This window comes from Rosa chinensis, chromosome 7, assembly GCF_002994745.2.
Source record: "Rosa chinensis cultivar Old Blush chromosome 7, RchiOBHm-V2, whole genome shotgun sequence".
Lineage (NCBI taxonomy): Eukaryota > Viridiplantae > Streptophyta > Magnoliopsida > Rosales > Rosaceae > Rosa > Rosa chinensis.
The window spans coordinates 61,119,087-61,182,527 of NC_037094.1; the positions used below are offsets into that span (position 1 = coordinate 61,119,087).

General features: G+C 38.4%; 6 protein-coding genes across 10 annotated transcripts in view; 3 read left to right on the plus strand and 3 right to left on the minus strand.

Annotated features, from left to right (window-relative positions):
* Positions 1–3,806: 3,806 nt before the first annotated feature.
* LOC112178342 lies at positions 3,807–4,307 on the minus strand. Its single transcript, XM_024316498.1, has one exon. The coding sequence runs from the start codon at positions 4,305–4,307 to the stop codon at positions 3,807–3,809; it is 501 nt and encodes a 166-aa protein (XP_024172266.1).
* A 33-nt stretch (positions 4,308–4,340) lies between these two features.
* On the minus strand, positions 4,341–4,760 carry LOC112178343. The gene has a single exon (XM_024316499.1). It carries the CDS (start codon positions 4,758–4,760, stop codon positions 4,341–4,343), a length of 420 nt encoding a protein of 139 aa, XP_024172267.1.
* A 27,855-nt stretch (positions 4,761–32,615) lies between these two features.
* Positions 32,616–37,048, plus strand: LOC112176525 (putative GPI-anchored protein pfl2). Of its 4 annotated transcripts, none has more exons than XM_024314493.2 (4): positions 32,616–32,636; positions 33,263–33,340; positions 33,969–34,231; positions 35,283–37,048. In XM_024314493.2, exons 2-4 carry the CDS (start codon positions 33,316–33,318, stop codon positions 36,777–36,779), a joined length of 1,785 nt encoding a protein of 594 aa, XP_024170261.1. In that variant the 5' UTR covers positions 32,616–32,636; positions 33,263–33,315; the 3' UTR covers positions 36,780–37,048. The 4 variants fall into 4 exon arrangements, with proteins under 4 accessions (XP_024170261.1, XP_024170262.1, XP_040366422.1 ...); XM_024314494.2 differs by lacking the exon at positions 32,616–32,636 and adding an exon at positions 32,793–33,175; XM_040510488.1 differs by lacking the exon at positions 32,616–32,636 and adding an exon at positions 32,793–33,089.
* Positions 37,049–37,681: 633 nt separating this feature from the next.
* LOC112179205 (geranylgeranyl transferase type-2 subunit alpha 1) lies at positions 37,682–41,979 on the plus strand. The gene is made up of 7 exons (XM_024317542.2): positions 37,682–38,097; positions 38,196–38,356; positions 38,452–38,556; positions 39,002–39,802; positions 39,900–40,080; positions 40,671–40,857; positions 41,412–41,979. Exons 1-7 carry the CDS (start codon positions 37,807–37,809, stop codon positions 41,798–41,800), a joined length of 2,115 nt encoding a protein of 704 aa, XP_024173310.1. The 5' UTR covers positions 37,682–37,806; the 3' UTR covers positions 41,801–41,979.
* An 11,579-nt stretch (positions 41,980–53,558) lies between these two features.
* LOC112175366 (gibberellin 3-beta-dioxygenase 1) lies at positions 53,559–55,093 on the plus strand. Its single transcript, XM_024313037.2, has 2 exons — positions 53,559–54,037; positions 54,505–55,093. The coding sequence occupies exons 1-2, from the start codon at positions 53,559–53,561 to the stop codon at positions 55,091–55,093; spliced, it is 1,068 nt and encodes a 355-aa protein (XP_024168805.1).
* Positions 55,094–62,983: 7,890 nt separating this feature from the next.
* The window catches only part of LOC112178344 (pentatricopeptide repeat-containing protein At1g06710, mitochondrial), a 2,115-nt gene continuing 1,657 nt past the window's right edge, over positions 62,984–63,441 (minus strand). For both annotated transcript variants that reach the window (XM_024316500.2, XM_040512015.1), the window contains exon 2: positions 62,984–63,441. This exon is cut by the window's right edge. In XM_024316500.2, coding sequence (XP_024172268.1) covers positions 63,238–63,441 — 204 coding nt within the window. In that variant the 3' untranslated portion in view covers positions 62,984–63,237.

The window sequence follows — 63,441 nt, forward strand, 5'->3', positions numbered from 1 at the left end:
AGTACAGAAAGATGTGAAAAGAAATGGTATTAAAAAAATGAAAGGGTGTGCCATTTGCAAATATGGGTGTGTAAATTTCACCCCCCCTAAAAAAAACTTAGTCATTTCAATGATTTAATTACTCTATAAATCTTAATTACATCTCCATTCCTTAATCAGATAACATAAATCTCTTATCCAATAAAAAAAAAATCAAACACAACGTATTGAGTTTTAAAAATTAATAAAAATAAAATAACATGAACTATTATGTGATTTTTTTTATTTACCTTTTTCTTTTTTAGCTGTTCAAAAAAAAAAGATTAATCATTTTTTCTCAATGTTTCTCTATTTTATGTACCTCATGATTAATTATTTAAATATTTTTATTTATTTTTATTTGCTAGCTTTTTTTTTCTTCTTCTTTTTACAAATATAATAGATAGATTTAGATTTAGGGCATAATACAATTTATTTTGTTCTCCCTGACTAATATGCGTTCAATATGCATATCATACATTTTTATCTAATCATAGTTTTATTTCTTAATATATATATATATATATATATATATACACATATATATATATATATATGAATGCTTTAATGAGTACGTAGTGAAATTGGAAAATGAAAATAGATAGGGAAAATAATAAAGAATGCAATCTAATATTATTGAATTGGAAAGTCTAGAGAAAATAAATATAACCATTTTTTGGGTATAATTATTGTCCCTAATAGTCATTTTATAGTAGGTTATATATGTCATTTAATAATTCATAACAGAGTGAGGTCAAGTGAGCAGATTTGGAGGTCCTAATAGAAACTCTCTTTCTTCATCCTTTCTTCTGTTCTCTTTTTGTCTTTTATTCTTATATTAAATTTAGTATTTGATCGCTATCAATTGAAGTTTTACCGTACATACATGTATTTGCTTAATCACATATATCGAACACGAAAATCCCAAAATAAACGAGTTCATCCGCTACCTCAAAAGCCCAATTCCATCGGTAGTTTCCGCCACCAACCTCTTGCTTCAGACCAACCCACCCATACTAGCACCCTCCAATCCCACCAAAGTCTCATGTGCAGAAGTGCTATTGAGTTGTCACGCACCTTGCCATAGCCCCTCTAACATGCCAACGCTTGAAAGACCCTGCCCAAAAGAACAAAACATAACCCCCAACGCCACCACTCACCACCTGACCCAAAAGCCGTGACAAACCCGAAAAAATTAACACCTCCTCCAACAACCCCAACGGAGAGCAAGCATCACCCCCACGCAATAAAACTAGATCCACGGGAACCCCTTCCGATCTAAAGCAACCCGTCCCTAGAACTCACCTTGAAAACAACCCATGCCAATTGGAGGCATATAGTTTCCTTGAAAGAGTACAAATAAAATGCTCAAATTGGATACGAATTTTGTGAGCCTTTTACAGTACATGTGAGCTGCGTAAGGTTGCACCATGCATAACACAGTGAATATTGTGTTGCATACTGGATTTGCAGAGACAAAATTGGGTACATGTGGATTGTTAAAGATTATATGACCCAATTAACTTCAGTGCTAGTGAAGAAGCTAATATAAGGACCAACCTACCCTAGCTGTAGGAATTAATTAGGATGACCACAGCTACATATGTAAGTACAGTACTGGACTACTAGTTAGGCCAAAAAAAAAAAAGTGCAAGCATTTAGCTTCTTGTCTTCCTTTTTTTTATCAGAGAAATATTCATTTAACTTTTGGCAATAACTTTTTTTTTTCTTTTTTTTTTTTTTTAAAAAAAAAAAACCCCACCCCACTCCCACCCTTGATGGGGCTCGAACTCCTGACCTCTTATATATGAGACCAAAGCCTTACCACCCCACCAAACACACACACCCAAGGAATTTCTAGTGGCCTCATTAAACCCAAGCTAAACAAATTCCTGGGAAGAGTACCACAAGGAGTTTTCTTGTCTTCCTTAAAAATAAAAAAATAAAAACTATATATAACAAAAGGACCTCCATTTTATAAAGTCAGACAATCCATAAGTTTTAACAAAAGAGAATTTATGCTACTAAAGTAAATAATTGTGGGCCGAAATATAATAAGAAAAAAATTACAACATGTCAATTAGAGTAGTACTGATATTGAGTGAGAAAATAAATTGACTTATTTAATTAGATCATTAATAAGTTTGCAAAAATTGTCAACTCTACAGATAAGGCCATCTCCAACCGAAAGAGCTAAAAATAACCCTGGAGCTAAATTTTAACCCTGAATTCTGTACTATTTATTGATCTGACATCAACCGTCTCCAGCCCGTCAAGGCTAGATTATAGCCCTAAAATATATTTTAACGTTTTGGTCGAGTATGTTGGATGGCCGGTTAGGCAGCAGTGCTTGGCAAGGGATGGATGGGGACAGGCGGTCTAGAGGGATGAGATGGAGGTTTAGCGTGGTTGCTGCTACGGCGTCGATTTGCGGTTCTGGGGTTCCGTCCTCTTCATGGTGTAGCGTCGGCCCGGTGGTAGTCGCTCGAAACCTGTTGGGTCGGGGTTGGGGTTTGGGGATCAGGTTGTCTTGGATTGGGGTTGTGGGTATTGCCCCCGGATCTAGTTGGGATAGGGTGGCCAGAATAGCTAGGCTTTGGGACAATCGGGTTGGCGGGGCACTGACAGAGGTGATCGTCGGCAGGTAGGAGATCGATGCAAGCGAGGGCGATCTGATGCAGGTTGGGGAGTTCAGATGTTGGCGGCGGTCTATTGCATTCGGTGGTCTGCGACAGACGGCGGCCTGATGTAGGCTAGGCTCCGATGTAGGCGGTGGTGTTTGTAGGTGGTGGTGGGTGTGGCGGCCTGCTGAGAGTTTTTGGTGTTTGGTTTCTTTATTTGGTTTTCATCAATAAGTCTTTTGTAGGTTTTTTTAGTTTTAGCTGTTGGGTCGCACTGTAATTTTTGATATAGACAATCTTCTCCTCGCCAGTAGAGAGGTCGTTCCTGTTCTGGAGTTGGGTCAGCAGCGGTGGCGAAAATGTCTGGCTATAGAAAATCATCCTTGGCCTTCTAGTGGGTCCTTCCTGTTTGAGATCGGGTCGAAGGCGATGGCAATTTGGAGCAGTGGTGGATGGATGGTGTTGACAAGAGGGTGGTGATGGTGTTGAGTTTTTTAGTCCCAGGTCTGATTGTCTAGCAACCTTTTTGGTCGGGTTTAGGTCACAATGAGTGTTGGCTTAGTCGATCAAACGCTGGTCAGGAGGACTCTGGTGGGTGAGTTTAGTGTTGACACAAGTAGGTTGTTTAGTTTAGAGTTCTTACTGGTTGGACGAGAGGTGAGATGTCAAGGACTCACTGCTCCTGCGCTTTTGTCTGCCATACAGTTGTAGGGCAAGTTTAGAGTCGGTCATAATAGATTTCCAGTGTGAAGTCTAGAGGCCATTTCTGAGTAAGAGGTGTCGCCGATAACTCGTTGTAAGTTGTTTCATTATTAATTTGAAGTTCTTATTTGATAAAAAAAAAACATTTTGGATATTATATATATATATATGTTCTTATTTTTTAAAGTCAATTGACTTACAGTAATTGAAATAATTTTTTTGATAAAAAATATTTTTTCGGTTGTATTTTTTTTTTTTAAAGATAATTAAAAATATCTTTAGCTAATTTTGAAATGGAATAAAACTGTAATCATATTTTTAATATTTATTTTATTCATGATAAAGCATTTAAAAGGGAACACAACAAAGTAAGAAAATGCAAACACTTGTTAGTGACAACCCTGACAATTATTAAAATCACAAATTGAAAGCTTTGAAAACTCAATCACATAGCAAAGATCAAATTCATGGTGCTTGACCTTGCAGACTCCAGAGGTGTTGGACAAGATCATCTTGTAAATGTCGGTTGCCAACAGGAGAACGTATCATTCTGTATCGAGACATATTTTCCGACATTGTAATTCTTCCGGATCTTGGTTCCCTTTCCAAATTTTCTCTCGCTTCGTCTAAGATGCGAGCTCGAGCCCTTCTGGACCTATTTTGATCCGGTTTATCATCATCAGACTCGCCATTGTAGTAATCGGCACGTTTATCCTCAACAATCATATTATGAAGGATAATGCATGCCAGCATGATATTGGACAAATTTTCCAAACTCCACCCTCTTGCAGGTTGTCTAATGATTGCCCATCTTGCCTGGAGAACACCAAATGCCCTTTCAACGTCTTTGCGGAAGGCCTCTTGTTTGGTGGTGAAATATGCTTCAGCTTCATTTTGAGGGCGTTTGATTGATTGGACAAGCGTTGCCCACTTAGGGTAGATGCCATCAGTGAGATAGTAACTCATGTTATAACGATGATTATTGATGTGGTAGTCTAATTATGGTGACTGACCTTTAGTGAGCACATCAAACAGTAGTGAACCCCCAACAATTGTAATGTCATTTTGGGTACCAGGAATTCCAAAAAAGGCATGCCATATCCATTTATCAAAATCAGCCACGGCTTCGAGAACGATGGTTGGCTTTCTTGATTTTCCACTAAAGCTTCCTTGCCATCTAGTTGGACAGTTCTTCCATTGCCAACTCATGCAGTCAAGCGAACCTATCATTCCAGGAAAGCCTCGTCGTTTGGCTCGTTGTAAGAACCGTTCCAGATCCTCTCTGTTTGGTGCTCGAAGATATCGTTGCTGGTAGATGGTGACGATCGTGCGACAAAATTCACCGAAGTTTTCTATAGTAGTAGATTCAGCCATCATGAAGTTTTCATCAAGAGAGTCTGCCACTTGTCCATAAGCCATCATTCGGAGTGCGCAAGTCAATTTCACATGAGGCAAAAAGCCGAGTTGCCCTTTATTGCCACGTTTTTGCCTGAAGTAGGGGTTAGCTGACTAGACATCGTCTAGTAAGCGAAGGAAAACCTCACGCCTCATTCGGTAACGGCGTCTGAATATTTCTAGTGGTCGGGTACACCAGATTTTCGACAAAGTACTTTTGCAGTAGATCATTGTTCGCACGCGAATGAAATCGAGGGATGTATTTGCGCCCGGGAACTGACCCACCCCATTGCGGTTGTGGACGGAGTTGGTAATTTGCCAACCAAGTAGCTGCCATCGTCATAACTTGTGTTGCATGCATTTCCATCTCTTCATCTTCTTCATCGTCTTCTTCATCCTCTTCCTCTTCTGCGCGTAACCTTTCTTGCCACTTATTGAGCCAATTAGAATTCATTTCGAAAGTGTTTAAACAAAAAAGAAAAATGTATGAATCTGATGAAGGTGAGTAGAGACACGTATATGATTGTGTGAGTTATGTTGAAGATGAAGCACTCAATTTATAGGAAAATTTGGCTGAAGATCAGCTTTACCTTCATGTACAAAACAACTTTATTCCATTACAAAATCAGCTTTATTCCAAGAATCATATTCAGCTTTATTTCATTTCAATATCAGCTTTATTTCATTTTGAGTTCAGCTTTATTTCATTTCGAAATCAGCTTTATTCCATTTCGAAATCAGCTTTATTTCATTTCGACATCAGCTTTATTCCATTTGGAAGGTTAATGCTTTTATCAAACATTTTATTCATAATAACTTAAAGTTACAAGGACAATTTATTCATAAAAAATAAAAGTTACAAGGGAAATTTATTCATAAAAAATAAAAGTTTCAAGGAAATTTTAATAGATTATAACAATTTATTTGGGCAACATTAATTACTCATCCGAGTCATTGAATGGCATTTTCGTGCGGTACTCATTCGACGTCGAACCAGATGACGGAAACAACTGATCACGGCGCCGAATTTTCTCCATTATCTCCCATTTCTTTCAGTCATAATACTCTTTACTCAAAGGAGTAAAATTGATGGTTTGCATTGCTAAAATAGTTTCTTCTCTATCACGTTCTCTTCTCTCTTCCTTGAGTTGATCTCTTCTTGCCTTTTCCTCATTTGATTTCTTGAGATCTTCTCTTAGTTGATTTAGGTGTGCCACCATTTCTTCTCCAACGTTACTTTCGGCTTCTTTTCTCTTGGCAAGTCTTCTTCTTGCTACATTTCGCCCAATTGGCCTAGGATTTTCGATTGGAGAAGTTGTTGGTGGAGAATGAGTGGAACTTGTAATGATAGTTTCAACATCATCATCTAATGAGAATGAAGAATTTTGTTGTGATGTTGGTGTGTTGTAAATAACTTGGGGTGTATCTTCAAAAGTCGCCCAATTATATTCTTTGGCCAATTTGTAACAATTGAGAAAATTAAATTTTTTTCCTCGATCTATTGTCGTCCCGAAAATAATCTTCGACTTGGCGTTGCTATAAAATGTATGTTGTAAATTATGAGCACACTTAAATATAATCTACATAACAATATGATACAAAATTTAAAAAATCACATTGTATTTTAAAATAAATTTTTCTTTGAAAAAATACTCACTTGATCTTGAAGATTGCCTCCACTTTGGTTCCTCCTCTCGGCACGTTTGATGCAAGAGTGCCATTTGTTCATTTGAGGAAAAATGTGTCTTTGCCACCGAGATTTGCAACTCTCCCACGTCCTTTGTACCAAAATAGTATCTTCGATCTCCATGAATTTTTGTTGGACTTGGACCCAAAGACCATCTTCCAATTGACTTGTACCTTTGACGGAATTTTGAGATACTTTCACAAAAGCAACGGTTAGTGCTTCATCTTCCAACGATGACCAATTCACACTTCTTTTCGACGAACTAGCTATTTTCGATAAAAGTAAAATAAATGAGAGATTAAGAATAGGAAGAAAATGAAAGATTTAGAATAGAGAGATATATATATGAGGAAGTAGAAGGAATATGTGAAAAAGAAGGTTGAAGTCATATGTATTTATAGTGTAAAAGTTTTTTTTTTAAAACAAAAAAAAAAAAAAAACAAAACCAACCCAACCCAACGGCTAGCTGACGTCAGCAGCGGACATCAGCAACTAGCCGCTGCTGACGTCATGCTTTTGTCAGATTCCACTCCCAGACGTGGGCCACAGCAGTCTGATCCAATTTTTTTAAACGTGCAAAAGGGCATCCTTGGGGCTAAAAAAAGTCCTTTAAACTCACCTATAGCCTTAATATTTAGCACTTTAGCCCTTAACTTGTTGGGTTGGAGTTGAATTGGGCTAAAAATTACCCATTTAGCACTTTGTCCAAGTGGGTTGGAGGTGGCCTAACATCTTAAAGTAAAGCTCTATTTGGGACTGTTTATGGAAAATCTAAAAGTGAAAAATGCTTTTAAAAAAAGAAGCACTTGACATTAATTTATATATATATATATATATATATATATATTTGCCCATTTACCCCATTTCTATGAGTTTTTTTTTCCATTTATCTCATTAAGTTTTTTTAATTCCTCTACCCAAAACACTCTAAGGAAGTCATCCCTAATACCCCATTAAGTTTTTGTTTTTATTTTTTTTTACTATTTTACCCTCACTCATTTGTTACTTAGAGAGAGAGAGAACATGGAGACTTCGCCGGAGATTCAAAACTTTTTTTTTCCCTTTCCAATTGATTCAAAACTCTTTTTTTTCCCCTTTCTTTCTGCCCCATTACTTTAAAAAAAAAAAACTGACTTGGGCACCCAGAAAATGCTCTGGGCACCCCGTCTTCTTCTTCTCTCTTCTTTCTCAGTCGCAGACCTGTACCGGAACCCTTACTTCTTCGTTGTCTTCCCCGGTTTCAGATTTTTCCATCATAATGTCTCTTGATCGATCTGTACCCACATGATGATGATGATGGAACCCTTACCGGTTGCTGACTCGTACCAGAACCCTTACGCAGAACATGATGCCGGCGATTCCCAAGATGACGACGACGACATTAGTGCTGGAAAACGACCGGGAAGAACGCCGACGGAGGGATGAGTGCGGGAAGAAGGCTGGATCTTCCTTCTTTGATTCGTTGCAGTGTCTCCGTTCCGTCGGCGTTTAAATCGACCGGCTCTGCTACCGGAATCGAAGAAGGCTGCAAAAGCTTAGCTGCCAAGTTCTTCAATGGCTCTGCCTTCCCTGAAATGTTGTACTAGAAACGTTGCCGCCATGGGAATCCACCGGAGTTGTGCTGGAGAGAGAGAGAGAGAGAGAGAGAGAGAGAGAGAGAGAGAGAGAGAGAGAGAGAGAGAGAGAGAGAGAGAGAGAGAGAGAGAGAGAGAGAGAGAGGGGGGGGGGAGGTGTCGGTGACGGGTCGTGCTGGAGTGAGAGAGATGAGAGAGTGGCAGTGCTGTAGTTTATTAATTAGGGTGAGGGTAAAATTGTCATTTAAACATTAAATTGGGTAGCTGGGAATGAAAATCTGTTGCTGGGGTAAGTGGGATAATTTTTGCTCATTTTGGTGCTTTGGGTCAAGGACCAAAAAAAAAAAAACACTTGACAGGTATTTTTCAAAACCATTTTTTGATTTTTAATTATATTTAAGATTTATCATGTTCAAGTTTAGAATGTCAGAAGTGGCTAGAAGACATACACTAAGAACATTTTTAACAAACTCTCGATCTATTCTACTTTTTTAGGTATTTTAGAGAGTATGTTTAGCTTTTTAGCAACTCTACCAGCCTCCAAGTAAACCGAGAGAACACTCTCTATTATTTTGTTAATTTAAAACAATCCCTAAATTTTAATTATTTTGTGTAATTTATAAATAGGAAAAAATTCTGCTTATTACCCTGTACTTTCAAGGGTTCATCAGTTCAGTCCCTGCATTTGTAATTTAATCAGAAAAGTCCTTGCACTCTCCAATTTCATCAAATCAATCCAATTTGTCACCACTCCATCAATTTTTGCTGAAAATTCCCAAACTACCCATCTGCATTCACAACATTAACGCGTCGGCGGGCTGCCTAGCGATGAGTAGTTTGGGAATTTTCCCTATGAAAAGTCCCACGTCAGCATTTTAATAGCAAAAATTGACGGAGTGGTGACAGGTTGGATCAATTTGATGAAATTGGAGAGTGCAAGGACTTTTTTGATTAAATTAGAAGTGTAGGGACTGAACTGACGAACCCATGAAAGTACAGGGTAGTAAGCAGAATTTAATCCTTATAAATACACTTCAGCTATTTTCTTCCTCATTCAAAAAATGATAACCGAGATAGGGCTTACCAGGGACAACAAATTGGTCTTCCAATTCAATACTGTTGCATGGGAAATGCATTGCTTCAATTACTAGACACATCTATCATGGAAATTTAGCTTTACATATGGAGCTGAAATTTGCTGAGCACAGTTACTTTAGCTATTCATCAAGGGTGGTATGAGGTTAACATCGAGAGCGATTGTGCATCTCTCATAAAGCTTTTGTCAGTTCTAGAAAGGCTTGATCTAAGATTATGCGTATTGTTGATGACTATAGGGATTATATGACTACTATCAATTATTTCGCCTTGATCATATATATTTCTTGTGAAGAAAAATGGCATAGCAAATAGTGTAGCTTACCGTTCCAGCTGCTCTTCTTTTGATGAATTTTGGTTAGATGAGAAGCCTGCTATTATTCAAGATGTTCTCTTTAGGAGTTTATGTAATAATACTAGAGGTAAAATTATTATGACTATACTGCAATCTTATCATCAATAAATAAGTAGAATTGCCAATTAGGTCATATTTTATGAAAATTTGCTCAGTTAACACAAATTTCTTATTTTCCATTAAGGTTTTTTATTGTCAGACAATAATTTTTTTTTCTAGATCGACTTGTTTATAGCATTAGGGTGGTTCTATTCAAACCTTCATATTTGCTTTGTGGACCTCTTTTGATATTTTTGCACATAAAATTTCCAATCTTTCCCATATTAATTTTTATTCTGCAACTCATCTTCCTCACTTCACACCACCAACCTCCGATGGCATCTCTTTATATTTTCACGTCATTATAATGATGAAAAATCTGTAATGATATAAATAGGATGATCTAAAACTGCTACAAAGCTATTTTTTCGAGGTTTTGTGGACATTTATCGTCCCTCTCTAACTGCTACAGATGGGTTAATATCACATAATCTCTGTTACTGTCTAAAAAACAAAATAGTAGTATGCATGACAGTGTATTTCTTCTATATTAAGAATAAAAGTGGGAAAGTTGTCACATGATTAATGACAATATTTGCTTTCAGAATGCTCTCTAGGTTTTCTCTCTAGAGGCACAGCCGTCACCTTTATCTCATGTTTCGTCCGGCGGCGCGTCACCACGACATCATCACCGACTAAGTCTTCTTGTCCTCTACGTTGCTCTTCCATTCCTATCAGGGTGGGAGGGGGTGTTGGGGTTCTCGGCCTCTTGGCATGATATGATTCAGGAGATGATGGAGTAGGCCCGAGGGGATTGCGTGCTGTAGGAGGGAGATCTGCTAGTTGATGCTACGGTCATCCATAGTTGTGTGAGCACATGGTTGCTCTGGTTGTTTGGTTTCTGTTTGCTGCGCAACATGGGTTTGGTCAAGATCGAGTGCGGGACGGGTTAGCGGCGAAGGTAGGCGACTGGGTGTGTCCGACTGGTGCAGGCGATGGCGGTGTTCTTGCAACTCTTGGTTCGAGTTGTGGTCGAGGGTGGAGTGTAGGGCTACTTGGGCTTTCTTCCTGTTGGGCCAGTTAGGGCTAGTCATGTGTTTTGGGCCAGTCTGTTTTAGGGTTTTTAAATCTAGCTTTATTTAAATTTGTTAGCATTGTTCTCTAGGGATGCCCCCTTTTGTAGGGTGCTTCTCAGGTTCAGTGAATAATATTAGGGTTAGTCATTGATATCGTTCTAGTCCTTTCCCTAATAGTACGTGTTAGGTTGCTGCTTATTTTGGTATTAATCTTAGGATAATGTTGCATGTTAGGTTGCGCTAGTTATCTTGTTTCATTTGATTTTAGCCATGGGGCTCCCTAAGGATGGCTCAATCTTGTCATAGCCCTACTACCTTTGATATTAATGGATAGACACCCAATTCTTTCAAAAAAAAGAAGAGGAGTAAAAGTGGGAGATCGATAGACACAAAAGTGAGAGATAGACATAAAAGAGAGACGTGATTTAGGGTAGGGACAGCCTTGAGGAGGTTCAGGTCGTGCAGTTGTACAACGCCTCTGAGTTTTGAACACTTTTATATTTATGTATTAGTATATATTATAACAAATTACCCATAAGTGTCGTTTTAAGACTTATATTATCAATTAAGTTACCATATATTTTTATCCCTCATAAAACCACACACAAAAAATATGAATATTTACAAAATTACCACCACATTCTTTTTTTTTTGTAAATTATGAAAGTAACACTTCTTCCGAAGAACTATTGTTATTAATTGAAAAGTTGCAACCAATAAACGAAAAAAGTTCATTGTTAATGAACCAAAAATGTAGTGTCAATGAACCAAAAATCTACTGTTATTCTTCAGAAAAAAATTGCTGTCAGTAGTTAGAAATTACTTTTTGAAAGATAGGTAGTGATTTTTCCAACGAATGACAATAACTTTTTTTTTTATCAGATAAACAACTCAAATGCTACAACTAGTCTTTCGTGAGTCGAACTCATGACCTCCCACTTATGAAGGGGAGATTATGTCACTAAACCAAATGGTACTAGGCAATGACAATAACTTTTCTAAAAATTAACAATAGCTTTTCGGTTTGTCGATAGTAGCTTTTTGGTTATTCGATAATATTTTTTTATTCATCGAAAGTTGATTATTTGTTTGTTAGAAGTAGCTTTATTATTCGTTGGCAGTAGTTTTTCAATAAATAACAATAGCTGTTTTGACGCAGTGTCATTTTCATAAATAATGAAAATTAAAAATGTGGTGACAATAGTGACATATTTGTAAATATTGATATTTCTTATATTTTGGTGGCTTTATGAGGGAAAAAAAATTAGATGGCTTAGAGAAGAATAAAGTTACTTAAAAAGGCCTCATATGTTTTTATTGAATTATATGTAGATGTGCTTAAATAGTCTATTTGGTAAAGGTGTTAAGGCTTTTTAGAGTCTTCCTAGCTTTTTTTATTTTTTATTTTTTTTAGAGTAGGGAAAAAAAAAAGAGTACAAATAGGAGGGAGGACTAGGCCAATGCCACTCCTGAAAGCACCCAAAAAAAACAAAGGTAAAACAGAAGCAACAATACATCCAAAGAAAAGAACATAATACAAAGGTACAAACACAACTAGGAAACACGATAGTAAACCGAAGAAATGAGATCACGACCATAGTTGTCAAGAATGAAGTCAGGGGAGTCTCCCACCAGATCTGACCAATATGACTAGCTCCATAGGCTGCCAATCTATCTGCGACCCGGTTTCCTTCTCTGTAAACATGTGAGACCCTAAAGTTGAATTGCTTAGCAATGTGCAAGCAATTTAACCAGGGCACCCGTAAAATCCAAGGGATCAAATGAGGAGAATTGAAATAATGAACTACCAAAACAGAGTCTGTCTCAAGCCTGATATGGGTCCATTGGCGAGCTTTTACAAAATTAATAGCTGTAATTACGGCTAATAACTCCACCTCAAGAGCACTCTTGGCTAGCACATTGGAGGAGAAAGCATCCTGAAAAGAACCGTTGCTATCTCTAAAAATACCACCAAAGCTTGCATGATTTTGATCTAGAAAAGACCCTTTAGCCATGGATCTGGGGGACGCTTCCAATAAACTGGAATGAAAATGGGAGCCCTAGCATTTAAAGGAGATAGCCCAAGCACCTTAAAGATGGGGAGAGCAGAGTGGGGAGCAATCCCGAGCTTAAAACAAAGAGCCCCAGAGTCTCTTGAGGCCATGATGAAAACCTGCTGTAGCCGTATGAAATTGAAACGTGTCCCATCAAATCTCAGCTTATTCCTTTCTACCCACAAGCACCATAAAAGATTACAAAACACTAACTTCCAAAGTAACTTGCCAGAGCTTGTAAGGCCACTAGTATTGGCTAAATTAAGCAAGGCATGCAACGTTAACTGTGGGGGAACTTGAAGCATAAACAAATGCATGCACCAGGTCCATAAATTCATGGTAATAGGACAATGAAGAAAAAGATGCTCCACCGTCTCCACACTAAAGCCACATAATGAGCATCTAGAACATAGATAAGTACCCGTGCGTTGTCGCTGCGCATCCACCAACACACAACTATGTAGAACTTTCCAAGTGATAAGACTCTTTCGCGGCTGAATGGCCTTGTCCCAAATATGCTTACCCCATTCCAAGGGGGGATAATGTAGCCTAATAGCCTCATACGCATCTCTTGCTGTCCATATATATATATTTTTTTTTAAGCTTGCATGTCTTCTACAAACAAACGTAAAAACTAAAACCTAGCTAGTCTCATAATTTTTACATTGTTGAATAATCTTATTATAACATTTGCTTTAATATCGATTCAATTTTTGAAGTCATTATACAAGGTTATGAACATAAGGGTCGGTTAAGTTTTTCGTACTGGGCATCGGAGTTCTTAGAATCGGCCCTGATTTATGAGCAATGTTGGCAAGAGCCTTCTCCATTTTTTTCATTTTAGTATTCCATGTTCTCAAAAACACCAAAAGGTCCTTGGATCGTTTCCTAAACTTAGGAATATCATAAATCGTTTCCATTAAATAATGAATGTTGTTTTATGATTTAAGCAATTGAATGCATCTTTTATACGTTTCTGAATTTGCAAAAGACACTATTGATGAAAAACAATAACATATATGCCCAAAGCTCCAAAAAACTCGGCATACCCTAGGTTGTAGTTTTCAGAATTTCGCTCGTCCGGCGGCGCTCTGGATCGGTGAGGTTTGCCTCACCGTTAATGGGTCGCTACCAGATGGGAGTTGCTATTCCCTAGGGGAGATCTGGAGAGGAGCTTTGAAACTCAGGGCTTTGGATGGGTGGTGGTGGTGCTGTTCCAGACGACATTGCTGGGTGTAGTTTTTGCATTGTGCAAGGATAGCATACTTCGGCGGGGCTCTGCAGATCAGGGTGGCGGCGGGGTTTCTGATGGAGAGCGACGGCGTGACTCTGAGGAGCTTGCGGCGGCGCCTATCTAGAGGATCCGGGCGGTCGCTTTCGAGTCCGGAGATGTGTGGCGAGGTAGGCTATGTGCGGTGGACGGTAGTGCGTTGTAGTCGGGCTGGTGCGTCATAGTCTGGCTGGCGCGGCTTGGTTGGAGAGTGCGTCATCGCAGCACGAATAGGGCGGACTGGTGGGGCGGGCGGTGGTGCACGGGTAGATTCACCTTGATGATGATGTTTTGGGCCTTGCCCTAAATCCTGATGGGCCTTGGTTTTTTGGGGCTTTCTCCTTTGATACCTCTTTGGGCCTTCAATTCGGATTAGGGTTTTTGCCCTAAGCCCAACTCTAGGATAGTATTTTTATTACTTTCAATAAGTCCCTAATTTTTTAGGGACAATCTAGGCACCTTTGTGCATCTAGTTTTTTTTTTGCATTTGGTCTGGTCTTGTCGACTTACTTCTCGGTGGATCTAGTACACCAATTGAGGTCTCTAGGCATTTAGATTTATTGGTTACGAGTTAGGTTGGGAGGGCCGGATCTATCTAGCGCCTCCGGCGTAGTACCAAAGGGGGGATCCCGCTATGTCTACGTATTGATTGTACAATGAGTGGGTCTATTTTCTATGTACCATTGTGGGTACCACCACTATCTTCTTGTCTGTCTATAGATGGCAGCGGAAGAGTATATAACAGCTTATTCTGGCTTTTGATGAATATATATTCGCCCTATTGGCTCGATTATATAAAAAAAAGCTTTGCATAAAAGATATTTCTTTTTGGATCATTATTTTTCATCTACATTTTTTCTTTCATACAACCGCCACACAACTCTTTTGGGATTGTGAATTTGTAGAGGAAATTAGGTTGAAACTAGGGAATGGATGATAGGTTGTAAATTATGTACGATAGGAACATTCCTCTATGAAGTAATTGCCTCCCAACATGGAAAACAATCAATTTGAGTAATCTACAAATATAGGGAATGGAATGAGAGGTATTTTAGCCACATCTCTAGCTATAGTCTATGCAACTATAAGGATTGAAGAAAAGATTGCCAAGACATTGAGCGGATACAAAGTCTTCTTCATAACCACGTACATTTTAACTCTGGTTATTATAACCAAATTTTTCACTTTCAAAAAAAAAAATGATCTAGTTTCCTCCCAAAAGGAAAAAAAAAAAAATTGCCTCCTCCCTTACTATTTTCCTTCTCGTCTGATAGCTCCTCTTTACATAGTCGAACAAGCCACCATTAATCCAAGTTTGTTGATCTTTACCCTTCTTCTTTTATCTACAAATGAAGTTTTCATTGTTAGGAATTTTGTTTGCGGAGGTAGTCTTCATCCTTCAATATTGTCTTAAAAATACTTATTGGGAGACTGATATCTGCTACTTTCTTGGAGGTGGGATGCCCATTGTGACGACATATATAGCTACTTTATTTACTAGTATTGGTAGGGTTTTATTGGTTAATTTAAATAGGTCTCTACTCTGTTGTGCTAGGATTTTGAACTAGAAAGGATTAGGATCTTAGTCTCACTCTTGATTATGGTCATACTGTTGTGTTGGTCTTGAAAATTAATTATAGGATTAAATTCAGTTTATTCTCTCAAACTTTTTGCAAACATCAGTTTGGTCCCTGATTTTTTTTTTTTAATCACGATCATCCCTGCCCTTCCAAAATGCATTAGCCGAGTCCAAATTTCAAATTTCCCTCCATTTGTGACGTCACTTGCTAAGTTAAATGTCATGCCCCGAATTTCGAATAAAGAAATTCGAATCCGAAACTCGATAACTTAACAAGCAAAAGAACACTCTGAAAATTTTTCATTTAAATTAAGCAACAAAACAAACCGAGCTCAAAAATGTTAATACCGACTCGTTCTTTAGAGTCACATATTACAATATTACAGAGAGTTTACAAATTAAACTGAATGACAATTCAATAAGTAACCACACTCACTACACAGCGGAAGACTAAAACCAAAGTACACTTCTACGTTCACGTTACGACCGCAACAAGGCCTCAGCTTCGACGAAGGTTACTCGTTACTCTGACCTACACAATAACCCCTACACCGTGGAATAGTGCACCGGGTTGAAACAACAAACCCGGTAAGCTTTTGCAAGCTCGTGTGAGTAAACTCTAATAACCACAAAACACCTTTCCAACTCAAGGACAACAATTCAACACGATAATTATTTTCCAAATACAAAACCCTTTTCTTTTTAAGGAAAACACGAGTCACCACCCGTGACAAACCAAAACATTTGAAAGCTCACCAACAAATCAAAGAAATCACTCATTTCCTCTCGACAGGAAGCATTTACCACCACAACGACGTGATAAAACATTTCTCGACTCACTACGAGTCTCAACCACAACTGTACTCGCAACATTAAACTAAATAAAACCAGTAATCTCATCTAAGAGAATTAGTTCAGGAGATCATCAAAAATAGACAATCCAAAATCATAGTAATCCCTGCATATAGTTTAGTTCAGGAGATTACATTAAAACCAGTCAATTCAGAAAATAGTAATCCCTGCAGATAATTTAGTTTAGGAGATTACGAAAGAAAACAACAATTCCATGATAGAAATAAACTAGAAAACAATACACCAACAACCATTGATAACACCAATCACTCAACAACCACAACCCACATCATTTACACAAAATCATCACGCAAATCATCTCACATATCACCACACTGGTCATCACAAAAGATTGTTCCTCAATTCCAACAACCTCAAAACAATAATGAAGTCATTTTCCAAATATTGTTTTCTCAACTCAAAAACCATCACCAAAATTATACCTACGTCTTTCAAACCTCAAAACCGACAAAACATCTTTTCTTTCCAAATTCATTAATTTTTTTCTTAACATCACGTTGCACAACCATAGTGAACTAAACACACAATTTCACCAAGATATATATTTTTCACGTAAATATATATATACGTAGTCATCCACTCAGGGATGCCACTAATACCAACTCATTTTTATACATAAAATCTCATTTTCCATACCTGTGAACCGCAGTCCTATGAACTGAAGTCAATCGTTCATATCATTTAAAAAAATATTCATTTCTGAAAATAATTTACAATTTATCTCATAATTTTGAATAATAAGAAAAACCGTTCATAAATGAACAACGTGAGATTCACTCACCTCTAAATTCTGCTGCGTCTTCACAAAATTAGGTAATGTACGAAACGTACTCTGCCAGGCACCTAAGGAAAATATGGCCTTGATTCAGTACACGAATCACAACAACAATTAAATTTTGAATCTCCCAATTCGATCCAAAAATCTGAAAGTGACGCCAATTGAGGCGAAACCTCATTCGAGACCAGCCAAGGTCTACGGAATACTTCTACGATCAATATATCAAAGATACAAGTCGATCAGATGGTCGAATCCTCACAGATTGAAAACCGATCGAGCTGAAAACCCTAAAACCCTAACATGCTCATACGATATCTAAAAATTACAAACTATATATTGAAATGCTCATATCGATGAGTATATCGTAATGAGGGACAGAAAACTGTCCCTGAGGTGGTCAGAAGCCGTCGGAAAATGCTGCCACAGAAAGTGGCAGAGCCGCCGCCGACCTCCAAATTATGCGGCGAGACCTATGTCAAACTCTTCCTCTCAACATGTACAGCAACATTCATAGCTAGCACAAAATCTAAATCAAAGCCATTTGGCCGAAATTTACCTCGAAAGATTTGAAATCTGAAGAACCCTAGATTCCCAATCTTCAAAATTCGATCTCCACAAGTTGAATCGTTGGAAGCCACCTTGGGAGAAAGCTTCTACGTCTTCTGGGCTTCAAAAGCCCTCAAGAATCGCAGCCTATAGTGGTCGGAATCCTGAGTTTCGACTTGGCCAAGAATTTCAGCTCCGCCACCTCTTTCCGGCTTTGCTGCGTCGTCCACGGCCCGACCGAGGTGATGAAACTTACCCAGACATAGAGAGGGGATTGAGGCGAAGAGAATGGAACAAATGGCACTCCGATTGGTGGCCAGAGGAGGAAGTTATCACTGCCGAAAGTGGGCTGCTCAATTCCGCCGCAAGGAGAGAGAAAGGAGCTTGAGTTTCTATTTTTGGAAACCTAAATATTTTCTGATTTTTTTCTAATTTTTCCTATATATCCCAAAATGGAAACTTTTTCCGACGGCCATAACTTCTTCATACGAACTCCAATTCTCGAGTTCCTCATGTCCACGAACTCGTATTGACGCACTCTACAACTTTCGTGATAGAAGTTTTCACAGAAACCTAACGTATAAAAAGTCAACCCTTGAGTTGAAGCATTCCGAGCGAATAATTGTTCGAAATAATTTCCACTCCACTCTCAAACCACGAAATCATACCAACGAACACTTTATTAATTCCAGGAGATTCCAAGAAATTAATAACGAATTTCTGAGGTCTTACATTAAAACCGACATAGGGCTGCACTTTTCAACTTTTGACGACAAAATGTCCAAACTACCCCTATTACAAATTTTTTTACTTCTTCAAATTTTTTTTCTTTTTTTACTTCGCGTCCGCTGCCCCCGGCCCCCCTCTCTCTCTCTCTCTCTCTCTCTCTCTCTCTCTCTCTCTCTCTCTCTCTCTCTCTCTCTCTCTCTCTCTCTCTCTCTCTCACCATACTCTTCCTCCCGATTCATAACCCTTTACTCCCAATCCAACCTCCCCTTCCACTATGACCAAACCGATCCGGTGGCTGCCGACTCATCCCCCACCGTCGATCCCCTTCTGCGGAAGCTCGAGGACGCCATCCACCGGATCATCATGCACAAGTCCGCACCCGATTAGCTCCGCTTTGTCCTCGACAGGTCGTACTGGGTCCCACTGCCGTGGTCGAGATTGCACGGCCTAGCCCAGATGGTAGAGAAGCTAGCGAATCCATTGACAGAGGAGGAGTCCATGTCGATGACCACTGTTAGGGGCTGGCCTTCTTCCCCTTATTTCATTCAAGGTTTGGTTTTTATTAGATTTCAGTTCTTGGGTTTTGGTTCTTTTATTTCAATTGCATTGTTTGATTCGAATGCAAAATTTGATTATCTGGGTCTGGTTGTACTAAAAAGGTTATTCTTGATGAAGAAATTAAAGCTTATTTGATTGATGGATTCTTCTGGTTTTCTTGGAATTGAAGAATTCACGTTTTGCCGCCATCACATTATGACAAATAGTGTTATATTTCTAATGGGAAAGATTTTGGGGACATTGAGATAAAAGAATTAATCTGGCGTTTTACAAATGCATAGAAGTTAGTGGCATTGAAATCTATATTCAATCTTGTTCAAGATCTGTTGTAATTGCTATCTCAAATGTGATATGAGTAGTTAATATACTTGTTTCTTATGCTTTCTTGTCCTTTTTTTTATTGTAGGTTCACCTTTACTGATGGAGGCCTTCATTCCAAAATATGATAATGTGAAAACAGAAAAAGCTCTGAAGATGAAGAAGAAAAACAAAAAAACAACTGGGAAGGCGAAGAAGAAAAAGGAAAAACACCAAAGGCAAAGAAGAAAAAGAAAAAGAATATGAAGAAGAAGAAGAAAAATCTATTACAAGGGGTAGTTTAGACATTTCATCCAAACCGAGGGTCAGAAGCTGAAAAGTAGGACCCTATGTCGGCTCCAACATGATATAGTGAGACGGGGCCTTCCATCTATGACAATGCCCAGTTATATGATACATACAATGCCCAGTTAATGCCTTTGCGATTGAGAGGACCTCGACTTGCAGGTTAGTTATTATGTAATTCTCAGTTGTTGCTATGCTTGAGAAATATAGTCAAGTCTTCTTCTGCTAAATGAGTTCTTTTTTCTTTTCTTTTTTTCACTTTATTGTAGAAGACAATCAATTTGATTAGAGATCAAAAAATTTTAACGTGAGCTCATTAAGAAACTCTTATATGTTTACTTAGATCATTGCTTCAGAAGGCACCCCTGAAAAGGTCGGGTTTGTGTTCATTAAAGAGGGAAGATATTCAATAAGCTAGTCCCATCCCGTAGTACAGATGAAAAGGGTTTGTGTGAAAAGGGTTTGTGTTCTATATATTGTCATTGAATTGAGACCTTGAATGTAGTGTCAACCCTTATCATAGTTCTCCAAAACTGGAAAACATGCACGCTAGAGACTATATATCAAGTCGATCTCTCTTGAGTTTTATGTCACTCTTTTCTTGTTACACATGCATAGCTATAAAAACCTTGTATATACAATGAATGCCAGACAATCCTATTTTGAGTGTGATCTTGTTGCAGTTTTTGGTATCTATTTAACGTGAAAATTGTTACAGGGTTCATTGAACTAGAAGGCGATGATGATATATAGGATATTGTCCCCTCAGTGTGATACCAGAGAAGGAGGGAGACTGAGGATGATAAAGTACAAGATCCACTATGGTGATCGGGAAATAAACTTTGAAGAGATATAACCTGTGTAAAGTTTGTGATCTTCGGTGACAATAAGTTTTTGAACATAGTAATTTGGAATATCTTTTATGGTTCTTGTTGGATATGGTTAATTAGAGTGATGAACAACTCAAACTCTTGGGAGAAAGTGACGAATGAAAGTGTAGAACTGTTCTAGGATAACAGAGTTTTTGTACTCTAGTGCTTTTCAAGCTTCATCACGATAATTACGACGTTGTGTTTTGTTTGTGTAGGCATGGCACTGATGGCAGGCTAACATGACTTTCATTGAATTGTTTAAACGGAGTAATTATTTATACACCCTACGGCTATGTTTGTTAGATGGGACTGGACTGGATTGGAGTAACTTATGTAAGAAAATAAGACTCATCCCACGTTTGGCACACATGAGGACTCAATTAAATGAGATTAGAGAGTCCCCGCATTAGCTCCCGACCTTCTTACATAGAACCCCCAAATCTCATCGGACTGTGGAAGCACGGGCTTCAACAACGCATTAGTCTCTCCTTCCCTTTCGTGCACTTCAACCTCGTCTCTCCTTCTCTTTCGCGCTTCAACCTCGTCTCTCCACTCTCGATCGCGCATCATCCTCCTTGAACTTCTATGTTCAATTTCTTTTCTATGTCATGCTCCTTTTGCTTTGATTCTGATTCCCTCTTCCCTTCAACCCCGTCTAGCTTCTTCTTCTCATGTATTTACTGTGATTTGTTATATTAAAGGCTATGGATTGATTTTCTATTAATAATTGTTTATGGGTTGTAACAATTGGTGTCTGGGTAGCTTGATTTGCTAAGAATTGATCAATTTCAAGATTGGTTTTTTTTTTTCTTTTAACAATGTCTGTGTTTTTATCTTCTTCTTTGGTTGGTTGTTTTCATTGATTTTGAATGTTGATCAATTCTGGGTTTTTTCTTTCTTTTAACAACGTCTGTGTTTTTATCTTCTTATTTGCTTGTTTGTTTTCATTGATTTTGGATGTTGATCAATTCTGGGTCAAGTAACTGTAACTGGTCACGTAACTGACCATGTCACTGACCAAGTAACTGTAACTGGTCATGTAACTGGTCACGTAACTGACCATGTCACTGACCAAGTAACTGACCATGTCACTGACCAAGTATCTGTAACTGGTCAAGTAACTGACCATGTCACTGACCAAGTAACTGTAACTGGTCACGTAACTGACCATGTCACTGACTAAGTAACTGACCATGTCACTGACCAAGTATCTATAACTGGTCAAGTAACTAACCATGTCACTGGTCAAGTAACTGACCATGTCACTGACTAAATAACTGTAACTGGTCACGTAAGGGATACAATTCTGGATTTGTCTTCAGTTTTCTCATTCCAATTTTCTTTTCTTCTCACAAACTCATAAAATCGTTCATGTCTCTACAAATTACCAACTTTTAGTCCAATACACAAACAAACATGGGATAGGACTATTTTGACTATTCTGCTCTTTAGTCCTAAGCAGTACCAAACATGGGTCATGTATTAACATAGCATATCCCAGGTTAGAAGAGTCCTAGACTATTATAGGAAATAAGATGGGGGATAATAGTCCCACGTAACAAATACCACCTACATGTCTACTGAAAAGCTTATACCCTATACTCAAGATTGTTTGCAATGTCGTATACTTAACTATTCCAAGAAAAAAAAAATATAGGACTAAATTTAGTTTTAGATTTTGGGTCAATCTTCACTTCAGTCCGTGATCTTTTTTTTTTTAATTACGATGGTCCATGGAGTTCCAATTTCCATCACCCGATTCCAAATTTAAAAATTGGCTCCAAATATATATGACGTCATAAGCTGAGTTGGCCCGGAAATGAGGGCCTACTTTTCAGAAGTTGACCCTCAATTTGGATGAAATGTCCAAACTACTCTCCTCTCCTAAATCCAACAACCCTCTCTTTAACCCCAAAAACCTAGATCCCTTTGTAGCTCTGCTGAACCGCCACCATGAGTGCAACCACACCCACTCAACCGCCACCATGAGCTCAATCTAATCAACATGTTATAAAAATCATTGTGAGCACAATAGTTCTTGAGGGTCTTCATACACCGCAACACTTGCATACAGTGCTCCACTGAGCCAAACAATTTCCAATTTCACATATCCAATCGCAAAGAATACTAACAGTTCTCATCAAGAATGAACCTTACCCTAATTAGGATGGGAAAGTTCTTCCTGGTGAAGCATCCGACCCATCTGTTGAGCACACCGTCAATGTCGTCTCCGCGATAGAGCTGATAGACTCGATTGACAAAGTCAGAGACGACTCAGTCCGTCTGGAAATGCTCCATTTCGACGCATAAGAGGTGGTGTTTTGGAATGTCGATCTCGCTTCCTGAAACCGCCGATATGAGTGGAGAGGTTGTGAGTGTCGTTGTCATAGTCGACGGAGATATGCTTCTTCTCCTTGAAAGCTGCTGAGTTGTTCTTGCTGTTGTTAGGCTTGTTGCAGAGAATTTGGGTCTTGGACTGCAGAAGGTGGAAGAGGGGTGGCTGGGATACTAGTACCTGTGATAAAACCCAGATGAGCCAGCTTCAAATAACTAAAATCTAGTATAAGAAAATTTTCGAAATGTAATCAAATCTGATGGCCGATTGCTCCTTGCGATCTCCTTCTTCTCGACTGTCTTGAAGTCGTAAAGGTGGACCGCCGCAACAGCAACCTCTGTTTTATCCTAATGGGGGTGGTATCAAGCAATTGTACCAGCGCTTCAGCGGGGGACAATGTCATTCATAATGCTCCATAACTGTCAAATTCACCTTCAATTTTAGCTGGTAAATGAGGTTTCTATCTAGACAGGTATCAACTCCGAGAATTGCATATATCACAAATCTGTTGAATCATAGCGATCATAGTACCAATTATTATCGACAAACCCTAAATGTTGGCATGAATTTCAAATGAGAAAGAAGAATTACATACAAGAATGCTTTGGGGGGGGCTCAGCCTCGCGACGACGACAAGTGAGGGAGCCACTGAAAATCGGGTCAAAGCCATTCGAATCGGAAGCCTCTTCGTCGTTGGAGCAGCAGGGGCCCAGAGCGAAGGACCAGCCGTAGTAGAAGCAGATCAGACTTAGGCACACAGTGAGGTCGAGCAGAACGGACTTGAGCAACTTGGGGAAGCTGACGTCATTCCTGTGCTTCATTATTGTTTGAGTTCAGGGGAGCGGAGACAAGCGTGACTTCGTCAGGAGATGGAGGCAGCTTCATCAGTCATTCAATTCGGGTTCAGGCAGCGGCTTCGTCAATAACCTGGTTTCAAAGGCAGATGGAGGCGACACGTGTTGGCTTGCAGTCTTGCACCCAAGAACCCTTCTTAAGGGTTCAAAATTCTATAAAAAAAAAAAGAAAAAAAAGTGAGGTAGATAAGAGAGACATTACAGAGAAAAAAAAATAGAAATTAGATTAAATTAGGAATGTCCATTTTGCCCTTCTTAGGGGTTCAAATTCTGTAAAGTGGGTCCTCATGTCGCAGCCAACTCAGTTTTATTTAGAGTAGAGGTGGGAAACGGGCCACTAAGCACGAGCAGGGCACGAGCCCGGCACGGCCCAAGCCCGTTAGTGGCCCGGCTCGGCCCGAGCCCGTAATGGGCCCGGCACTGCCCGAGCACGACATATTGTGGGCCGACCCGTTACAAACACAAAATTTCATTTTGTTTTTAAAAATATTAAAAAAATACATTGATGAGATTTGAATATGAGAAATTTTTATTTAAAATCTCATGACAATTCCACCAATGCTTTCTTTTATATTGTCAAAATAATGAAACAAAACATTATATCTGTTCAAGGAAAACCTAATTTGTGTTTAGCCTAAACTCTAGGATACTTGACCTAGTGGTAATAGGATTTAATTAGAAGGATCTAGAATCCTAATCAATGTAGAATTACTTTCCTTGTATGATTGAGATTCTATGTATTGTAATCCTCTATATAAAGAGGCCCCTATTATCAATGAGAATACACAGCAAATTCCTCTCAATTCTTGTTTCCCTAAAACACGTTATCAGCACGAAGCCCTAACCCTGAAACAAATAGCTAAACCCTGATTCAAGAAGCTAAAAACCTTGAATCCAAATACAAATCGTTGAAGCCTTTTCTGCCTCCACCTCACACCTTAAAGGAATCGATCCCAGGAGTCCAGAACCGGTGGCCCCACCCCAAGAACCGGCCGGAAACTTACCGAACCGGCCACCAGAAGCTCCATACAACTCGCAGCAAATATTCCACCGGTTCACCATCTTCCGGACCTCTAAATTTCACCAAATTTTGGTAGCAGAAGCCCATTGATCTGAAGTTTCAGGAACCGGAAGAAAAATTACAAAAACTGGCCTAAAAAGGGGTGAACCGGCCACTTGAGCTGCTGCATCTTGAACCGGCAGAAAAGAGAAGAAAAGAAAAGAGAAAAAAAAAAGGAGAAAGCAAAAGAAGCCCAGAAGGCCAGAAGCCCAAGCCCACTGACGCAGACCCCACTGCCACGTCAGCACTCAGGCCCACAGCCTCGTCAGCACCCTGACCCACTGCCACGTCAGCTCCCTGACCCACCGCCACGTCATCACGGGGACCCACTGCCACTTCAGCAACAGGGACCCACTGCCACGTCAGCATAAGTCAACGGTCAACTCCCGGTTAACGACTTTCCGGCCACTTTCAGGTGACTTTTCCGGTCAGCTACAGTAACTTTCCAACAGCTACAGTACTTTCCGGTCAGCTACAGTAACTTTTCGGGCGACATTTTTCCGGCCATTTTTAAGGTAATTTTTTCTAAAAGTTCCCGTTTTTGAAGTTTTTTTTATTTCTTCTTCTTTTCTCGGGGACTTCCAACATCCCTTCTTCTACCCCCCTTTCTCTACATAGGGGAGACCAAAGGCCGAACTGTGGGGGTTCGTGCTCACTCCAAGCTTAGAGCTTGTTGAGATCTCCAAACTTAGAGTTTGTAGAGAATTTATGATCGACCACTAACATCGTTGTTTCGATCTAATCCAATATCTCTTGGAATCGAATTTCTTGAAAGCGACTACGCTCGGAAATTCCTAATTTCTTGGAAGCAATTGCGCTTAGAAATTTCATATGTTTTCGTGGTAGCCTATTTCGCTCCGAAACTAACCCTAATTTTCTTGTTCTCTTTCAGGATGAGTAACCTGAACAAATTGGACTTTGCTCCATTGGGAACAACTGGCTCTGGCTATCACAGGTGGGTTCGTGATATTAGCCAGCATCTCAAGGCTATAGGAATCTTGGATATGATTCTCGAGCCTAGCTAGGACGTGATAACTGTAGAGCAAGCTCAGGCTTTGGAAACAAATAGAGCAGCCTTAGAGGCAAATGAGGCAATAGCCATCATCCTAATGACTCGTCATATGGATGATTCACTCCAGTACGAGTATATGAATGAAGAAGACCCCAGAAGGCTGTGGGTCTCACTCGAAGAAAGATTTGGCAACGTACGTGACTCCTTGCTTCCTGACCTAGAAGTGAAATGGCATAGCCTCCGCTTCTGTGATTTCAAGTCAGTTCTTGACTATAACTCGGAAGCACTTCACATTAAATCCTTAATGGAATTCTGTGGTAAAGAGATTATAGATGCGATGTTGATTGAGAAGACTCTCTCTACCTTCCCCGTTTCTGCATTGCTGGTTGCTAAGAACTATCGAATCGATGTAAATGCAAGACGGATCACAAGGTTTCATGAGCTCATTCGAGCTATGAATGTCACTGAAAATCATGACAATATCCTTGTGAATAACTATAATTCGAGATCCGTGGAAACAAAGCGTATTCCGGAATCTAATTATAGTCGCACCTCTAAGAGAGGGTGCCAAGAGCGAAACCCTAATCTTAGGTATACTTCTGGACATTCTGATCCATATAATCGCTCTACTTGGGAAGGTAACTGCCAAAATAGGCGAACACGGAACCGAAGAGGTAAACGTGGAAAGAGAGAGGGAGGCAACGCCTCTGGCCATGTTGGTGGCGCCACCAAAACTAAGAGCCATCTAAATGACGCTTTCAAAGTGCCTCAATCAATGGAGTCCGAGCAAAGAGATGCATGTTCTCGATGTGGAGTGTCTGAGCATTGGGCACACATTTGTAGAGCTCGTGAAGAACTTGTCACTGCCTACAAAGCATATTGTGAAGCAAGAGAAGCTCACTATGTGGAACAAGAAGATCAAGAAGATGATCTAGGGTGAAGGGTTGAAGACTACAAATCTGGCTAGGATCAATAGATCGCCAATTCTGTTTAAGTCTTTATTTTTCAAGAGATGTAGTAGGTGATTGCCATATTACTTTTCGTTGGATTAGATTTTCTTTGATCAAAGAAACAATGATGTACTCCGTTGGCTTATGAATAAAATTTCGAGTTCTTTTCATTATGACTCAATTTTGATTATGAGCATATTACTTTGTGACTACGATGGCTGGGCCATCAATATTAATTCAAGGACATGGAATAGCCCAAGTTCCACTTGCCAAATGGCACCTTGATTACAGCTGTCACAGAAACTCTCTACGCTCTTAGGACAAATCGTACCCTATGAATAGCCAACGAATTCCATGCGAAAATGCATGTAGAGAACGGAAATGAGTTCCTTTGCATTACCTCTAATGATTGCGAACAAAGACGCATCTTAGAGAAGTTTATGTGTCTCTCTAGTGGATTCTATGTCACTATTCGAGCTATTAATCCAATAAAGTTATGCGAGAAGATCTCTTGGATTTAGACACATATTGGCTTTGTCATGACAGGATAGATCATCCTGGTCATGATATGATGATCCGTCTACAATGACTTCACACGGACATCCTTTCTCTCGAGCGAAACGAAGCATGAATCAAAAATTGATTCCGGACTAAGTGTGACCGACGCAGCTGCCTAGGCCACTGCCTCCGTCCACCACTAGCCTAGGGCTGGTGCAGTCCCTATCCATGACGCCATGGATAGCGTCCATCATGGTGGTCGTTCCCCAGGTGATATTGCTATCACCAACTTGCTTCACATAGCGTTTCAGACGCTCAGGCCTAACCAAAATACTCAATGGTTGCTTCTAAGGCCTCTCGCTCGTTTTACAAAGCCCGTTCCTTAGGGAAATTAGGACTGAGACCGTCCTATGCAAAGGATATGACAATACTCATTCTGTTCTTACAAAGAATCCATAGGGATCTTGTGGATTGATTCAACCAACTTGCAGACGCTTAAATATTTATGATGTTGGTTGACACGCAAACACGCCGGTCACGTGTTGTGCCATTGTCCACCTATAAATGCTGCTTACGCTACACTCCTAGCACATATCATATAACAACGGGCTCACTCCCCGAATCATCCTATTTAGTCAATTGGATTTGACTATGCTAGAGAGTTTACATCGAAAGACTTTCGATGGATATTGCAATGGGCTTGATGTTGGACATCACATTCCCATGTACACACCCAATTGGTCTCACGGAAACGATTACGATGGTAGTCCGAACATTGGTAATGCGCACCAATCTTCTTACATCTGCTTGGGGTGATGTAATATCGCATGCAGCTATGCTAATTCGTCTACGACCTACCGCCACTCAATGTACCTCTGCGTTACAGCTAGTGACTGGGTACACGTCTTTTGTACTTACGCACATTTGAGTGAGCCATTTTTGTGCCAATTGCGCCGCTACAGCGCTCTATGATGGGTCCTTACAGACGAATGGGCAACTACGTTGGATTTGAGACTCCAACAATCGTCCGCCACTTAATGCCCTTGCAAGGCGATCTCTTTACCGCTAGATTTGTGGGTTGTCACTTTGATGAGACAGTCTTCCCGTCGTTCGGGGGAGATAAGAACACAGATGTTCAACAGGAACGAAAGGAATTGTCGTGGTCTGTCCCCACTATGTCTCATCTCGATCCCTATTAAAGTGACAAGATCACACAAATATGCTGCAAACATGCCCGAAAGGAAGGACGTTCCTACGAGAGGACGTAGCGCCACCTACACGGAGGTAGGCATGGCGCCAATGCCAAAGAGAGTGGCACTCTGGCGTTACAGGCCATAGCCCCAGCTAGAATGCGTGGAGAGGCCCGTGGGTTCGAAGGATACTTTGGCACACTCCAATCCTTTTATCATCGACACTCAAAATCGGTCTTATGAGTATCTTCTGGGTTATGGCTATCGTTGGGGGACGCCTCAACGTCAAAACCTATTCTTGAGAATATAGAGCTCTATGAAACTTACACTAGTGTACATGAGATGTGGGATAGAAACTCCATCATAATTGATGATGTAGTTGCGTATTTGGTTGCGTATGAGTTTTTGAGTCAGATGATATCGAACCATGCTCCGTTGATGAATGAATGCCAACGTAGAGAGTTTTTGGCCTAAATGGAAAGATGCGATCCATGTTAAGATGGATTCTCTAACGAAGAGGATGGTTTTCGAGCTAGAGATGCTAACACCTCCTAACATAGAACATGTTGACTAATGGGTCTTCGTTAGAAAGCGTAGTGAGAAAAAGAGATGGTAATCTCGCCTTATGGCGCAAGGCTTCTCACAAAACGCTCTGGAATCGACGACGATGAGACATATTCTCTCGTAATGGATGTCATTGCACTCCACTACCCTGTCAGTTTGGTAGTTTCCGAATAACTAAACATGCAGCTTACAAATATGGTCACTACGTATCTCTATAGGGATCTAGATACGGAATATACATGAAGGTTCATGGTGAACTTCATTTACCCAAGTCAAGTGGCTCTAGACCATGGAGCGCGTTTACAATAAGGTTGAAACGCTCACTAAAGTGACTACTTGATTGGGAAGGGATATGCCCACGCGTTTCTATGACAAGTTTCCGATTCTATCGCGGTTCATGTTGGACATGATCTTCATTAGAAGCCCTTAAAGAATTAAGGGAAACCGCTGAACACTTGAAATCCGAGTTTGAGATGAAGGATTTTGGGAAAACACGATTATGTCTCGGTTTGGAACTTGAGCATCGCGTCGATAGATGCTTAGGCATTTTGACAAGGTCAAGCCTTCAAGCACACCCATGATTGTCCATAGTCTTGATCCTGAAAAGGATCCTCTTCGTCGAAAGGATGATGATGAGATGTGCTAGAGGCAGAAGTGCCTTACTTAGTACAATAGGCGCATTATTGTACTTATCCCAATGCACAAGACCAGACATCTCATATGTTGCGAACTTGTTAGCTAGATATAGCTCTGCGCCAACGCGACGCAATTGGATTGGTGTAAAAGATATCTTTCGATACTTGAGATGTATGAGTGATATGGGCTTGTTCTATCCCTACGAAGAGATGATGGATTTGGACCCATCACACACCAGGTACGCCGCTAACCCTAGCTTGCGTCCACTATCCCCATCCCAAAACGACATGTGTTTTGGAAGGTTTTGCTGATATTGGGTATCTCTCTGACCCACACAAAGGTCATTCCTAATCCGGTTAAGTGTTCACCATGGGAAAAGACCGTGACATCTTGGAGGTCTACAGAATAGACCCTAGTCGCTATATCTTCGAATAATGCAGAGATCATTGCTCTTCATGAAGTGGTTCGTGAATGAATATGGATTGGATTCATAATTACGCATGTTCGAACAATTGTGGTTTGAAGTCTACCACAGATGAGCCTACGAGCATTTAGGATAATGCTGCTTGTTTTGAACAAATGAGGCAAGGCTACATCAAAAGCCACAACACCAAGCATAATCAGCAACAACAGACACTCCTCGAGATCAAAGTGAACTAGGTTCGATCTGAGGACAGTGAGGCAGACTTGTTTACTAAGTCATTGCCAAAATCCACGTTCGAGAAACATGTGGCAAGAATTGGCTTGCAGAAATTATCTGAACTTCCATGATCGTAGTCATCAGGGGGAGGCGCAGACATCAGGGGGAGATGTCTACATGTTCACCTCGAAACGTGAATGGTGTGTTGTGTTCTTTTTCCCCTTCGACCGAGGTTATTTTTGTCCCACTGGGTTTTTGTTACTCGGCAAGGTTTTTAACGAGGCAACGAGAGAAGCACCGTGTTTGGGCAACACAAGGGGGAGTGTTCAAGGAAAACTTAATTTGTGTTTAGCCCAAACTCTAGGTTACTTGATCTAGTGGTAATAGGATTTAATTAGAAGGATCTAGAATCCTAATCAATGTAGAATTACTTTCCTTGTATGATTGAGATTCTATGCATTGTAATCCTCTATATAAAGAGGCTCCTATTAACAATGAGAATACACAGCAAATTCCTCTCAATTCTTGTTTCCCTAAAACAATATCCTTGTTTTTACATAAGTATTTTTTCTAAATATTAAATATATGTTTATTAATAAAGACTAATCTCATAATAATACAACTATAGAATGAAGGAAAGAATAATAGATACTAAATCTTCATAATAATATACTAAAAACGATATATTTTGAGAACAATATATTTTGAGTTTTTTCTTTCTTTCTTTCTTATAGTGGAATATAAAAAATTATTAGAACTTAATTTATTTTAATTTTCTAAATAGTTAAATAAAATTAATTTTTATTTGTTCAAATTAAGATTTTAAAATCGTGCTTTATAGTGGGTAGGCACGAGCACGGCCCGTTATTGACCCGGCACAATATGGGCTCGGGCCATGGGCCGGGCCAGGCTTAATGTTTAAGTAAATGGGCCGGCACGAGCCCGGCACGATAATAAATGGGCCGGCCCAAGCACGGCATGAAGCACGACTAGGCCCGCTTAAAATGGCCGGCCCGGCCCGTTTGCCACCTCTAATTTGGAGCCAACTTTGAAATTTAGACTCAGGTGATGGAAATTGGAACTGCAGGGATTAACATGATTAAAAAAAAAAAAATCAGGGACTGAAGTGAAGATCGACCCAAAGTTGGATGGGGCAAACTGAATTTAGTCCTAAAATATAATATGCAGGAACAAGTGAACTATAATCCCCACGTAAACATGAGCTTAGTTTAAACGAAACTTTTACTATACATATGTGTATCCGACGATGTGTGAGCCCCTGCAATGAACAGTAGAAAGCCTATGCAGTGCTCACACACCGTCAGATCATGTGTGTATGTCATACACGCATGTATAGTAGAAGTTCCCTAGGGTAAATAGAGCAAGTTGTGCCACATAGCCTGGGTCAAACCTGCATAGTATTAGCCTCTCGTTATTAGAGATTTTTGGGTGCACCTTAAGAGTATGGAAACGGTCTTCGGAATATTTTTGGCCAAAAATAAACTAGCTTCTCTCCATATTATTTTATATTATGTGGTTTGATATAATCAAAAATAAATAAATAAATAAATGCAGTCTATCTAGTATAGTGCTCAAGAAGAAGACAAGTTGAAATAGTGTCCATTGGAGAGATATGGTCGTTTATGTGAAACATACTTGATAAAATTAATCAGTGATATGTCCTAACGAGAACTTTTAAAATGAGAACTCCATAATGACTTTCCAATCAATAGTTGTGAAACTCACTTTTTGATCACATCTGGAAAAATTAACATTTAGAGATTTAGGTATCCACAAGTAAATCACTTTTGAAAATTTTCTTCCAAATTGATAATCATTAAGGTACTTAACTAGATCAAATCAATGGATGAACTAAATTTGTTCAAATTAAACATTTCATGTTCATAAATGATAAATCTTAATTTTGAATGTCTTAACGATTTTCAATTTAGTTGAAATTCGCATAAATGATATACTCATAAAGATCTAAAAATCTCACAACCGTTGGTCATAAAGTCTTCATTTTAAAGATCATCATTAGAGCTCCACCCTTCCAATTTCTCGATCATTCCACTTCATTTGATAGGTGGTATAAAGATGGTTTAGTCACTGAATGCTACGTGCACCCATTTTATACTTCTGTATTTATCCTTCAAACATACTGAATTGAAGCATACATGTCAACTAGTGTAAAAGTGAAAGTTTTAAGTATATCGCCTTATCGGTGTAATATGAGAACCTTTTAGAAAAAAAGTAAGAAGGTATACAAGTAATTCGGATTCTTTATTTTATGCCATAAAAAACAAGCGTAACCATTGAAAATTAAGTGGGCATCAATCAATTTTAGGTCCGAAATTGTTAAGATCCAGCCCACTTTGGGTCCACTAACCCACTAGTTTTGCCGTGCAACAGCAAAGCAGAACACTATCTAAACATGATCTCCTTGTCTTTGGTCTCTTTACCTAGACAACAGGTACTCTCTTCCTCTTCTTTCCTCTCTCTCTCTCTCTCTCTCTCTCTCTGCCACAACTCAATTTCAATGTGGTCAAGAATTCCCAAACTTTCTCATTTTATTTCCCAACTGATCGCAAAATTTGATTCTTGATGGGTCTGGAGTCTGGACCCAGTTTTTAGTGTTTTTTTTTTTTTTTCCTTCTGTAAATGTGAAAGCTTTTTCGTGCTCCTAATTCATGGCTTCTGCACTTTATTCATAAATCATGGCTTTTTCTTTGCTGCTGATCATTTTCAGCGCAAACAAACAGCTGGGTCTTGGCGGTCAAAGGAGTCTGGGTTAGGGTTGATGGACAGAATAAATTAATTTTGCATTTTTATTTCAAGAAGTGTGTGATATATATGCAATTCTACTGCAAAATATGATTTATTTTTCGAAAGAAAGTTGAAGACTTTTCGGGGTTCTTCATTGTGTGTAAATGGGTGGATTATTATCTTTCAGTATTGCTTATTTTGTTGATGTTGATAAGCTCCTCCATTTTAGCAACACTCTTCTCACTTGTAATCTCCGAAAGTCGTATGTCTTTTATTCTGATTTTTGCATAGCTGCTTATGCTAACCGCCCTCTTTTTCGTTTGCTTTGCTCAGTGTGAGGTTCTATCTGCGTATCAATCTGTCAGTTTGGAAGACACCTTTCGGTTATGGCTACCAATGCAGAATTTAAAGGTAATCTTTTCGTCTCTCTTTTTTTCAAGGTCAAGTCTATGAGAATGAGTATTAGGTTGTATCGTTGCAAATAGCTTTTATCGTCACTATTTAGTAATACCCAGGTTCATTAGTTGAATCAAATTGTAGACTATTTAGCTCTTTCACAGCACTGAAATTGGATTATCTGATTTGCCCATCTAGGGTTGTGTGACAAATGTTCTTTCCATACAGTCAGGAGAAATGCTATTCATCATATCCTAGTTTGTAGACACTGTGTGTGAGAAGTCAAACTTCTAGGATTGATAAACTGTGGAAACTAAGTTAACCTAAAGTTTACATGCCAATGTGTTATTTCTGGTTTTAGGGGACACATGAGGAAGGGAATCCTAGCTCAACCAACAACCTTTCTTCCCCTTTTATTCCACATTTTTCTTAGGAGGATGTATGTATGTGTAATTTTATTTGTGGGAAGCACAATGATGTACAAGAATTTTTGGAGTCCCAGTCCCTCTATAGTGCTTTATATCCTGTGCGACTTGTAAATTTCATTGTGCATCCCTTCTGTAGGACAGTCCTGTATGTCAGTAAGATACGTTCATGTTAGTTTAGTCAGTAATTACTTTTCTTATATTTCCTGTCATATAAGGTGTTTCAAAATGCTATGTATTCAAGAGCCGGTTGCAAGAGTATGCACAGAAAATGGGAATAAAGACACCAGTATATGAGACTACAAAAGAAGGTCCTTCACATGAGCCTTCCTTCAGGTCTACTGTGATATTAAATGATGTTAGATACGACTCTTTGCTTGGGTTTACTAATCGTAAGGCAGCTGAACAGTCAGCTGCTGAAGTTGCTCTGGTGGAGTTATCTAAATCTGGTGATGCTGCACAATGCATCTCTCAACCTGTCGTAAGTTGTTTTATCTTATTCTGGACCCTGAAAGTTGATTCATTATTGGTTCTGAGTTTTTTACTCTCTTATTATCCTTCAAATGCAACCATTGTTTTCGGCGCTCCGATTACAGCTTGTTTCTCTGTCTCTGTCTCTGTCTCTGTCTCTGTCTCTGTCTCTCTCTCTCTCTCTCTTTTTTTCACACACACACACACACACACACATGCACAGTGGTTACATAGGTATTGGGTATGTGGATTATTGGTGTGAGACAATACTTTCTGCAGTTGTTACTTACCATATGGACTTCGTAATGTGCATGTTTCTATATAAAAAAAATAAAAAAAATCTATATAAAACAAGTAAGAAAAATGGACATTCGAGAATTATCTAGGCCAATAAATCTATCCCCCATTTTTTTTTTTTTGGGAAAATAGATTCCCTTAAAGTGCTGAAATAGTTATTTGTAGTGGACGATTATAACCCAAAAAGAGGCAAAGATTGTGTGGTGTTATAATCTCGTTGCAGACTTGCAGTTGTATTATGAAGAAGCATACAATATATAGCCAAAGTCTATGGTTCCTAAGCTGTATGATCTATGTTTTATGTTCTCATAAGCTGCGGAGCTTTAGAAGTCTACGGTTAGATGATTTTCCCTTTTAAAATTGACCAATTTAATATGGGTCACCCCTGGTAAACAGGGTATACTAGAGGAATACCAAGTAACTAAGAAGGAAAATCTAAACAGATAATGATATATTCTATAGAGGAAAAAGAATGGCATTTCCACCAGAATGAGACACCGAATAAAAAATAATAAAGGTGGAGAGATAAGTAAGGACTTCAGCTTTAAAATTTTAAAAATTCAGAGTTGAATTTCTTGGTTTTGTTCTTTCCATGTGTATTGGTTGCTGAACTTCAATTCTAGTGCCCTGGTCGTATAGATGGATGCCATGCATCTGTATGTTTCCACCGCTCTGTTTTTTATATGTATCCAGTATTTAATTTAAATTTTCACATGCCTTGCAAAACAAGATCATGGCTGACCTTGTTTGGATGTTTGTTCTAGCATGAAATTGGCTTATGCAAAAATCTGCTTCAAGAGTATGCACAGAAGATGAATTATGCCGTTCCTGTATATCAGTGTCAGAGGGATACTTCTTCTAGCAAAGTACCACTGTATTCATGTACTGTCGAGATTGGGGGAATTCGTTATATTGGAGCTGCAGCAACAACCAAAAAGGAAGCTGAGATAAAAGTGGCTAGAACTGCTCTTCTAGCTCTCTTGTTAAGTGATGCTGAGTCATCCATGGGATCAGTTGGCAGCTCTGAGTTAACAGTGCTTCCATCTAAAAGAAAGCGGTCAGAATGTGAAGAGATTTCTAATGAACCTAAACCAAAGAAACCCCCATATAAGAGGAGAACGTTCAAAAAGAAAGCCTATGAAGAAAAGGTGGGCCAGACTGAAGTTGGAAATTTAGCACCAGGATCAGAGAGTAATGAATCCGTTAAGCCAATGACTGCAGAAGCTATGCCACAAGAGCCAGTGTCCAAGGATATTCCCCATGCTAATAATGTCAATGCTGAACATGGGCCGTCAATAGCTTCAGATTTCACCAACAGCAGCATTGTGAGTGGGAATGTGGGTTCAGTTTCACTGTCCTGTGGAAACATAACTACTTTGGCCAAGGAAGTGGATATGGTGTCTGCTGTTAAGCCAATGACTGCAGAAGCTTTGCCACAAGACTCAGTGTCTGAGTATATTACCCGTGCTAATAATGTGAACGCTGAACATGGGCTGGCAACAGCTTCAGATTTCACCAACAGCAGCAATGGAAGTGGGGATGTGGGTTCAGTTTCACTGTCCTGTGGAAACACAACTGCTTCGGGTAAGGAAGTGAATATGGTGTCTTCTGTTCAGCCAATGACTGCAGAAACTATGCCACAAGATTCAGTGTCTGAGGGTATTCCCCATGCTAATAATGTCAATGCTGAACATGGGCTGTCAACAGCTTCAGATTTCACCAACAGCAGCAATGAGAGTGGAGATGTGGGTTCAGTTTCACTGCCCTCTGGAAACATAACTACTTTGGCCAAGGAAGCGGATATGGTGTCTGCCGTTAAGCCAATGACTGCAGAAGCTATGCCACAAGACTCAGTGTCTGAGGATATTCCCCATGCTAATAATGTTAATGCTGAGCAGTCAACAGCTTCAGATTTCACCAACGGCAGCAATGGGAGTTGGGATGTGGGTTCAGTTTCACTGTCCTGCAGAAACACAACTACTTCGGCCAAGGAAGTGAATATGGTTGCTGCTGTTAAGCCAGTGTCTGCAGAAATGATGCCACAAGATTTGGTGTCTGAGGATATTCCCCATGCTAATAATGTGAATGCTGAACATGGGCCGTCAGCAGCTTCAGATTTCACCAACGGCAGCAATGTGAGTGGGGATGTGGGTTCAGTTTCACTGTCCTGTGGAGACACAACTACTTTGGCCGAGGAAGTGAATATGGTGTCTTCTGGACCTTGTTTGGAGGCTTCAAGTGTCATGCCTGGACCTGACTAATCGCAGTAAGTATTGCAAGCTGGTGCGGTAAATTGTAGGAGTAGGACTTATTACTAAGAGAAACAGATGTTAAAAATTATGGATCGAGAATTCAGTAGCTTATATATAAAGCATGTATGTCTTCATCTCCGAAGTTATGGATATTGACTTTTGGATCGGGATATTGAATATTACCACCAGACTCGTAGCTTTGCTTTGCCCAATTGTGGTTGTATTTATGTATAAATTTGGAATAGTAATTATGAATACGGTTAACCAGTTTTGCTCGATTGGCAACCCTTTTCTTTTGCCTTTCTTTGGACGTTTATTTGAACTAACAAGATAAATGATCCTTCATTCTTAGAAATTTAGAGAGGTACTCTGGACTATAAAAGGAGGTCCTGTCCTTACATGTTTCCGACACAGGATGTAAGAGTAGTATTGCTCGTCACAACAGGTCGCTCCTTATGTTGGTGTTTGAAAGTATTTATAATTGTAAGATTTAGCGAGTGTAAGTTGAAGATTTGAAGACAAAAAACAAATCGAATTGACTACTAAAAACATGATAAATGATTACAAAATTCTTGATCACCTATGTGAGTAAATGAACACTGCTTTTTTTTTTTTTCTTTTCTAATCTATAAGATAGTTTCTTTGTTATCAAGAGATTAGACAGTATTTCCAAAGACTGCTTAGAAACTAATCCGTGCGTGGAGAGTCATGTGAAAATGCTTCCTCCCCTTACTACAAAAAATAGATTGAGATTTAATCTTTAATTAATATTGGCGGGATTTAAACCCAAATATGAGAATTCTAGACTTGAAGGCTCTCTTACCAACTCGACCATCTGTTGTGGTGGGTTGTCTATAAATAAAGATCAAGTTTGCTCAATCTATAAGATTATTGGGACAGAATTGTCAATCTCTGACCAAAAATTTTGATGGACAGGGTAGTATAAATACCGAGCCCAGAAATGTGTCAATCTCGACTGTGTTTTGACTGAAAGAAAAGACGAGACGATCAGTTTATTTGAATCGCCGATTCGAAAATGCACGGACTTCCTCGGCGAGCTCCGAAGCCAGAAGAAGAAGAAGCTCTAGCCGCCAAAGCCAAAGACCTCCGCGCTCTTCAGTCTCAGCTCCTCTCCAACCACCACAGCAAGGTTTACACCAAGGAAGCTCTCGATGTAAGCGCCAAGCTCCTCGAGAAAAACCCCGAGTGCTACACCGCCTGGAATTACCGAAAGCTCGCCGTCCAGCACAACCTCCTCGCCGTTCAGTCCGACTCCGACTCCGATTCCGGCGCGATCAAGGCTATTCTCGACCTGGAACTAAAAGTGGTGAGGGAAATCGATTTGATGCGGTTTTGATTGTGAATTTAATTGAGATGAGATTGGGTTTCAATTGAGGATTTGAAAATTGGGGATTGGTTTTGTAGGTGGTGGATGCGTTGAAGCAGAATTATAAGTCGTATGGAGCTTGGCATCATCGGAAATGGGTGCTGAGCAAGGGGCATTGTTCTTTAGACTATGAACTGAAGCTTCTCAAAAAGTTTCAGACCGCGGATTCCCGGAATTTCCATGCTTGGAATTACCGGAGGTGAAAGTTTAGTTCTTGCTGGTTCAAGAATTTCAGATTTTTTTTTGTGCTGAATTAATTGTCTGAGTTTAGTTGTCTTGATTTCTTGTTTCTAGATTTGTAGCTGCATTGTTGAACAGATCAGAGAAGGAAGAATTGGATTATACCACCGAAATGATCGAAAACAATTTCAGCAATTACTCGGCCTGGCACAATCGTAGGTATGGCCCTTATGGCAGTATGTGCTTCCAACTTCTTTGAGTGCAATGTGGCAAATTCATGTTACTAATTTTTTTTTTATCTTTACTCATTTTACAAGCCAAATGATGGACCATGCTACTGAAAATACTGCTTACTACTAACTAGTATTGTAGTTTACGTGGGCTCCTAGTGTTTCGATTGAACTACCTATATTGCACTAGTTAGTGTTCTTAATGCTAAGTCAATGGAAATGGAGTTGTGATTGCTTCAAACGGAAGTATACAACAAAAGATTAGATCAGTGTACACATTCCTTACATATGCGTCTTCAGTGTCTTCTTTGTGATTATGTCACAAGAATATACAGATTCAGAACGGTCAATGTTGTACGGTTATCTTTTAATGCTTGATTTGGCCAAATTATGTTTCTCTTGATCACTGATTGACTATAGTGTGGAACTTGCAGTGTACTCCTGTCTAGTTTGCTGAAGAAAGAAGCTCCAGGGTTCTTTCCAAAAGAGAAAGTTCTGAATGAGGAGTATGGGATTGTACAACAAGCTATTTTTACAGATCCAGATGATCAAAGCGGTTGGTTTCACTATCGTTGGCTTCTTGATCAGACGGTGAAAATGGATGCTCCTTTACTTGCTTCTTCTTGGCCTGCCCATGGATCCAATGTCATTCTATCAAGAAATAGGCACTTATATGATTGTTCGGCATCACTTTTTGATAGTTTCCATTCCGATTCAGGAACATTTCCACTGGTTCTATATTTTAATCAAGCTGTCAAAGGTGTAAATTCATCTACCGTAGCTATTGAATCTTTGTTTTGCACAGAAGATCTTGATTGGAAACCACTTTTACAAATTAGCTCCCAGTTTTCCCAAGTTTGGGTTACTCATATCCGATTTCCAGAAGCAAACTCCCAGTATGAAGAAGCCTGTGCGGTGGAAGTTAGTGTCGGACTGTCTCAGGGCATTGTTTCTTCAAGTGGTTTTGACTATAGCCATCTTACACGGTTGGCCTTCAAAGTGTGTCTGTCCCCTGTTGACACTGAACCGTCTAAAACGCAGGGCAGGGATAAAATTTTGTGGAGAGATGAAAATTTCTCCTTGTACCAAACAGGATCTGAGGAGCCACACAAATCACTCTCTATTGATGATCTAATAATTCACAATGTTGATAAGCCAACGACTTCAAATTGGCGTGCAGAGACTATTGCTAATGAAATTGCTATTTTCCGAGAGTTGTTGTCAGAGACAAGCTGGTAAGCGTGCTTCATTTCATGTGCAGATTGAAAATTTGAAGTTTGCATTTTCTTAATTTTTTTTGTATCTTTCTAATGCTCCTCTTGCTCCTTGCAGTAAAATTGGAAAACTTACGTTGGCAAGATTACTAACAGCTTATGATGTTATTCAGTCTCAATGTGCAAACAAAATGGTCAATTCTGAAGAAGTTCTGGAGCTTTATGCTGACCTACTAAAGTTGGACCCGACACATTGTCAGTATTACAAAGATGAGCACAGCTTAGTTTTCTTGCAGCAGGTAATTTTCTTTTCTTCATGAAATAAAGCATGACCCTCTATCCTTTCAGTATTTCTAGTTAATTGTTGATGGTGTTGCTACATTTCATCTTGATGTGTATTCATGTTTCTATGTCAATATCAGAGGCTGCATCTCAAGATCTATTTCTTGCATACACTGACTAATGTTTATGATCAAATAATCCATATTCCTGCAGTGGAATTATGGAAATACATTCATTATGATGCTGCTGCTGAATGCATCATCGTGTCTGAGTTATTTCTAAGTTGAACACTTATTTTTTGTATTTGTAAAACTCCATCTTCTGATTATTTCAAGTGGGCTACTGTTGACAATGGTTGAATATAATATTTTTATTTATTTATTTATATTAACTTCATTTGAAATGCTCGGGAAGTAGACAACTATTTTATCAGACACCAAAGTACTCAATGTGCTCTTCCACTCCTTTTTCTTTTTGTATTTTAATTTATGGTTGCAATTATGACTCTATGAGGATTATCTTGTAAAGAGCTTACTGTACTTTCGGTCACTTTATTTTTACATTTCTTGAGGTTTCATTGGTTCTTACGATTTAGTAAATATTGCAGTTAACTTCTAGTAAGGAGTCTCTGCTGAAACACTGCTTTAGCCATAAAACCCTGGCTTCTTCAAGCATTGGCAATTACACATGTCTATGTCTAAATAAGTTATCCCTAACGCGGATGGGATCCATTGAAAAATTATTGTGGGTTCAAATGCTGGACCTCAGCCACAATGAACTTCATTCAATTGAAGGTACGCTTCTTGCTCATACTTTGTGAATCTTGTATGTCAGTGTGGCAGTCTTCACATATTTGTATCCAAACTGCCTGTATTTTCCTGGATTCAGTTTGAAAGTTCCGATTCATACTGGTTTTTAGCTAATTTATCCAGCATTTAGTTCATGTGGAACTCATAATGAAAAAGTTTTCAATACTTTATACTTTAGGCACTTGTCTGTACAGGAAAGATGTTGGAGGACATATCTATGATAACAAATATGATATTTGAAACTAGCTGAACTGCAGAATTCTGGAAATGGACAAAACTGGACAGTTGCATACTAAGAGACTAATCAATTTAAGCAATCCTGCATATATTTAAAGCCCTTCATCTTGGTCTTCATCTTTCTTTTTTTTTGTTGGTATGTGAGGTGGGTGGTGGTTTCTTTGGATTTGACCTCATCTGAAGTTACTGAAGATATGAATTGCATAGTTGTCTCTAATTCTTGAACTAATCCTAGGTCAAAGGTTGTCTTGATTGTTTTATTGTTGAGAGAAAAAGCATCTTATACTTGGGTCTGTGGACAGGATTGGAGGCCATGCAGCTTCTATCTTGCTTAAATCTGAGTAACAACAAGCTTGGTAGTTTTACTGCTCTTGCACCTTTGAGAATGTTGAAGTCTCTACAAGTGCTGGATATTTCATACAATGAGATAGGTTCAGACACTATCGACAAGACGAGGTATCTTTTCTCATCTCCTCTTTGTCACACAGAAGAAATTAGTTGGAACAAGGACGAAAATGTGAATGGATGTATCAATCTGACAAATTATTGGGATGCTTTCCTGATATTTAAAAGCATGAGCTTGACACAATTGGCCATATTGGGGAATACAATTGCTGGTGAAAACTTCAAGTCGTTTTTGGTCAAGGTAGTTCCTACTCTCGAGTGGCTGGATGGCGATAAATTGCACTGATCTTTAGTCCTTCGTCTACTTTTATACCGTGGTTTCTTTCATTTCTCCTTCCCCCTAGTTAGGTTTACCATGTAATCCAATCTCAACAAAAGTAGTTATTCGTTATACTGGTAATATACATGATAAATCACTAGTCCTTTGCCAATCATGTTTACTTCGCCATACCTATTTTCTCTTCATGCCTCTGGACACTTGTTTTTGTTCTAGTGGATATGGGTTTGTGTTTTCATGATTTTGCGTTGCATCTGCAATTTAGAGCGTAAGCTAAAGGTGTTCCCTTGGCAGATGTCTGTAAGCGAAGAGAAAAGAAACACCATGGTGTTGCCAGCTTTTGATTGAAATTGTTAGGTAATTACAGAATTTCTTGAATTATATCATCTTATTACAAAGAGGAGTCGGACATGGTAGAAACTGATCGAGTAAGTGCTACCCAAAATAGCATTGATGTTGCATAAGATGGTGTCCCCAGAGGGGACGAATATCGGAACTGTAGACACCTTGAGATGAAGAAATGGAGGAATTTAATTACGAGAGTGATCAAGCCATCTTGCATGCTTCTTGCGACGTTGCCTTGTAATTCAACTGCATTTTGAGATTACCGGGTCGTATTTGACGAATTAGAGAGGTGCTATAGGATTAGAGAGTGATGAAGATGAAATAAATATCAAATGCATTTCCATAAGCGTTTGGCTTAGGTTATATAAAACAAGTAGACAACTTGCAACAGCAAGGATATTGTAGAACTACTCACCCATGCTGTGTGTAAAATGGCTTCTGTCAAGTTGTTCCTCCATATTCAGTTGAAACCCATGAAAACAAGAGCTGAAAATAGCACCTACAAACAACCCTAATAGGGCCTGAAGATAAATATCCCGCTTGTTCATCATCTTGTTTAACTTCGACACCATTAACACCATATTATCGAACTCTAGCTCCTTTGATATCTTCTCTGTGCCTTACTTTGGTAAGGAGCTTCTCTTGAGTTAAGCAAATGAAAAGTGCAATGAGATTTTTCAATTAGCTGTGATTGTAATCAGCTAAGAGGTACTCCTTTATATAGGAATTAAGAAGAAACTTCAAGCTTCCAACGTACCTTTTGATTTACCAGTGGTGGGAAGCTTCTTTGGTCAAGCGCTATTTGAGGATTTTTTATGTTAAACCTTTGTTTATGTTTTCTTAACTAACTTGCTCGATAAACAAATCCTTAATAGGGGTTGTTCATCAACAATGAGTAGTGACTAATTCTTGAGGCGCACGATGTCAACTTCGAGTTGATTATAAACATAAGAAAATCCGAAACCTCTTTCTTGGGGAGGACGCACAACTCGGTCATTTCAGTCAAACCGAAGCCCCTCATTACCAGTGGCATAACCAGAATTTATAATAAAAGAGATCAAAAATAAAGTTTCAACTTTTAAGTGAAACATTTACATTTGAGTGAAAAATTTATACTCAATAAAGAAAGAAAGAAAAAGAAGAAAAATCTTATTTCCTTAAAAGTGTGACTTAAATCTAGCACATGGAGGATTTACTCAAAAACTAGAAAAAAAAAATCATGAAACGTGAAAGAAAAAAGAAGAGTTTGAGGGGTCAACAAGGAGTTTACAAGCATGTTAAGCAAAAAATATGAAATATCTATAAGAGAAAAGCTAAGGTCAAGAGGGTCATTTGACCCTCCTCGACCCTAGCTAGCTACGCCCATGCTCATTACCTCGTGCCTATCCCCAAAGCTTCCATCAACTTCTCCGACTGCTGGTGATACTCACTAAGGACTGTAGTCCATGCAAAGTTACTACCCATAAATCCATAATCCCTTCTAATTAGCTCATCAATACGTAATGGCTTTCTCTAATGAAGGAAGTGTACCCCATGCAAAATAGAAAAGGTTCGGATAGGAATAAGATATATACATCTTACGCGCCTGGGCACCTATGATAGGCCACAAGACATCAAAAGATGCAGAACTTGATTATAAGTTTTTATGGGTGATTTTCTCTAAAGTCACTCGAGCTATGAGTTGCATTGTTGTCTCTAATTCTTGAACTAGAGCTAGGTCAAAGGCTGTCTTGATTGTTTAATTGTTGAGAGTAAAAGCATCTTATATACTTGGGGTCTTTGGACAGGATTTGAGGCCATGCAGTTTCCATGTTGCTTAAATTTCAGTAATAAAAATAATTTAGCTCGGTATTTTAAGTTTTTAGTTAACTGCCCTTGCACCTTTGAGATCGAATGTCGAAGACACTACAAGTGCTGGATATATCATTCCATGCATATATGAGATAGCTTCACACACTGTTGACAAGACAAGGTATCTATGCTCTTCTCTTCTCTCACACAGAAGAAACTAATAGGAAAAATGATGAAATCATGAATCAGGTGTCATTTCTGTAATTTATTGGGACGCTTTTCCTGATATTGCTAGCTAGCTTGCATTTGACAGAATTGATCATATTAGGGAATACAATTGCTGGTAGAAAATTAACTGTTAATTCGTTTTTGGTCAAGGTAGTTTCCACTCTCGATCGAGCTGCATGGATCGCGATAAATTACACTAATATTTACTCGTTTGTCTACTTTTATACTGTGATTCTTTCATTTCTCATTCTTTCCCGTCGTTAGGTTTACAATGTAATACGATGCTAGCAAAAAAGTACTGTATTTGTTATTCTGGTAGTATACATGATACTTTATTCATGTATGTTAAGATGTTGACTTCTCAAATCTCAATAGCTATTTGACTAGAGAATCGCCACAGTTCAGTACGTTTTGTCTTCAAGCCACCAGTCTAGACTTCCAGTTACGCTTTTGTTCTTGTAGAAATGGGATATTTTTATTTATTTATTTTTTCTAGCTAGTTGAACAATGTTAAAGTGTGGCAACTAATGTGACATAGAAAATACCCAACACATGATTGTTGCATTTGCAATTTAGAATGTAAGGTTTAAGGTGTTCCCTCTGCAAGTGAAGGGAAACAAAAAACGGACATTTTGATAGAAACTGTTGGGTAATTACATTGTAGACTTGTAGTCAACAAATTTCTTGATTTATCATCTTATTACAAAGAGGAGTCCCACATGGAACAAACTGATCGAGCAAGTACTACACAGAATAGCATTGACGTTGCATAAGATGGTGTCTGCAGCAGGGATGAATACCGGAATTGTACACAAGTACACAACTTGAGATGAAGTAGTGGAGAAATTTGATTACCAAAGTTATCAAGCCATCTTGCATGCTCCTCGCCACGTTGCCTTGTAATTCAACTGCATAATCAAATTACACAAAACCATCAATGTGCTGCTGATGAGGAAGATGGTCACAGAAGAAAACAAACTCACCTGCTTGTCCCTCCATTTAATTTTATTAATAAAAAAGAAGAAATGTGCTTTTAACGTCAAAAGTGCTTTTAGATAACCAAAAGAGTTTCTTTGTTGTATTTGGATGAAGTAGAGAATTGCTTTAGATAAGCATGGTTGAGGAAATAGCTATTAGATCCATTTTCATTAATTGGTGTTTGGAGGTATGCAGAAAACACTTTGGTTATGAAATTGTGTATATAAAACAAGCGATCCGTATGGAATACCATTTATGTTCCTCAAGTTGCAAGGCATTTCTTCTCTTACAGGTTTGAAGATTGGTTGTTAGCAAATTTCAAATTTTATTTTGAATTCTCCAATTCTAATTAATGGAATGAAGCCTTTGCTTCTACCTGTTGGTTTGTTTGGAAATAGAGATGCAGCTCGTTTTTTTTATCCTAATTTCAGACCTTCCTTCAATCAAAGGTCAGTCATTTGAAAACTTTATGATGACTGGTTTAGTGCTAACAAGATGCCGAATGATAAATTAAACCGACTCGATATCATATGTCTCCACCTCCTAATGGAACAAATTGACTACAAGAGCCGAGTCTGATTCCACACCATCATTGTCAAAGTTATTATGCAAAGCAACTTCAACCGAAAATATAATGCCCGTAGTTCCGCCGAGAAAAACTCTCCTACTTCAAGATTGACAGAAAAGCTACATAATCAAGCACCCTCACCATTTCTAATCAAACCTCCAGTAGCTACACAACCCGTAGAAGAAATTCTAAAACCATCAATATATTAATCTTAACAATTCCATTAGGGGGGCTGTGACTTGTTGGTTAGCTAGTCTAACTAACACCGTGGAGGTCATGAGTTCAAATCTCGGTTGGGGTGGGGAAAAAATTGTCGTCCAGAATATAAAAAAAATATAAAAATGAATCTTAACAATTCCATTAGGAGAATGCTAGCAACCTTTCATTTTCTACTTTTCCTATTCATTGTTCGCCACGTGTATTCCATTATCCCTAAAAATCAGATAATTAATAGACTAAAAAGACACAATTTCAATTTCTCTCTGTACCCCTATTTATCTTCATTTGCATTAATTTTCACATTTATTAATTTCTTCTTCTACTTTTTTTCCATAATTTTTCTTTCTTTCTATTAACATAAGCATATATTCTCGGATATTAAGCATTGTTAAAGATGCTCTAACTTTACTAAGTTTTTTGGTGAAACAACACCTCATCAATCTAATTCTGCATGAAAATACATTGAAAGAAACCCTAAGACCCTCGGTCTGCAAACTCATTCTCGTTCGGCGGCGGCCGGATGTAGGGGCTGGCCTCCTGTCGAACCGTCGTCATGGTTTTGCTGCCGGACGGGAGATCTACTGCCCATGGGATTGTCGGAAGGTTTTGGCTCGGTTTCCGTCAGAATGTTCGGCTAGGATGGTGCGATGGGTGTGCGTGCTTCACTGGTCCAGTTGATTCATGGTGCTGGCTTCTGGGATCGACGGCGGCCATGGATCCCCATCGATGGAGCGGCGATTGCAGGGCCTGCAAAGATGGGTCTTCTATGCTGACCCAAGTCACGGAAGCGTTGGCACTTCTTGGCTTGGATCGCTGGGACGAGAAGGTGTGGCTAGGCGGGCATGGCGACGCAGGTCTTGCGACGTGGGTCGGGCGGAACTCGGCCGAACGGGTGCTGTACGACGGCGCGGTGGAAGGGACAAGGTGGATTGGTCCGAACCAATGATGGGCCTGGTGCATTCCTTGGTGGACTCCCCTATTGGGCCGACACTGTTTGTTGGACTTCGGTTTGTTGGGCTAGGGTTTAGGCCCTTGGTCCAACCCTATGTTTTTAGCTTTTTTGTCTAATTACACTAAGTTCCCTTGTATTAGGAACCTAACAACCCTATGTGGTACGGGCCTATATTCTATGTCTCCATTTTATCCATAGTTTATAGGCTCACTTTAAGTGAGCGGTTAGTTCGAATATAGGTGGTCTATCTCTATGTATCATAGTAGTTTTACTACAACTTCTAGATCTGTCTAGTTGAAGGCAGCAGAATGATGTGTAATGGCCATCTTGGCATGCGTCAATGAAATCCACATTCCCTTCAAAAAAATATTCTCGAATATTAGCGATCAAGCAACAGTACTGCTTCAATTTCTTCTTCTTCTATAGCAAAATTTCCTACAGATGCAAATGAGCTGAGATTTAACTCCTGGCATCAATTTTACCATCGGGGATTTCTTTAAATATTTCTTCTTTGACATTGTTGATCTAACTCCATGTCTCCATTACAAATATTGATGTAGTTTTATCCACAAGGACTGCACAACCAAGCAATGTAGACTGGAAATAATTATTTACTCCAATAAAAGGAGCAGAAGGCATCTTATATTTGTTTGTGATATATGTCATATCAAAAGAAACCACATCTCCAAAAATCTTGTAGTCCTCTCGGCCTTTTTCATCAACCCAAAAACATTTCTTAAGTGTTGCTCTTCATCTAGATCCATTGCATAGAAGAAATTAGGATTCTCCTCTTGCATGCTAGTAAAATGCTCCAACATTGCCTTAGCATAGCCAGATTCCAATTCTAATCGACGTTTTTTATCCAAAAATTTCTCATATCTTTTTTGTAAAAAACCAGTGTCCTGATATCCTCCACACTATTTAGCTAATGCAGCAAAAATCTTACTTGGTTTCATTCCATTTGAATGCAAAGTAGTAATATTGTTCAAATCACTAGAACTAATGTTTCTATAACATGAAATGTCCACGACATCTTCCAGAGAAGTTTCACAATTATATATGCTCTTTCACAAAATTTTGAACAACCCATTTCACATCCTGCCTAGTTGCCTTCTTTTGACATGCAACATTGTCTTGCAATCTATTTTCATGCAAGGGCGGGGTTATGAGCATCAGTTTTTCGCTTTGTCCAAAATCTTGTACAAGCATACTTTGCCTCGACCCATTCTCGAGTTACCTTCAATCGACGACAAGTTATTTTTGAAGCAACAAACCCTGCCATCTTAACATACTCTAAATAAAATGACTGTGCAATGCAATCATAATCAAATTCCATTCCAACATACGGCTTTGAGTTTTTCTTCACATTAATGGAGCTTTCACCACCATTACTATGACCACATTTTTTTTTCCTTCATTTTTTAAAAGAGGATCAAAGAGTTTCACTCCTGCCCTCATAGTGACTCGAACCCATGACTTCGTACATAGGTAGTGGATGCTCTAACCACTGAGCTAACACCACTTCGTCAAACTATGACCGCATTCTTCTCATACACCATCTTCATTATATATAATTTTCGTGATTCATACCATATTCATTATAATTATCATCATCCAAGCCATCTTCATTATATATAATTTTCGTGATTCATACCATATTCATTATAATTATCATCATCCACGCCATCTTCATTATAATTATCATCTTCCTCTGCAATCAAATTTAAGTCTATTTCGAGCCCCATAAACACCTAAAAAAATAATGAGAATGGATCACATGAAGTAAAAAAACAAAGAGCATCAACTTTAATCTAGGTTCAGAATCCATAATTCTCTAATCCTATTAAAAATCATAAGCATAAGTTCAATTGATTGCATAAAGCCACAAATTATAGATGTACTTCTGTACAATTGCACAAATCTACGATTGATTGCACAATTTTAGAAGCATAATTCTCTAATCCTATTATGAATGGTAGAGGGTTACAATTGAACAAATCAAAATCATAATTTCATATTGATTTTTCTAGCATACTCCTCAACGATTAACTATTTTTCATAATCTAATGTAATCATGCATGGGTTAAATTACAAAAACAATATAAAACAAAAACAAAAACAAAACAAAACTTGAATATTTAGATTAGTTGCCTTTGTTGTCTTTGAGCACCGCTGCTACTTGCAAACTCGGTGAAGAGAAAAGATAGAGACTAGAGGACTTCCAACTCGGTGAAGAGAAAAGATAGAGACTAGAGGACTGCATCAATGGAAGTTGAAGAGTTTCAGGTCCACAATGATTCTGAAGAAAAAAAAAAAAAAAAAAAAGAGAAGCTCATAAACGTGAGATGACCGAAGAGTTTCAATACTGTTGAGAGTAAATAGGGGTACAAAGGGAAATTGAAAATGTGTCATTTTAGTCCATTAATCATCTGATTTTTAGGGATAATGGAATACACGTGGCGATGAATAAATTAGAAAGGTAGAAATGAGAAGGTTGAAGAGGATGTTATTGGGATGTATGCATCCCTTCCATGGTCTTCTCTCATGTTGCAAAGCTCTACGGAGGGGTAATTGGCATTGCGAAATTGCTCATGTTTACAAGAAATGTAACATGGCCGCTGACAGATTTGTCACCCACCTGAGTGCATAAAAGAGACTTAAAGAAATAAAGGTAAAAAAAAAAATTATATGTTGTTTCATATTAATTCTCTCTATTTTTTTTTTTTTAAAAAATTTGAACCCATGGCCTCTACGGTGTTAGTTAGGCTAGTAACCAACAAGTCATGTCTCACTGACTTAATTCTCAACTAACTAGTGAGGCACTAAGATTTTCTCTAGAGAATTAAAGCATCTTTAGCAGACTCTCTATTTTGGCTCCTTAGCTATTTTGGAGAGCATGTTTAGCTTTTTATATATTCTAGCAGCTGCACCAGACTCCTAAGTGACTCTCTATTATAAGTTTTAGCTATCTCGCTCCTAAATATAGAGAGCGAGATGAGGCTCTCTATAATTTAAAACATTCATTTTGGGTTATTTTATGTAATTTATAAATACATTTAAACTATTTAATCTTCATTTGAAAAATAATATAAACTCAAAATTAGCTAAAATAGAGAGCATTGATACAGACCTATTTCTAACGTGGCTAGCCAAAATGACATTTTAGCTAAAGTTTGACTCAAAAATGGCTAACATTGCTAAATATGCTCTTTCAACAAAAAGGGAAATTTTAATTGCACATCCATTAATACTTAATACACACCTCTTACTTAATACACTACCCATTTGATTTCTTATTCTATAATTTTATTTAGGATAAATTTCAGTTTAGTACCCTGTGGTTTGGGGGTAACATCATGTCAGTCCCTGCTCTTTCAATTTGATCAGCAACACCTCTGTGCTTTCAATTTCAATCAGCCGTGACCAAATTTTACTGTTCTGTCCAATTTGAACGTTAACTTTGACTAGATTGACAAAATAAAATTTTGACGGAACAGTAAAATTTGGGCACGGCTGATTGAAATTGAAAGCACATAAGTGTTGCTAATCAAATTGAAAGAGCAGGGACTGACATGGTTAGGAGTGTGCAAAACATAGTACAAACCGGCCAAAACCAACCGATAAATATGGTTTGGTTAAGGTTTTTCAACTTTAAAAATTGAAAATTGGTTCAATACCGAACCAAACCATTTATGAACTGGATTGGTTTGGTTTCTCTTGCACTTAAACCGCGGAACCCGAACTGACCGGTATGTCTGAAATATAAGAGAAAAAGTTTTATATATATATATATATATATATATACACACACACACATAATAAATATATATATATATATATATATATTCATTTGTCTGGTTTGTTCTAAATAAGTTTTAAATCTCCAGTTGTAACTTTATTCTCAAATGATATACTATCATATTGAATTCAAGGCCCAAAGGCCTAAAACCTTAGTATATAATCGCTACAGCTTTTTTGATCCTTTCATATCACATCTCTGATCTCTCAATCTCTCATTCTTTGACCTTTAATACTATCATATTAAGCTAGTATTGATGGCTAAGTCGTTAAATAACTGAATCACTTTGAATCTAATTTAGGTTTTAGTTTTGGACTATATGTTTTAGATTTTAATTATTGAATTTTAAATTTAGATAATTTCAATTCTTGAGATTGAATTTTTACTATGAATTTTGTTCATAAATAGCATGTTAATATTATATAGGTGAAAACTGCCTAAACCGACCAAACCAAACCATCTTTAATTGGATTGGATTGGGTCAGATTGGGATTTTTTTTTTATGACCGGTTTTCCAAAATGCCTAAACTGCTTACTTTGGCATAGAGACGGTTTGGAGTCAAAACCGATCCAACCCAATCCATGTGCAGCCCTAGACATGATGTTACCCCCAAACCATATGGTACTAAACTGAAATTAATCATTTTATTTAATACAACCCTCAAATTTCAAAATTCTATGTAAAATCTATATATATATATATATATATATATATATATCAAAATCATCAAGCTAAACTATATCAGAATCACAAAATTATATATATATATATATATCATAATGGATTTAAATGCATTTAATTATCAGAATCATCATAATAATTTTTTATTTTCTTTCCATTAATTATCATGAAACATGTACAATCTTAAGAATTTTGTGTTGCAAATTTGTTAGTACTCAAGTTTGTTGAAAAATAATCAATAACACATGAAGAAGATCCCAAGTTGGGAATGAGCAAACGGTCGGATCCTCCCGGATCACCTTTTGAATCATCTTTTTACAGTTATACTAAGATCCAATGGTCGGATCCTCACGGATCGCCCTTAGGATCATCCTCTCACAATTATGTGAAGATCCAACGGTTGGATCGTCCTAGATCGCCTTTAGAATCATCCACACAAAATTATACGATGATCCAACGGTCGAATCCTCACGGATCTTCTTTTGAATCATCTTTTCACAATTATACGAAGATCCAACTCTCGGATCTTCATGAGGAATAAGAAAAATTATAAAAATGCCCAAAACAAAATGGGGAATCTGCATGGGTAATGGGAAACCCTGCCCCCACCCCTGTACCCCAGCGGGGGAAATAAGTGCCCCGCCCCCGCCCCCGCACAAGTGATGGGGAACCCCGCCCCCGCCCCGCTTGACAAATGCGGGGAAAACCCGCGGGTACCCCGCCCCCACCCCCGTTTGCTCATTCCTAATCCCAACTGGGATTTATAACAACATGTTTTTATTTTCTCTCCATCAGTTATTATCATGAAACAACATATACAATCATAAGAAATTTGTAATGCAAAATTACTAGTAGTCAAGCTATCAAAAGAAGATTTTGATTAGGGTTTATATAAGAATGGTCTCTAGTTTCTCTCCGTTAATTAACATGAAACAATATGAACAATCATAGGAATTTTGTAATGCATAGTACCTAATAATCAAGCTTGTCGTGAACTCAACAAAAAGATTTCAACTTGAATAACAAAATTATAGCTATTAAACATATTCCAACTATATTTTCTTTTGTAATATAGATGTTTTTTCAGCCATTTCATCCAAAATCTTATTTTAGATGTAGGAAAACTGAGATGTGTATTAAATATTTAAGAATGTGTTAATAAAATTTCTCTAATAATATATATGGGAAAAAAAATCTCATAAAATATAAGGAAATATTTTGCCATTGAAAATAGTTAGTTCACATGGCTAATGTGCAGTGTATACAAATAAGTTACATCTCATGCATATATATGGCTATATGCCTATATATCTGCCCATTTTTATGCTATAAAAGACATTTTCTAGAATATATAAACGACATGTAATGATAAAGTGGAAATTCACGTTTTTGGTAATGCAAACATGACATGAGTTGCAAGCAAAGAATTTGTTTTGATGCATTGGAGACAACTATGTATGAACTGGCCTAAAACTTTATCCACTATTGAAATACAGTATAGCCCATTATATAGTCTCAAAGTTAATTTTTCAAAGATAAACAAAATGTTAGGAAGATAATCAATATTTCAAGATCTTTGCATGTAACTAAACCATTTCACCAACAAAATGAATAAAAGACTTTCATATGTTGAGCGCTATAATAAATATGTTGTAGTTTGTAACATAAGAGTTGATTGTCAATGAATGTACTGTTCAAAAACTAGCATACTAAACCATTCTCATAAATTAATAGCACACAACGTTCGAGCGCTATAATGAGTAAATCTACTAGTTACTCAATATTTGAGCATTAATATTTCAAATTAATTCTTAGCTAGCAAATTATTACAAACATGAACACAAAAGAAATTCACATAATTATACATAAGGAAATATTCTGACATTCAAAATATAAGGCATACAAGGAAATTATGTATCATGTATATATGGTTATATTTTTGTCATTTTGCTATTGTACAGGACCGTTTCTTTAATAAAAGACAAATAATGAAGTGTAAAACCACGTTTTTGGTAATGCAAACATCACATGAACTGTAAGCAAATATTTGTTTGAATTCATTGCATACAACAATTTATGAGTTGGCTTGAAACTTTGTCCAGAATTCATGTATAAAAAAGCCTCATTAACCCCCTATATAATACTCACTCACCCACCATCTCTCATATCTCTCTAATTTCTTGTCAGTAACATATTGCTTTCACCATGTCATCAAAACTCACTGATGTCTTTGCATCCCACCCTCTCTATCTCCACCAAGAACACCCTGATGACTTTAAATCATTACATGAATTACCAGATCAGTACAAATGGACACGAGTCCATGAGTATCCTTCTCTTGATTCACCTACTTTAAAGTCTGTGACCATCATTGATTTGAACGACCCAAATGCCATTCAACTCATAGGTCATGCATGTAAAACTTGGGGTATTTTCCAAGTTACAAACCATGGAGTACCACAAAAACTTGTTGATGACATCGAATCTGCTACTCGATGCCTTTTCACCCTACCTATGGAGCAAAAGCTCAAAGCAGCGCGTCCCCCGACTGGTTTTTCAGGTTATGGGTTTCATCGTATATCTGCCTTCTGTGAAAAGCTCATGTGGTCTGAGGGCTTTACTATTGTTGGGTCACCACTTGAACATTTCCACCAACTTTGGCCTGAAGATTACCTTAAGTTTTGGTACTTGATCACATTCTTGTAGCTCATTATTTTTTGTTGAGGTTAATTTTTTTGGTCTTAATTTCAAACTATTATTGATTTGTAAATATTAAATCCAAAATAAAACTAAGCTATGGTTTGTTGGTTAATGATGGGGGAGTCCTAGATGTGAATCTTACTAGCACATGGATGTGGGTGGGGTGGTGAGAGAAAAAAATTAAATCCTAATTTTATATTCACAAAAAAAGTTAGCACCAAAACAAGTGAATGAAGTATGTTGTTAAATTGAGATACATGCATATTGTTGGTTTTTTCTTTTTTTCTTTTTCAAAGTGTACTTATATGTTCAATTGCTAGATGAAGCTCAAATTTTCTTAGCGTAATGCAACTAGCAACGATAGTAATTATGTGCTTACTTCATTAAATTTTTTTATGATATTACATATAACATCTTCAATATGCAGTAAGGAATGTCTTGATTATTGCAGTTCTATTTTTGAAGAATATGAGAAAGAAATGAAAAAGCTTGCGGAGAGGCTGATGTGGCTAATGCTTGGGTCATTAGGCGTATTCAAGGAAGATGTCAAATGGGCTAACCCAAATAGTGAACTTGAAGCTGCATCTGCTGCCTTACAATTGAATTCTTACCCAGCTTGTCCAAATCCAGATCAAGCCATGGGTCTGGTTGATCATACTGATTCAAATCTCCTCTCAATTGTCCACCAAGGCAATATTAGTGGTTTGCAAGTTCTCCGAGACGGGGGTTGGATCATGATTCCACCAATCCCGAGTGCTCTGGTGATCAACGTTGGTGATTTAATTCATATTTTGTCTAACGGGTTGTACCACAATGTCTTCCACCGTGCTGTGGTAAATCGTACTCATCATCGTGTATCAGTTGCTTACCTATACGGACCACCGATAAGTGCAGAAATCTCACCACTTTCAAAATTGGTAGGACCAAGCCATCCTCCCCTCTATCCCTCAGTAACTTGGAAAGAGTACCTTGGCATCAAGGCAAAATTTAACAACAAAACGCTTTTATCACTCCGCCTGGATGACACATCTCCCAAATAATTACAAGTACTCTTGTGAAAGACAAATAAACAAACATCACAAGATGATGAGGACTTCACATTTCCAACTTGCTTATTTCCTATTTATCTTATTGTTTTGTTGTTTGTTTTTCTTACATTGTAATATATTTTGTTCTCGTATTGGCAACTATCTATAAGCTACTTTTTATTATGTACAAGTGTTGTATTTTTAAAACATCTCACTTAACTTTGAAACCCTAAAGACGAAACCCTAAAAGCCGGTTCTCTCCGACTGCATGTTCATGCTCGTCTGGTGGCGCCCCTAGAGTCTGGGCTAGAATTCGGGCTGCGCTGATGTCTTGCAGGTTGCTGTCGGATGGGTTCTCGATTTCTATTGTTTGACGGAGCTCATTGGGTGATTGCCAGTGCTCAGGGTAACCAGACGGATCTTGCATCGTTGTTGGGGACTGCATCTCTGAGCGGCGGTCGTGCTGACCAAGACTAGCCGGCCTTGGTGGTAGCGACTTAGATCAGTGGCAGCGTAGATTTCACATCGATAGCGGTGAGGATTGTGGGCCATTGGATTGAGGTTCTGTTTGATTTGCAGAGGCGTGGTGCGCGACGTTGGCGGCACGAGCCAGGCGGAGCGGGTCGAGTGAAGTTTATGAGATTGGTGCAAACGACATGGCGTGTGGGAGATGTGGGCCTGGACCGTGCCAAGCTTGATGGGTTCTGACTGGCACTCTTCCTTTGAGGCTCTTGGGCTTAATAACTTAGGATAGCTTCTTGCCTTGGTCCTCTAATGTTTTAGCTTGTCTTTTACAATAAATTCCTCTTAGGAAACTAATGCACTTTTTAGTGCACTCTATGTACCTCTAGCGCCTCTGGAGTAGTACCAAAGGAGGGTCTCCGCTACCTCTACGTATTTGAATGTATAATGAGTAGGACTATTTGTATGTACCACTTGTGGGTACTACCACTATCTTTTTGTCTGTCTATGGCCTTAAATGACAGCGGAATGGTATGTAACGGCCTATTCTGACTTGTGATGAATATAAATTTTCCCTGATTCAAAAAAAAAAAAGTGTTGTATTTTAAATAAAGTTCTCGAAAGTTTTCGAGGGTTGTGTTTTATTTTGTTCCATGAACTAGCTATTCAATAATAATGTATTTGTGTTCTCTAACCAGGTATTCCTTTTGATTTTATTAATAAAACAAAACACAAAAATATAACATAGCTTTTTTCATATAACCTATCTTTCCATAGCCTAACTAACCACATATTTGTGTTGGTGGAATTGATAGTCACATAACCAAGTATTTGTGTCATCAATCTTTCCCATTGACGATCATTATTTGTACCAGCAGAGCTGTGCTCGCGAAAAGTCGAGTTTGTCAACTACATTATCAAGTCGGCTCGACGGCTCCCTACATAATTACAAGTACTCTTGTGAAAGACAAATAAATCGACATCACAAGATGATGCGGATTTCACATTTTCAACTTGCTTATTTCCTATTTATCTTAGAGTACTTTTATTAACACATCTCATTTTTCTGTTTACAAACCTCCATTTCTCTAGTTTTTTTTTTTAATTATATTTCCATAACAGCCTTCACAACAATTGTAAAGAAAGAAAATGAACAAAAGTTCTCGCTATCTAGGCTGACATGAAGCAAAGGGATGTGGAAATCACTTAGACGAAGGGGTAGGGCGGTGAAGCAGCTCGATGGGTAAGGCACCATATGGTCAATGCTAGCTAAGACATGTGTTTTTTGTGGGAGCAGTTCAATCAAGAAAGCTAGCTACCAAGAATTTTGTCTTTGAACTTCACAAGGAGCTGATAATGATCATTCATACATTCATTCTTTCATTTTAGTTTCATTCCCCTCTCTCTATCTTGTTTTCTTCTATTTGTTATACATACAGAAAGAGAGAGAGAGAGAGAGAGAGAGGGGGGGGGGGGGGGGGGGGGGGGGGGGGGGAGAGGGACAGAGCAACTGTTATTGCCTGAGGAGATGCAGCAACTAGAAATGAGCTGCTATAGAAGTAAGGTAGCGATGTAGGGGAGAGGATGATCGAGAAGGTGCCCAATTAGCAAGGGGAAAACAAGATCTTTGAGGTAAAAGTACCCAAAAAAAAGTTGGCATGTGTATCTAACACATAGCAATGTGCAAATAAAATTTTCCTTTATCTTATTGTTTGGTGTATGTTTTTCTTTTATTGTAATTTGTTTTATTCTCGTATTGGCAACCATCTATAAGCTTCTATGTACGAGTGTTGGATTTCTATATTGTTTTCGGAAGTTTTCGAGGGTTGTGTTTTATTTTGTTTAGTGAACTTGCTTTTCAATAATAATGTATTTGTGTTCTCTAACTAGGTGTTCCTTTTTCATTTTATTAATAAAACAAACAAAAAATTAATATAACTAAAGAATTAAGTGAAGGCGAAGCTAAATACATTATATAACTTTAACCAAATAAAATAACATAGCTTTTTTCATATAATATATCTTCGCCTAGCCTAACTAACCACAAACTTGTGTTGGTGGAATTGATTGCCACATAACCCAAGTATTTGTGTCGTCATTCTTTCGCATCGACAATCATTATTTGTACCAGTGGTACTGTGCTCGCAAAAAGTCATGTTTGTCAATTACATTATCAGATTGGCACCCTACATTATCACATCAACTACATTAATAATAGTCTTGTGTATTTTAGTACATGAATGATTAGAAATACGATCTTATTTGTACATTTGATGCTTTAATATATTGGAGTAATTCAAGTTGGTGATGGACATTCTATTTTATTATGGTCTTCTAATTAGGTTATGTCGTTTCCTTTGTTTTTAATCATTTTAGAAGATCGGACTAGCTTACAGAATATATATCAATTTCCAATGACTCGTGCACATTTGTTCCTCCCTCATAAAACCCTAGCGGTGCCGAACAGAGGTGCTGAGCTTTGTAACGGCGGTTGTAGTCCACGCACGGAGCTTAGAGCTCGACTCATGGAGATGGAGACTTGAGGTTCTTGGATTTCTGCAATTTGGAGTATCGGAGGAGATGAGCTACTGGGGTAGCTTTGGTTGAAATCGGAAATGATAAGGATATTATGCAGTTTCTGTTTTAGATTACAAAAATTGGTTGAGTGTTGTTTATTGATGGTATATTTTCTGCTAGGGATTTGAATGATTGGTGATGTTGGAATTGCAACCACGCTGGAATTAAACTCTTAATCGAAAAAGAAGATTGGTAAGGCCTTGGTTTGGTGATCTTGTAATTGTTATGGTTGAGTTGAACAAATTATGATGGTGATTTGAGGATGATGTTGAATGATTGGAAAATGGATTAAACGAAGGTTAATTTAATATGACATTTTGGGTCAAATGCTTACACAGTTTGGTAATTGAGATTGAATTAGTTTTCAGAAGTAAATTAGTGACACAAGCATTGTTTCTGCTGCATTTTTTATTGTATTATGAGCATGTAAAGTTCGTAAAGTGATGAGTTTATACCAATGTCGAAAGATCATATAAGGGAGTGGTAGAAACAAATAAAAAGTAAATATATAAGTGACTTCAAAATCCGATAAAGGACCAAAACCTTTTTTTGATAAAGTCAAAGAGGAATGCGCCTAGCCAGGCCATGTGCCTCCTCTGTACGCTCCCCGACCACATGCTCGAGACCTGCACACTATTGTAGGGGTGAGATTTCATCCTCGCATGCCCAATAAGGGCCGACCCAACCATGCTAGGTGCTAGCTATCTTGTTGATTTTTCAACCCTTGGCTCCGACTTTGATTGGATCCCTCAGATCCTTTGCTACAAATCTGCTCCAGATAGAGACCGCTTCGTATGGAGCGTGTTTACCCTCTTGGGATGAGAACATTGGGACAACCTCGACCCACTCTTAGTGGTCTCCCGAAGGTTTAATTTGGCAGCGGACGACCTTTGAGGGTGGAATCAATCTGCCTCTTCTTGTTCCTATACCAGATGGTGGTTGGAAGACGTTGGTGGCAGTGCTTGGTCTCAGAGCGTTGGGTGGTGGGTGGTGGTGGCTTTATGTTGGCGAACTTTTATAGCGATCGATGCGCTAGGCACCGATTTGGTTCTCTGGTTTTTTTCGAACTTGACAGGTCAGTGTCTCCGGTGAAGTTGGAGACGTCGGTGCTATTGAAAGAGTCGATGAATCCTTCGTGGCTTGGGTGCATGGCTGTTGGTGCTAAGGAGATCTCACCCGAGTGCAGCGGTGCAGTCGAGGTTGACCGAGGTTTCAGGCGGAGAGTAACAGCACTGCAGACCTAGCAACCCCAATCAGTTTCTGGTTTTGGGCTATGTCGCGAGACTATGTTGTAGCTAGGGTTTGCATTTTGGGCTTGGGCCCTTCCTTGAGCTTTGGGCCTGATTCTTGGATTGCTAAAGATACTGATAGTGTATTTGAATTTCTTTATTCTTGTATGATTGCAAGTTCCAACCCTTCTAAACGGTAGGATTTCGTAGTTGTCTAGTTGTTTAGTTAGATTTTAAGTCTATGCTAGTATAAGCTTCTCTAGAAGCCTATGTAGAAGTATATGGCTCTCTCGTACCACAATAATGTGCTTGGCATAGTAGAGTTAGATAAAATAGTTGCCTACAAGGCGAGTTGATTTTGTTAGCATAGACTACTCGGAGCTTACATTGTCTATTTAAAGTAGTCTATTTTGTACTATTCTTTGACCATGATCAAGGGTCATATTAATTTATGAACTCTTCACCTCAAAAAAAAAAAAAGGAGTAATTCAATTGATAAGTTGCATTTAGGCTAGGTAACAAATTGGAGTACTGATTCTACACAATTCTAGGAAATGGATTGCATAATGATCAAGTAGCAATTCACACAACAAACTTCTTAATATATACAATGGTTCTTAAAAGTTTATGTTGTCTAGTTTTTGCTTACACAACAAAATGAATATAATTCTATTGTCCTATACTAAATCATACAACGACAAAGATAATAATATGTCATATAAGTGGGACAACACTAATGTATTAAACAAAGGCTATGCTTGTCATTCTGCACATGCCATGAATTGGGACAACGCTTGTAAGAAATTTTGTCGACCCTATGATCATACAACGATGATTCACCATTATGGAACTATAGTCATCAAACAACGCCGAGATATACGACGCCACGATGGTAATGATGAACATGCGACAACGATTTTCCACCATCTTCTGAAGCATTTTGTGTAGTACTGTAGTACTACATAGCTTTGGGATATGAAGAAGCAATCGTTTTGCATCCTAAGTAGCTTTTAGGATATGAAAGGAGCAATCATACCCAGTGAATGCACTTGTATTCATCTGATCCCTAGGGTTTCTATATTTTGTTCCTCGACCTCGTGCCTTCTCCTCCTTTTATGGAGATTCTAGTGCTCGGTTGTATCTTTTATTTAAACCACTTCTTAGTACTTAGGTTTTGTTAGAATAAGGGTGCGTGGACTTCCTAAAAGGTAAGTGTACTCAGGGTATGCAGGATTCTATTGTTTAGAATAGGATGTTTGTATGTCCTAAAGGATGACTCTTTCTGACAGCCCACTGGGGTGTGTCTTCTTTTGTACTACTTGCTTAATTATAAAATCTGGCTGACCTCTTTAAATAAAAAATAAAGGTTTTGCTGTGATAGAAAGATAAAATATTGGCCAAAGGGGGATCCTATATTCAATTGTAAATCCAATAAACAATTTATTCCTTTTCGAGTTTCTCTAGTTTTATTGTATTTTTATTTTTTTTGTTCTGTGCTTCATACAAAAAGTAGGGCTACTGAGTCTGTACTTGTATCGAGTGCATTTTAAGTATTGACTCTTTCTGACCAGCTCCTTAAGGGCATGTCATTATTGTACTACTTGCTGAACTATATAATGGATAACTTATTCGACTAAAAAAAAATGAAGGAGCAATCATTCTGTCTTAAGCAACTTGCTTCTAACGGGAAATTATAACATGATCTCGAAGTCCGGGTTGATGTTATTGGCCCATATGACCTATAATTATTTTTGATTGGTCTATTAATCTTTTTTTTTTTTCATGCCCCATATAGTCTCCACCAAATTCAAATGATATCATTAACTTACACCACAACATGACAATGTCACGTGATACTCCGGAGCCATATAATAATTCCTCATCCACTTCTCCTCTGCTTTGTTCTTTTCATCCATTTCCTTCTTCTATAGCTTGATCTCCACCTCCACAGGCACTAATCTTCCGTGGTACCCTTTCTTCCACAAGCATATTCAGGTTTTTGGGTTCCTTCCGTTTGTGGGTTCAAGAGACCTGAAATCTGGCACCTTTCGATACTTCCCTCATATTCAATGTGAATATTAGGTGTAGAAGGGACTGGACAGGATTTTGGATTCCCCTACAAGGGAAGCGACAAACTTGGAGCTTTGAGATTTATTGAGAAGATTGAACTGAAGGAAATGAAATAAAGAAACTCATAAAGGTCTAGAACAAAATAGATTGCCAGACTATGCTGCCAAACAATAAAAGACGTGATTACTCAAAGGCTGATATTGAGGCATCAACGCTTGTGAATTGCTTGAAACTTCAGAATCTTGATGGAAATGGAATCCACTATATTGTGGTTAGACTACATTGTTCCTGAGGGACTGTTATCACTGTTTTACAGAGTTTGTGACTCTTGCAAGGTACCAAGGTCTTACGCACTATCCTCGGTTTCCTTGATGTTGTCTGACTGTCTCTGGTGCTCGAGCACCAGGGCATTTCCTCAAAACACAGGTCATTCGGCAGAATTACCAACAAAGCCATCTAACTATGTTGGTACCCAGGTATCAGTACCCGGCAGAGTTACCAATAAAGCCATCTTAACTATGTTGGTACCCTGGTCTCAGTACCATTAGGAGTCCTAATGGTATCACAGCCTCAATTTAAATAATCATGATGAAAAGCTGGCATCAAACCAGAATCTTCTTGGAAGATATTGAACACTTGCTCATTTACAAACATAAGATTGGTACTTTGGATTCAGTCAGATAGCCATAGGTTACTTAACAAACGTTGGTTTATTAGGGCCTTTCCAATTCCAGTAAGCAACAAAATCCTAGAATCTACGTTATGTTTCTGAACTATAGCATATATATGGGGGGCTCAGGCAGAGGTAAATCTCCAGCAAAAAAAATTTGAATTCAAAACCATAATGGATGAAGGAAATGCTTAGCTGCCTTTACTGTAATTTCATAGTCATATCTGTAAGATTCAAAAAAGAAGATGCATTTTGAATGATTGATAATTTAATACCAAGAGATTGTCATGTCGTCAAGCAGAAATTTGCACAACATATATGTAAGTACATATTTTAAAGGTCTCTCTCTAGAAATTTGCAAAACATATATGTAAGCTCCCTCCCAAAGAATCAAATAAGAGAAAGAAAATTAATGAATGTTACCTTTTATGGACTGAATATAAAAGGAGACAGAAGCATAACACTATACTCGTCCCTCTCATTTTAAAGTAAAGCAAAAAAACACGATCAGTAGAAAATTTCACTTCAAATACTGGAGTGTTATTCCTTTGACAAAAATGATTAAAGCAACAACTAAATGAAGCAATGCAACCCTTAAAATAATTGCATAAATAACAAGGATAAAGTCGTTAATTAGTTTCCATGAAAGAGAAAGGATGCACGAAATAAAAATTACATACTGCAGATAATCCATAACGACAGGAACTGTTATACTGCAATCCAAGTTTCAAGTCTTTTTAACTGTAAGTCTAGCATAAGTGCATAACTACAACTTCACATAGGTAAACAAAGGAGAAGCATTTTGTCATGATATTAAAGATAATTCCATGTGGTAAAATATTCAAAAAACTGAATGCAGAATAAAAGATAATGATCTTAAAGCATTCGCACCACAAAATACTTTGATGTCATCATTCAGAATCAAAGAGAACAGCACCAAATCCCACATTGTAAACCATTCCTACATGGATTTTCTACTTCCATGTCAGCATTCAAACTATTCCAATGTCACATGAACAATGATAGAAAACAGCACCACTTACCTATTGAAACTAAATCCTACATGACTTCCTACACTCAAAAGCTTCCCCATATTTGTAACACCCTAATCCTAAGGCTGCAGGCACAACATTGATGAAGCAAACCCATTAGCCCTTCAACTTGGAAAGGACAATGTTTATGACCCTTCTTATAAGAGGAGTTGGCCTTCCCTTCAGAACCTCCATCATAGCCTTTGCGTTTGGCACAAATCCCTCACTCATCATTACGTCCACCAAGTCTTTGGCCTCCTCCTCAGCTGCCTCGTCCTCCTGCTTCGCAAATCCCTCTATCACTGCAGTGTAGGTAGCAGG

Excerpts from the sequence above, each read along its gene's own strand:
- LOC112178342 (XM_024316498.1), bottom strand. The coding sequence starts at position 4,307 with ATGAGTTACTATCTCACTGATGGCATCTACCCTAAGTGGGCAACGCTT.
- LOC112178343 (XM_024316499.1), bottom strand. The coding sequence starts at position 4,760 with ATGGCTTATGGACAAGTGGCAGACTCTCTTGATGAAAACTTCATGATG.
- LOC112176525 (XM_024314493.2), top strand. The coding sequence starts at position 33,316 with ATGGCTACCAATGCAGAATTTAAAG. Across the intron at positions 33,341-33,968 it reads TACCAATGCAGAATTTAAAG|GTGTTTCAAAATGCTATGTA; the intron begins GTAATCTTTTCG and ends CTGTCATATAAG. Across the intron at positions 34,232-35,282 it reads AATGCATCTCTCAACCTGTC|CATGAAATTGGCTTATGCAA; the intron begins GTAAGTTGTTTT and ends TGTTTGTTCTAG.
- LOC112179205 (XM_024317542.2), top strand. The coding sequence starts at position 37,807 with ATGCACGGACTTCCTCGGCGAGCTCCGAAGCCAGAAGAAGAAGAAGCT. Across the intron at positions 38,357-38,451 it reads CATGCTTGGAATTACCGGAG|ATTTGTAGCTGCATTGTTGA; the intron begins GTGAAAGTTTAG and ends TCTTGTTTCTAG. Across the intron at positions 38,557-39,001 it reads TCGGCCTGGCACAATCGTAG|TGTACTCCTGTCTAGTTTGC; the intron begins GTATGGCCCTTA and ends TGGAACTTGCAG.
- LOC112175366 (XM_024313037.2), top strand. The coding sequence starts at position 53,559 with ATGTCATCAAAACTCACTGATGTCTTTGCATCCCACCCTCTCTATCTC. Across the intron at positions 54,038-54,504 it reads GAAGATTACCTTAAGTTTTG|TTCTATTTTTGAAGAATATG; the intron begins GTACTTGATCAC and ends TGATTATTGCAG.